Here is a 72,089-nt window from a genome sequence, read left to right on the forward strand (position 1 = left end):
ATATCAAAAAAACAAGTAAAATGGAAATTATTTTAGCAAATATTTAAACTAGAAACAACAATAATGAATTGATACAATAATCATCATAAGGGAGTCCGCATAGATTCAACTTAATAACAAGTATTTTTATAATAAAAAATGGTCATAATATGAGGAAAAACCCAATTATCACAAAAAAAAAACATTTGGGAACTAATCAAATTGTTATTTTAGGGATTAATTTTTTTAGCAAATAATCAAGCTAGCAAAAAAAAAATAGTCAAAACATGAGAAAAATGCCTTGATTGGGGATTAATCAAATTATTATTGTAGGAAGACCAAAACAATTCCTCTTTCTATTTGGATAACTAAATCACTTTACACATATATTCAATCCAAAATATCCACAAGTAATAAGTTTATTGTTTTGTCAAAGTTTTGATTTTATAATGTAAATAGTAGGAAAAATAGGGGCAAATCTACAAAAATCAAAAAGAAAAGGGGGAAAAGGAAAAAAGACAAAAAAGAAGTATAAAAATAAAACAAAATCTGGTATTAGGAATAGCCCATAGAAAAACTAAGCAATGGCCCCTGGTTTTCACTTTGTTAAGAGAAAACCAACTGTATTTTTATTTTCCTTATAACCTTTTTTACATTATATAACTCTTCAATTTTTCACATACTTCCAATTTTTCATTTCTTCATTTATATATACCCCTCTCCGTTTCTCATTCTTCTACAGAGAAGAACAAAAAAAATTCACTACTCTTACTCTGTTTTTGCTCTGTTTCCCCTGTTTTTACACAATTGAAATTCTCATTTTGAATTAGTTTCAGCAATACCCATCTCTTGAATTTTGAGAATTTTGATCAATTTTTGAATACCCATCTGTTGAATTTTGAGAATTTTTGAATACCCATTTGGAATTTTTTGTTAAATGGGGATTGAAACGAGTGTGAGTAAAAAGAAAGGGAAGGAAATTAGTGAAGAATTGGGAAATGAAAAGAATTCAGCACCTCCAGCTCCGCCTCCGGCTCCGATTATGAATACAAAAACGAATGGTATGATGATGATCAGAGGAGGCAGCAATAAAAAGGCTCGCCGGAAACCGAGTGGGAAGAAGACGGTGTTTGTTTCGCCGGTTCAGAATCTTTATGATACTTGTAAAGAAGTGTTTGGGTTTACTAGTGGCGCTGGAATTGTTCCTCCTCCTGATCAGATTGAGAAGCTTAGAGCTGTTTTGGGTATGTTTGTTTATAATTTGCTCTGTTTTTTGGAATTTGATTTTGAAAATGTAGGTTATTTAAGCTTTATTCGTATATAAAAATGACGATTTTTAATGTTTATAGCGATTTAAGTACATTATTTATAACGTGGCATCCGCATTCTATTTTTTCGGGCCATTGGCCCATGTGGCAAAACGGGGTAGAAACTGCATGTCAATTCAGCGACATTTTGTCACCAGTTATTTGCATATAAAATTTCGACTTTTCATTTTCTGCGAGTTAAATAATGTGTTTAAATCGCTGCAAGCATTAAAACTCGAGATTTTAATAAAAATAACCATTTTTTGAAATATTGAATTTCTTGGTAATGGGATTTTTGTTTGAAGGTCAATTCTGATTTAGGCAAGTTGTTAAAGCTATTATAAAAGTGAAACTGGATTTTATGGAGTTAGTTGGTTAGTTAATTATAAGGTACGGGTTGATGTACATGTTAGTTTGTTTGAATTGACATTGTTGCTCTTTTAAGAGATTTCAATTTTTTTTTTTTAACATGTAAATGAACCTTAAAGAAAACAAAGTAGACTGTATTATTAGCACATTTTCTTGCAGTTTTTTTCAGTGAGTTGTTTTTTCTTTGTTTATTTAGACTTAAGACATTGGAATTTGTGTTTTCGGGTACATTTTTTTAATGGTTTTCCTTAACATGTGTTTTTGTTGGTGTTTTTTTGTTTTTGAATGGCTGCTGTTTGTTTTCTCTAAGTAATGAATCAAAAACCAAACTCTGTTAATCTCAGTTTTCAGACACAAAAGTAGTACTCTTAGTGGCGGAACTAGAAATTTTATTCAGGTGAAGCAAATATGTTTTAGTCGAAATGACATATTATTTTGACTTTATTTTTTAGACCAAGCTATGCGTTGCTTAGCTCATTTTTTTTTAAAAAAAAATATTCAATAATCTTTGAAATAATTGTTCGATATCCATAGGTTTCAGATGTTTCAAAACCGGATGGAGCGGTTGTCCCATCTCGCCCCATCATAGTTCCGCCACTGAGAAATGTCCTTTCTTTTATAGTGCTGCATTTTCATTTTTTACAGCAATGACCATGTCTATCTGTTTTTTTGTATCAGTTATACTATTTGATTTTATTTTATTATTTTATTTGCTTACACATGAGAGCAGGAAGAAAGAAAAATGAGAAGAAAATAAATGAGTCATGACATCACAGGGTGCAGATTTTGCAGTATTAAAAGGATATTGTTTTTTCCTGTTTTCTCAATTAATTAATCATTGACTGGTTTTTCTTATCTAGATGAAATCAAACCAGAGGATGTGGGTCTGTTTCCATTATTGCCATATCTTGGTTCACCACCTGCAGCTGGTAGAACCCCACCTATAAGATACATTCGGCTGCACGAATGTGACAAGTTCTCGGTATGCAACGCCTTCTAGGTTCTTTTATATTAAATTTAACAGCTATACTGTCATGGAAACGGAAATATTGAAACGAGAAATGCTGAAATTAGAAACAATGAAACGTCGTTTTATATAAGAACAGATCACAATATAAAAGTTTTGGATTTCCTAAGACTTGCTTAATGTGGAAATGAAACGCTGAAATATAGAATATGAAAAGTTTCCGTGCAACATTGTGCGACAGTAATGGAATTATTTCACTTGGGGACTTATGTGAATTTGTATTGTTGCAGATAGGTATCTTCTGGTTCCCTCCATCAGGTGTCATTCCTCTGCATAATCATCCCGGGATGACTGTATTTAGCAAGCTGCTTTTCGGAAAGATGCATATCAAATCATACGACTGGGCAGATGATGTCCCATGTGACGGGACTCCAGCAGCGAACCCTTCTGAAGGTAATTGTTGCTTTACTGTTGCAAATACACTATTTGGCGGGGAAGCTAAAATTGTAAGTTGGCATAGTTCTAAACAATACTTTAACAGGCATAGACGATTTTTTAATAAACAGAAGCTAGTGAAACAGATACATATTCTAGAATAGAGAAGTTTGGGCAAATTATTAAAATTTTTAGGATATATAAAGCAGGACAGGTTAGTAACTAAAAGTATAAACTTGCATGTACGGAAACGGAAAACCCTGAAACTGAAAACGACAAAATGATATTTTTATAAGAATAGGTTATAAATATAAAGTTTTTGAGTTTTAGAAGCGTTTTGGGAAACAAAAACGAAACACCGAAAAATGTAGTACTCAACAAGTTCTCCGTGCAACATTGTTTGCATGTGATGTGGCATTTATTTGATTCTTTGGGGTATCTCTTGCCAGTGTAGGATAGAAACAATACGGAAAAGCTATAATGGTATTCAAGATGATAGAAAATTTACCCTTTTTCTATTTATTGAAAAATGAAGTTGCCCCAATTTCTATTGCAGCAAAGAAACCTGAAGTCGAGCAACTTGAAATGAATCAGGCCGATGCCCAGGAGCCCGTAGTGAAGAAGGCTGATGCCCAGGTACCTGAAGTGAAGCAGACCGACGCTCAGCAATTTGAAGAGAAGCAACCTGATGTGCAGCCTCCTCAAGTTCGTCTGGCTAAGGTCAAGATTGATTCTGACTACACCGCACCTTGCAACTCCTGCATTCTTTACCCTGCAGATGGAGGCAACATGCATCGCTTCACAGCAGAGACACCATGTGCGGTGCTAGATGTGCTTGGCCCCCCATATTCAGATCCTGAAGGACGTCATTGCACATACTATTACGACTTCCCATTCACCAAGTTCTCAGGTATCATTTGACATAAAACACCACGATCTCACATTTTCTATATCACCTTAAACTCTATTTCAAAACCTCGGCTCATAAATATTGTTTTGTTATGTCTGAAAATTCAGTCGATGGGGTTTCCGTGCCTGAAGATGAGACCGAAGGTTATGCGTGGCTTCAGGAAAGGGAGAACACACCTGAGGAACTCTACATTGTTGGAGAATTATACAGAGGACCAAGAATCATTAAAAATTGAGCCAATTATCAATCATAGGCTGCTGTTAGGAAACCACAGGAGATCTCAGTTTCGATCTTTACCATTTTAAGTTTCTTTCTCGCCTTTTTCTCTTGTGGATCATGAAGCACTCGGTGCCTTTTTTTGGTTAGTTTGAGTCGATAGGTTCTGTACATAAAAAGGTTTAAAGGAAAAAAGAGTTTGCTTGTAGGTGCACCGGCAAAGAGGTTTGATAGATAGTTCTATGAGTAAATGTTAAAAGTGCACTTTTTTGGGTAACTATCATCTCATTACATGGGAGATTCTTGTCTAGTCCGGGTTCATGACGGGACCATTCTCGTACGAGTGAACTTCAACATTTAAAAATTCTTGTAAGAGTGGTCTAAGAAAATCCGGTCTAAATAAGAAATTTCTTTCATTATTATTATTTATTCTCTCTGAGTTTTTCTTGATTTCATTATGATATCAATTTTTTTTTTAATCCAAACTTCAAAAGAATATAATATGAAAGTGATGCATCATAAAACCAATTTAGACAAGACTTTTTTGCTAAACATTAAAAAAGAAAGATTTTTGTGCTGCATGTACAATTGATAGGAATATTCTCCTTGGACCCAAATTATTTTGCTTAAGATATTTTAAGCAATATATATATAGTACAACAAGTACTTCTAGGGAGGAATTTGAACGATGTTTTTGCTTGATACTGACAGACAAAACATTCACAAGTGAATATTTCCTTAAATGGAGATTTTCAATGTGCATTTGAGATGGGAAAATCTTCCTAAAATAAGATAGGTCCTAAAAGAAATCATTGACCTTAGTAGGACCTCTTAAATTGTGTTGTATGTATAATGATGAAAGTTTTTTATTTAGAGCATAACCATTTTGAAGCTTTTTTTATAGGCTATAAACCTATTTTGAGGTCCCTAAACTATATATTTTTTGTTCATTAGATCTCTTAATTTCTATTTGACTTTTTCGGGTCTTTAAACTTTCATTTTTTGGGTCATCAGGTCCTTCCACTTTTATTTGCCTTTCTCAAATCCCTAATTATTTATTTTTTGATTCATTGGGTCTTTAAATGGATCTTCGTTTAAGGACCTAATAAATCAAAAAACAAAAGTTGAAGGATCTGAGAAAGTCAAATAGAAGTTGAGGGACCTGATGAACCAAAAAATGAAATTTTAAGGATTTGAGAAAGCCAAATAAAAGTTGAAAGATTTGATAAATTAAAAAATAAAAGTTTAAGGACCTTAAAATGGGTTTAGCTTTTTTTATATAAGTGAATTTTTATAAGTTATAAGTAGATAAATTTATGTAAAATTGATGCATGCTGAACTTGATTCAAGTTAACAGATTTGTGATAAATATATAAGGGTGATGCTATACGGATAGAATCTATCCGGATAGAAAGTTTTTTTAAATTTTTAAATTATTTAATTAATGAGTAAATTACTGTGTTAACCTTTTGTAACTTTTTTTACTACCATCAATTATTAAGTAATTTTTTTTACTGCCATCAACAACTTATCATCTCTATAACAGTTTTTTTATCTTTTCTTTAACTACCTTTTAAATTAAATTTCAATTACCTTCAATATTAAATATACATTATCACTAAATAAAGTTTGAATCATAAGTCAAATAAAAATCATCAAGTTATAATGTATTGAAGATGCCGAAATTCATTATTATGACTGAATATTTACTAACTATATACTATAGATAATTGAACTTGTATTACTTTATTGGCTGTATAATGAGACTTTGTATGCAGTATTTTGTATTTTTAAAGGATTAACGTTGTTATTTTATATAAGAGTTAAATGTATATAAAATTATTAATTATTTACATATTTTCAAATTTAATGAGTTTTTATTTTTTTAAATACTTGAAAAAACAATTTATATAATCTTCACCACCGTTTGAAAAATTTAATCAATCAGTACTGATATGAATGTCGGAACATATAATACAGTTGTGCATGATCCAGAAGAATTTATAGATTAATAAATCTCAAGAATCGTACCTATTATTACTAATTTCTAAAAGGCCTAATTACTTAAAAAAACTCCACCTTGTAACATTTTTTCGTTTTATACCCTCACATAGGAAAAAATACCCTTTTTTTAATTTTTTGTTTTCATCTCTACCCTAAAATTTAAATTTTTTACAATTAAATTAATTAAAGGATGAAAACATTATAAATGAATAATAATAATAATATTTAATTAGAATATAAGCTAAATATAAAGGATCATTTTGAATATTTTTACGAATGAAAAGAGGTCAAAATAGCTCTTTATAGTGGAGACGAAAATGAAAAATCAAAAAAAGGGTACACATGAACTTTTTCCTAGGTCAGAGTATAAACGAATAAATGTTACAAGGTGGAGGTTTTTTAAGTAATTAGGCCTTTCTAAAATGATATCTCTAAAACAGTACCCGAAATCAGTACGTTTTGGATATTTTATTTCCGGTATGGTTCAGTTGGAGATTCAATTATAACAGTTTGATATAAATTCAATGGAAATTTATCAAAGATTTATAACCGCACCAATTAAATTATCGTTCGGTTTGGTTCGATTCTAAATAAGAAATGCTCAAAATATATTTTTCGAGTTTGGTCCGAATTCATAGATCTCAAAAACTCATGCACAACTCTAATCGTTAACTTCAAACGACTCTTAATATGCTTGCAACTTATTTTAATATTAAAATTATCAAAAAATATTAGTTATTGTTGTTAATCAATAAAATGTCACTGAATACTATTAACTCAATTAACGATATTTATCCAATTTAAAAATATATTTTAAAAAGTGAATATGTAATTTTAAAAATTAAGTAGATTTAATTAGGGTTTTTTGTATGATATAACACATAGTTTAGCGTTTTTTTCGTTTTAAGCACATACTTTAATTTGTATCAACCGGTAGCACGAACTTTCAAATGTTTTTATTTATTAGCCCAGACCTCATTTCCGAGCTGATTAATCCTACGTGGCACGCCGGAGGTCCATGTCATCTTCCAGCGTGCCTCCACCATACGACGTCGTTCCGTGCTCCCTCCAATACGCTCCATATTTACTCAATACGGCGCCGTTTTTGTTAATTAAAACGGCGCCGTTTCAATCAAAACCAATTTTCCCCCTTTCCCCTCATTTTCCCTCACCAGCCCGACCTAATTCCTATTTTCCCTCTCAAATCCCTAAAATCCCCAATTCTCTTCTGAAATCCCTAAAATTGCTATCATCCCTAAAACGATTTTCCATTGAAACGATTCCATCTGACTGTGCTTGTTGTCTCCTAAAATCCCTAAATCCCTAATTTGCGATCGCTATGAAAAAGAACAAGAAGAATCCAGTGCATGTGTTTGTTCCTCCTGGTGGAAGTCCTCTCACTCCATCTCTAGTTGAGGTAAGTTTTTTGATTTTGTTATTTGCTTTAGTTAAATTCTATAGGGTAAGAAACATTTTAATTGATAAACAAAATATGTATGCAGCAACGAATATTGCAATCTGGGTTTTCTATGTGGTATCATTATGATGGGGATTTTCATACTTTCAGTGGTGATATGATTTACATGGGGGGAAGAATAGAGGCAGATTATGGTTACTGTCCAGATAGGGTTCAATTTTTATGTATTCAAAAGTTTGCTGAAAAACTAGGGTTTAAAGGCAGTAAAATTAGATATCGAGTCCCTGGTATGCCGTTAAAAAGTGGATTAAGAGCATTAGATTGTGATAAAGCTGTGTTGGAGATGGTGAAATTTGTTATGCTTGGGAATGGTAAAATAGATGTGTATGTGGAAGGGCAGAAACTGGATTCTTGTGACAATGCAGGTGGGAGTGAAGCAGTGGCTGACTATCTTCCTACTCAAAACTCCATAGTGTTAGACAATGTAGATGACAATTTAGGTGCTAGTGGATCAGGGGTTGACAATGCTAGTGGAGCAGGGGTAGAATTTGAAAATGAACCAGCCACTTCATTATCAGGTGTATTTGAGGCAACCACAAGCAATGAGAAGCAGAAACAAAATGATCAAGAACATGAAGATGTTGGTGGTTTGGAGGCGCCCATTGCTGGAACTGGAGAAGATACAAGGGCAGGCTTGGCACAACTTGAAGAGGATGAGGTTGAAGATGCAGACTACTATCCTGATGGGTCTGAAACTGATGATGGATTAGACGACGATGAGATGTCAGACGACGAAGAATACATATGCTCTAGAAGGTTACTCCACCAGAAAAACAAAAATGTAGTATCCAATGACCATGTTGCAGTGTCTGGTCTGGATAATTTCAGTAGACAAACTGTTGATCATAGTGATGAGGTACCAATTCAAAATGCAGATGAGGCGGCTGGGTATGCTTCTGATTATGGAGACAGTGAGTGTGATGTGAATTCTCTTGGCACATCTGAGGAAGAGAACTTGGATGAGGTAGATAAACTGCAAAGGAAGATGAGGAAGGTCTATGACCCTAGATGTGATCATAAGTCCTTGCAGTTTGTAGTAGGCATGAGGTTTGAAAGCTGCCAACAATTAAAGGAGGCTGTGCAGAAGTGGGGAATTGTAAATGGACGTAATGTGAAAATTGTTAGGAGAAATTTCAATAAGTTTGAGGCTGTGTGTCATGAGGGATGTAGATGGAGATTGTATGCTAGCTTGATAAGGGAGGAAAACACTTTTGCTATTAGGAAGCTACAACCCAATCACACATGCAGTAGAGTAACAAGGAATAGAGCTGCTACATCTAATTGGATTGCAAAGGAATTTATCTCAAAATTTAGGAGAAATCCTAATTGGGATGTAAAGGAATTGGCAGGTGATTTGATGGAGAAGTATGCAGTTGATGCAGGAAAATCCAAATGTTATAGAACTAGGTATGAGGCTACAAAAATGTTGAAGGGTTCAGTTACTGAACATTATGCCCTATTGAGGTCATACAAGGCAGAGTTAATGAGGGTTGATAGAGCTGGCAGGTTTGATTTTTTTATTAATGAAGCTGATGGTACATTTGAGGGGTTTTTTATTGGGTTCAGTGCTTTAAGAGAAGGGTTCAAAAGAGGTTGCAGGTTGGTGCTTGGTTTTGATGGGTGTTTTTTGAAAACAGAATTGGGTGGGGCCCTATTAGCTGCAGTTGCAAAAGATGGGAATGATCATATGTATCCTGTGTTTTGGGCAGTAGTTCAAAGTGAGAATGAACATTTTTGGACTTGGTTTATGAACATTGTTTTTGAGGAGCTAAATCTTGGGGATGGGCTAGGCTGGACTTTTATAAGTGATCAACAAAAGGTATGAACCCTATTTTATTGCTGTTAAATACTAAGTGTGTTAGTTATAAACTGTTAGTGTTAAATACTTATAAACTGTTACTGTTAAATACTAAGTGTGTTAGTTATAAACTGTTAATGTTAAATACTTATAAACTGTTAGTTAATGTTTTGGCATGTTTTGGATATTTGTCTAACAGGGCCTTTGCAATGCCATAGCAAAGCTGGCACCCCTGGCCCAACACAGAAACTGTGCAAGACATGTGTACTGCAATTGGAAGAAAGAGTTCAAGGGTTAGGCATTGAAGAAATTATTTTGGATTGCAGCAAGACAAACTTATGAGGCTGGCTTAAAGTTGGCTTTGACAAAACTGATGGATGAAAATGAGGCAGCCTATTTGGACTTCATACAAAGGGATCCCACCAAATTCTGTAAGGCTTATGTTTCTGAGCATAGTAAAAATGATATGATAGACAATAACATATGTGAAACCTTCAATGGGTACATTGTTAGGGCTAGGGTCAAGCACATTATAGACATGCTAGAGGACATTAGGGTTAATCTTATGGAGAGGACTCACACTAAACTGACACATATGTGTGGGGTAACTGATACAATTTGTCCTAGGATTAGAAAAAAGTTAGAGGAAATTAAATATTACAGTAGGATGTATTCTGTCAAGCCAGCAGTGGGTGACACATTTGAGGTTAGCATTGGGGAGGATGGATTTGTGGTGGACCTGCCCAATGGTACATGTGCATGTAGGGCCTGGCAAATTTCTGGAATACCCTGTATCCATGCATGTGCTAGTATACACTGGCAGCACAAAGACTGTGCAGATTTTGTGGACAACTGCTATAGTGTGGGATTATATATTGAAACCTATAGGTATGCTTTACAACCATTGAATGGGAGAAATATGTGGCCTGAAGCAACTGGTAACAATATTTTACCCCCACCTTTCAAGAAGATGCCAGGGAGGCCCAAGAAAAAAAGAAGAAGGGGAATTGAGGAATTGGAAATGGACAAGATGACCAGGCATGGTGTTCAAATGACATGTAAAATTTGCAATCAAGTTGGGCATAACAAAAGAACTTGTCTCGCAAAATATAACAATGCAGTTAGGAGACCAGACAAGCCCCCTGTGAGTTTATTTAATTGTAAATTCTGTGTGTTTTGCTATGTTTTATCATGATATTTTGATGTTAATTTGGTGTGTTCTGTGTTTGTTAGGCTCCAAGAGGGAGACCTAAAAAGCATTTTGCACCTACAAAGGGACCTGCTGCAAAGGCTCCTGGAGGCAGGCTTACTCGAAGTGCAAATACACCAGCTTCATCTCAGGCAAGAACCAGAATGACTGCACACACCCCATACCAACAGCCAAGAATGGCTACCACAACTCAGCCAAATATGGCTGCCACAGCTCCAACACATGGTGGCTTTACCAGGTTATATTCAGAACCTGGTGGCAACATCTACACAAGGGTAAGGTTTTCATAATTTAACTTGCAAAACCATCCAATAAGTAAATAATGTGTTGATAGTGTTGTTTTGTAATTTGTTATAGCCACCTCGTGGAGGATTTGGACGCGGCAGAGGACGTGGAAGGGCTACTGGAAATGGAGGAGTGCCAAACTATGGGACCTCCAGTTCTCAAGCTAGTGTAACTAAGCCTTAGCCTTAGATTAGTTGAAATTGTATAGGCTTTTTGAAACTGCTATGCAGGCTTTTTGTAACTGCTAGAACAGTTATTTTGCAACTGGAATGCCAGTTTTTTGCACCTGCTTGTTGCAGGTTTATAGGTTAGTTTTGTGGAACCTGGTTGTTGCTGGTTCTGCTAAACCCATTTTTTGCACCTGCTTGTAGCAGGTTTTGATAGAATGACAGTTTGTAAATTACATTAGTTACATACATTCTATTACTAATACAGGTTATGCTATTTAGGTTATGCAGTTTTGTATCCATTTTGCACCTGCAATGCTTTATATATGGTATGAATTTGAAGTTGCATAAACTCAAAAGTTGCATAAACTCATAATAAAGTTGCATAAAATACTTGAACTTTCTAACAGCAATAAACCATCCTACAACCATCCTAATAAAGTTGCATAATAAACAGAATAAACCATCCTACAACCAAAATACATTAACATTCTAACAGCAACTTAAGGACCAGCATTCTACAACCAAAATACATTGACATCAACATAACATTACTATAAACTAACAACCATCAAGGTTACTCCAGCAGCTTCTGAACAGTCTGACAATAATTGAAAGAAATCGCTGAAACAATCACAAGCAGCATAATTATGAACCAAATGATCCTCATCAACACTTGATTTCTCTTATGTAGACTCTTTTTGTCCTGCAACAGTTTAGCCTTGATGCCTCCAAGCTTATCAGCTTGCTTCCCAACTCTGGAGTTCATCTCAGCCATTTCATTCACCGTTTGTTGCAGCTCAAGGTTCTTACGATCAGCTTCCTCCACTTTCCGATTCATCACACCTAGAAGTCCTCGACAAGCAGTCATCCTACATGTGTTGCTTTGCAGCTCAATTCTAAGCTTTGACTCCGCCTCAGTTTTCACCTTCAATGCCTCTTCCAGTGCATCCCTCTTATCAATTAACTTGGTCATAACTTTTCTTTCACGACCAGTTACCTCTGGGTCGATCCACTCAAATAAATTGCAGTCATCATGCTTCACACAACCATCAAATGCATAATAGTTAGACAAAACAACAAACTTTATCAACCTAAATGTCACAACCCTAACATACAGCCAGACCCAAACTTTATCAACTACAAGACCAAACCCAAAATTTATCAAATCCAAGAGCAGACACAAACTTTAACAAATGCAGGTCATAAGAAAATTTACCTCTCTAAACTTGCACCGGTAAAACCTCCTTCCAGGGTTCCCTTTCGTGTATGCCGTATACACAGAAGCAGCAACGTCATGGCAGCAATGCTTCTGAGGAATGGCATTGAATTCTGAACTCGTTGCTTCAGAGTAAACGGCACTGCTTCCGGTACTTGTCTCGTAATTATGCTTCGTCATTCAAACTTGGTAACAAGAAACCAAGTGTAGGAGGATATGAATTAGGGATTTTTCAGAGGGGAATTAGGGATTTGGAGAATTAGGGATTTCAGAGTAGAAGTAGGGGTTTTATTAGGGATTTGAGAGGGAAATAGAAATTAGGTCGGGCGGGAGTGAGGGGGAAGGGGGAAAATTGGTTTTGATTGAAACGGCGCCGTTTTAATTAACAAAAACGGCGCCGTATTGAGTAAATATGGAGCGTATTGGAGGGAGCACGGAACGACGTCGTATGGTGAAGCCACGCTGGAAGATGACATGGACCTCCGGCGTGCCACGTAGGATTAATCAGCTCGGAAATGAGGTTTGGGCTAATAAATAAAAACATTTGAAAGTTCGTGCTACCGGTTGATACAAATTAAAGTATGTGCTTAAAACGAAAAAACCGCTAAAGTATGTGCTATATCATACAAAAAACCCATTTAATTATTATCGATATTTTATAAAAAGTGGTTTTATTTTTATATAGTAGTCATGATAAAATTAAGATTTATAAAATAATCAAAATATTTACGTTAAAAGCTAAGTTCATAAAAATATAATAGTAAATAATTAAAATGTATTATTAAATTATTAAAAATGAAATATAAATTATAAAACTATGCCGCCTCGCGTGGATAATATAACTTTATTAATCTTTAATTTGGTTTGGTTTATTAGCTTCAAAAACCGAACACTTTTTATACTTTGACTATCAATTAAACTGATGCATATTCATATCTCTACTAGACTATATATGGAAGAAAAAAAACTTAAACCTTTAATCTGAAGAAAATCAAATTGAAATTAAATTTGGTTTGGTAAAATGGATTAAAATATTGGTTTGGATTTAAATATATATTGGTTTTTACCAATTGGTATATCAAACTAAAATAAGAATTGAACATTAAACTAGTTACTAATAAAATCGGACCAATCAGCTCAACTAACTAAAACGAGAACCGATCAGCTATCCGAGCTAACTAACCTAAAGAATTGGAAATCCAATTCAACCAGGTTGAACCAAATTAAATTGGAAAATTCGATTATTTTTTGATAACTTCCGCCAATTATTTTGATGGATTAGTGACATATTTTAAATTTGTCGATAAAGTTGGCGGAGTTATTATTTTGACGCATTAAAAGTTGTCATTAGCGACAGATTTCAAAATCTATCGCTGAAAACGGATTTCAAAATCTGTCGCTGAAACGGCTTCCGGCGGCAGATTTTGAAATTTGTCGCTAGATTAAAAAACCTATTGTTAAAAAAAGTATTTATATAGAAAAAATTATTATGAGAAATAAATTATTAAAAAAGTTACTATTAATTTTATAATTAAATATAATATTATTTAAATATAACATAATTATTTCTGAAAAAATGATAATAATTTATTACTATTTGCTTATTTAAAAAATAATTATTTTAAATAATTATTTTTTAAAAATAAATATCTTAGAATGCAGGAGTAAATTACGGGAGCAAATATATATTTTAGTTACATTTGAACATATTATACATATATATATATAACAAAAATTTGAGTTGGTGGTGGAGTTACGCATAAAAAAACTTCAAAATTAAAGAGCCTTCAGTGGGAGTAATGGGAAGGATGGATGATATATTAGGAAGTCTGCGGAAATCGCGGATAGGTGTCGGTGGGTGACCTATCGCATGTAGGTGAGTGAAGGAGCGTGACATCTTAAATATTAATGTATTTTATGGTTTAAATAAAAATATTAAATGAATGTTCTTTTTTTATTTTAAAAAATTAGCAACGACTTCATATATGTCACTAATTTTTTAAATCTCCATCGCTATTTTAATCCGTCTCTAAATAACCTACCGCCAGATATTTGCCGATGGACACTTTTTTCGACGTATTTCCTGCTTAGGATTTCTAATAGTGATATAAAATAAATTTAAAACGTTTTCAAAGATTTTTGAAAATACACAAAATTATTTTAATAGTAAAACGTTTCCCAGTTTATATAATGTTTATTTGTAACAGTTTGTACTTATTCAGTTGTATACTTACCTCGTTGTTTTTCCAAATATTTCAAGAAAAGCTAACCTGGTTATAAAAAAGGCTTCTGAATGTTTGTTCCTCGAAAGTCTACCATTTATTAAAGATCTAAGGAAGGTTTGAAATTATAGTTGCCCGCAATAGTCTAGAGTATTATAATATGTGTATAAGTATTTAGACTATGATAATTTATTAAAGTAAAGTCCCATCATTTATGAAAAAATATTTAATTACATTCTAATTTAAAAGCGAATATTTGTTTCTCGAAAATTTATTTAAGTAAAGTCCCTAACGCCGGTCTCGAACCGAAATTTTAGGTCGTACATATATATTATTTCTGAATTAAATAAATTAATATTATAAATTATAATCTGAAAAATAAGTAATAAGTAATAATTTAATAGTATATGTTATTTATTATATTTAATGTTATAATGTTTGTTTTTAATATTTAAAGATGTGTCTCATTATAATTGGTTTATATATTATATAAAGCACGTAATTAATAAAAGTTGATAATACTTTTAGATATTATTTGCTAAAGGATTTGAATTATATTTTAATAATATTGTTAGTTCAATTATTTTTTACACCATCAAATTCTTTTTTAAAGGCCTGAATTTCTTTTAATAAAAGATAAAAGGATTGTTTTGTATTTGTTTACAAAATATCAAGTGCAGCCGCACTCCGCATCATGCCAAGGTACCATTCTCGTTCATTTATATATTTTAGATTATGTTCATTTTGATTTGTTTTGATTGTTTGTCTCTAACAAATTTTTGAATTATCATATGATCAGTTATTTTATTTTGTTATTGATAAAATCTTTACACTAAAATGTTATTTCTATCTTATTTTATCTAATTTGAATTTAAATTTTTACATTTACTAAAGGTTGTAGTTGTCATTTGGTTTTTATTATTGGATAAAAAAACTTAACTATCCCTCATTTATTTTGAAAAAAAGACCAAAACAGGTCTTTCTATCCGGATAGATTCTATCCGGATAGTTTTTTCCAATATATAAATGATGAAAATTGTTTATTTAGACAATGTTGATTTTTTTAATAGAGATACAGTTTATCGAAAGGGATTAAAGTACGAACTAATTGTTTATTTATACAAACTAGTCTAACAATTAAAACAACAAAGATAATTGTTTATTTATACAAACTAATATAACAATAACTAAATTCTTACATCTAAAATAACGGTATGAAAATTATCTTCTATCTTCTACAACCCTTAAAACTAAATATTAAAATAAAACATCATAATAAGTATTAAAAAAAATCTTCAATCTTTCTCTATTTTAAAGATTTGAATAAAATCAAAAAATTTATGGTTTGCAAGCTAAAAGAACTTCAAAAAGTCTTAATAGGATCAAACATCCTTCACTTACAAAACAATGATCTTCAAAAAGCTTTTAAAAAACCAAAGAAGAAGAAGAAACTTTATTTGTGGAGTGTTTATCAAATAAAAAAACAATTAAAACTATTTAATAATATAAGAAAAGGTAGAAGAGGAGTTTTTCCGGCCAAAAACCACGCTTTCTAAACTATGTTGATTGTGAATAATATTTATACGGTGAATTTCACCTGTCAGTCAAATTTATATTTGCAGAAAATTGTCTTTTGAATAATTTTGAAATATATATATATATGGTTTTTTAAGTTTAGCCTCTCAACTCGGAAAAATCATATTAACAATGTCTGAACTTTTTCAATTTTTTTATTTCGGACTCTAAACTATTTCTTTTTTTTATATTAATTGGCAAACTAAATTTCAATATTTCATTTTTTTTGCGATTTAAACTTAACATTTAAAACGTTACGAATCTTTCCAATTTTTGCAGTTTATAGTCCAATCCGTTTTTCGGTAATTATTTGCATATGTGGCAGCCAAATTATTCACATATTAAATCCCAACGTTTTAAAATTGTATAAATAAAATCTCAACCTTTCATATGTTTACACTCTGTTGACCAGAATTTAAAATGAGACTATAAAATGCAAAAATTAAAAAGGTTCGGATTTATTTTGTAAGGTTTTAAATGTTAGACTTAAATCGCTAAAAAAAATAAAAAAGTTAGGATTTATTTTGCCAATATTATTTTATTTGTTATTAGATCACCAAACTATTAATAGAACTATTTTTTAAAAATTTCTCCATATAATTTGTCATTTTTAAGCTACATATATAATATATCATTGTATATATAAGCATTATTTTTATAACATGCCACTTTATTTAAGTAAAAATAGAACTAATTTTGTCGTATAGCTCGCCGTTAACTATATAAACGGCTATAAATACTTATTTAATATTGCTAATTCTGTTCAAATCAACATATTTCACTCTCCATTACATCTATAAATACTAAATTGATCTCTTTTGTATTAAAAAAAGTCAAATAAGTTATTCAGAATTTCTATGAGTGGAAAAAAATTCAAAGAGTCATCCATAAATTTAAATTTTCAAAAAGAGTTAAAATTTATAAAATTAGGTATAATTGAAAATGAAAAGTGTAGATTTGGACAAAATAGACGATTTTACAAGATAATAATTTAATTGAAAAAAAAAACTGAATTTAACTTGCAGAATTCCATTTTTTCAAACTATAAAAAAGGAATAAAACGACGACGTTTCTTAAAAACCAAACTTTTGGTGCACCTTTGTGATCAACAGAGTTGCAGAGAATCACAAACCTGGAAATGGGTTCTTCTTCTTCTCTATTCAGACTTTCAAAAACCCTAAAATCTCCAAAATGCCAATCTCTTCCTCTCCTCTCATTTTATTCAAAATTCAATCCTCTAAACTCTTCCCTTTCCAGATTACAAAACGACACCCGTTTTGGCCTCCTGACGCATGATTACTGCTCAAATTCGCGCCAAAACAGCACTCCTATAGATTTAAGCCAATACCCAACGGAAAGAATTAGAAACTTCTCAATAATTGCTCATGTCGATCATGGCAAGTCAACTCTCGCTGACCGGCTGTTGGAGCTCACTGGTACTATCAAAAAAGGGCTTGGCCAGCCTCAGTATCTTGATAAGTTGCAGGTTTACACTAATTTTGATTCTATTTTACTGATTTTTCCGTTTTTTGTTTGTTTTGAGGTGAATTAAAGAACTGGGTATGCTTTTATTTGCATTTTTATTGAACCCAATTTAGTAAGCATAGTGTCTTTTTGTGTTTTGATGAATGCTAAAGAGAAAAAAATAAAGACCGCATCGGACTACTGGAGTTTGAAATCAGATTATGGGAAGGAACAGTTCGCTACCAGCGTGTTAATCTTGTCTGTGTTGAATTATCAGTATGATAAGTTGATTTAATCCTATGATCTCTTTGGCGTTGCAATCTAGTGAAAAGTAGTTTCGAGGGGGATAGAAGTAGTTTGTTGCAATTGAGGAAGTATGATAAATTGGTTTGTTTTAAGCTCATACTAATGACTATTTCATATGTAAGCACCCTGAGCTGTAATGTTTTGTATGATAATGGCACCTATAGGTCTGTATTAGTTGCATCTTTTGATTTCTTCTGGTTAAACTAGAATTACATTGATTTTGAAACTCTTATGAATGTAATTCTTTGTCGTTCATATGATGAAATTTGGATTGTGTTAGGTAGAGAGAGAAAGAGGAATAACTGTTAAAGCTCAAACAGCCACTATGTTCTATAAGTACAACTTTCGTAGCCTCAATAATGATAATGCTCAAGCACCACCAGCGTTCCTACTAAATTTAATCGATACGCCTGGTCATGTCGATTTCAGCTATGAAGTGTCGAGGTCATTAGCAGCGTGTCAGGGTGCTCTTTTGGTTGTGGATGCTGCACAAGGTGTTCAGGCGCAGACTGTAGCTAACTTCTATCTGGCATTTGAATCTAATCTGGCAATAATACCTGTAATAAACAAAATAGACCAGCCAACTGCTGATCCTGATGGCGTTAAAGCTCAATTAAAATCAATGTTTGATCTTGAACCTGATGATTGCCTCTTAACATCTGCTAAAACAGGGCAGGGTCTTGAGAATATCCTCCCTGCAGTCATAGAACGAATACCTCCTCCTCCTGGGCTAAGTAATTCACCTCTGCGTATGCTTTTGCTGGATTCATATTATGATGAATACAAGGGAGTAATCTGTCATGTAGCAGTTGTGGATGGCGCTCTGCGGAAGGGAGAGAAAATTTCTTCCTCAGCAACTGGCCAATCTTATGATATTCTGGATGTTGGCTTCATGCATCCTGAACTTACTTCTACTGGAATTCTCCTAACCGGACAAGTGGGTTATATGGTGAGTGGCATGAGATCAACCAGAGAAGCACGTGTCGGAGACACTCTGTTTCATACCCGAACCAGTGTAGAACCTCTACCAGGTATATGGCCATCATCTTTCTTCATATTCCTGATGTTTAAAAATATTTTTTCATCAGTGGCGGAAAGTCTATGCATAAATGTATTTGTTTCATGTGCAGTAATTTAATTGATAAAGAGTTAGATCTTAGAAATGCATGCAGAAATATTTTATAGCTGGAGTAAGCATGTTTTACTGTTTTCTGTTGCAAATTGCGCATAATGCATCTTTTCACTTCCTAGTATACGTATATCTGCATAAGCTGCATATTTTATTTATCTCAGAATAAAATTTATAAGCTTAGATGTCAGAATAAAATGGACAAATCAAAGTACAAAATAGGTAGTGTGGCAACTGACAAATATGTAGCATGAAACTATTTGACACATTGCAGAAGAAATATTTAGTTGAAGAAGTATACTTTTGTTAGAGCATCTCCAACAAACTCTTTAAAAGAGTTTAACTCTTAATTTTAGAGAGCTTGGTATTAAAATAGAAGTCCAATGGACTCTCTATAATACAAATTTTAAATAGAGAGTGATTGGCTCTCTACGTGTGCAGAGCCAAACTCACTCTCTATTTCTTATCTCTTTAACATAATTTCAAATTTAAAGCACATGGATTTTCTTTTTGTTTTATAAAAAATATTTTTTTGATTTTTTTCTCAACATAAAATAAATAAAAAATAAAATTATAACAAAAGAAAATAAATAATAAAGTGCTATATTTTAAAGAATTCATTGGACCAAAATTTAAAATTATACTCTTTACATAAAAGATGCTCTTTATTTTCAAAAATATGCTCTTTATAATAAAGAGCACCATTGGAGATGCTCTTAGCCTCGGTTACTTAAAAACAACGTACACAGAACCAGAGCTGGTGACTGGCATGTTCACAGATCAAATTTCTGTTCGACGCTTTTAAATTTAATGACAGAATGATAAAAAAAGAAATAGAGTAGTGGTAATGAGAATGGGGAGAGAAAAAAGGATATTTTATTGCTAAATTTTGATTATTCAGTTGTACTTATAAAATTCTCACTTTTATTTATGCTTTTCCATTGTAGGTTTTAAACCTGCAAAACATATGGTGTTCTCTGGTCTTTATCCAGCTGATGGGTCTGATTTTGAGGCGCTTAACCATGCAATAGAGAGACTGACATGCAACGATGCTAGTGTCTCTGTTACTAGAGAGAGTAGTTCTGCCCTTGGCCTGGGTTTTAGGTGCCTCTCTTGCTACAGAGTGATTTTTTCTTTGCTACTTCCAGTATCAAAGGATTTCGCTTTTCCAACTCTTTTTTAATTCTTATGATTGCATGTTTTAACTCCATTTTTATTGGTTTATTTGCAGATGTGGCTTCTTGGGCTTGCTTCACATGGATGTTTTCCATCAGCGGCTTGAGCAGGTGATATTTCCCTATTCCATGATTGCCTATAGTTTCTATTTCCTATTTCGTACTGGTATAAATTCACTTTGATTGAAGTTAAGTCATTTTGTAAAAAAGAATAAATAGAATATGGGATTTGTAATTGGCAGGAACATGGAGCTCATGTCATTTCTACTGTACCGACTGTTCCATATATATTTGAGTACTCTGATGGAAGGTATGACTACTCATGTCTCTGTAATTTTAAACTTGATGTCTCTTGTGCTTTGCCCAACAATACAAATTGCTCTCTTTGTTAGCAAAGTAGAAGTTCAGAATCCTGCTGCACTTCCCTCAAGTTCCAAGAAACGAGTTACTACTAGTTGGGAACCTACAGTTATCGCTACAATTATCATCCCTAGTGAGTAAGCTCTCATACTGTGATTCTCTATCTTTGCATGACAAATTGTAATTCTCTGGCATACCAAGTAGTAACTCATCTACTTTCCACTTCTCCATATAAGGTATGTGGGACCTGTTATTACTCTTTGCTCCGAGCGTAGAGGGCAGCAATTAGAATATTCATTTATTGACAGGTAATTTATTTACCCGATTTAATTTAGTGCTCAGTTATTTTATCTGAATTATTTACGGGTATAAGGAAGCCCCTTTTTCTGCAGTTTTTTTACCCTTTCGTATTTTCATGAGTAGAATACTGATTCTTTTAATGTTGATCTGTGAAGTCAAAGAGCATTTATGAAGTATCGCCTGCCGCTGAGGGAAATTGTCGTTGACTTTTACAACGAGCTGAAAAGTTTATCATCAGGATATGCATCATTTGATTATGAGGATTCAGAGTATGTGTTGTGTCTCTTTCTCTTACACTAAAGTGCATGTGAAAGCGGACTAAATTTATTCACATCACTAGAGAATGTTTTGCTGCATTTAACTAATATTGCAAATGGTTTTGTTGAAATTTTACTGTCTGAACAAATGGTCATTCTTGTTGCTTTTTTTCTTCTTCATTCTAGTATTGCTTACATATTATTACGTCAATATCTTAGGGTATTAAGAATGGAATTGGAATAGGGAGCTGATAATTTTGGGGCTTTAAGATAATTTTGTTACTTTTCTACTTTGTCTTTATTTTCAAGATTATAATGGACGTCATTAACAGATATCAAGAAGCTGATTTGGTGAAACTTGATGTACTCTTAAATGGTCAACCAGTTGATGCTATGGCAACCATCGTTCACAATTTGAAGGCCCAACGTATTGGTCGTGAGTTGGTGGACAAGCTGAAGAAGTTCATTGACAGGTGTCCTAATTTCAACTTTGTACTTTTTTAAGTTTTATTTTCTTCTTTCCACATGATTCTCAGATTTTTATTATGGACAGGCAAATGTTTGAGATAACGATTCAAGCAGCAATTGGGTCAAAGGTTGTTGCAAGGGAAACGTAAGTAATATAGTTTCTCTTTGTTCTGGGCTGTTTTTTTTGTTTGTTTGTTTCATCAGGTCATCTTGTCAATTACTGGTATTTTCTTCATCAAACATGTAGTATGTCGATATTATTTCTTTGGGCTCTTCTAATGTGCACAGTTAAGGGTGCTGGTTAATAGAAGTTAAATTAGTTACGATTCTTAAATTCTTTAGGATGACAAAGCAACTGACAGTTTGGTGGACTCTCGTTTTTCATCACTTGTAAATTTTATCATTAGAACAACCCCATGTTATATTTTCAACATCTTTTGTTCAAAGTGGTTTGATTTTATCAATCTTATTCCCATTAATAATGATCAGATCAGTAGATATTGGATTTATCATTTCATTTTCGAGCTCAACTTTTATGTACTATCATTTGTTAGAATAATCTCTCTGTACTGTAGGATTTCGGCTATGAGAAAGAATGTTCTTGCTAAGTGCTATGGTGGGGATGTTAGTCGGAAGAGGAAGCTTTTAGAAAAACAGAAAGAAGGCAAGAAGCGGATGAAGCGCATTGGTTCTGTTGACATACCACAGGAGGCTTTTCATGAACTGTTGAAAGTGTCGTAGATTTTATATTTAAATAATCAACCTACATATTTGGTGATGCCGGTAAGGTCACTTCTCTTTTTTTGTGATATAAAGAAATAGAAAAAGAAAGAAACATTGATCATTAGAGAACCCAAAAGATCTGTATAGCGTGATTCTGATTTCCGATTATGTGCGTTCTTTTGCATTTGCTTGATATCACCTGCAATTTGTAGGTTGTTGCACCAATGTTCATATGATCAAGCATTGAACTTTAGGCGAGCAAAAAGTCTCAGGCTGCACAATTGTTTATGTGAGGGGAAATTGAAGTAAAGACTAAGAACAGCAAACACTAGGCATGTGAAGAAAGCATACCGATTCAGGCTCTGCCTTATTTCTTCCAAGATTTCTTTCCAACATCTGGTGCTTGCCTCTTAAGAAGTCCATCAGAATCGACCATTTTGCAGCATAATTATAGTGACAGTTATCTGTTTTTGACACAATAATCTTCTAAGGTCTAGAGTTGGTATTGGCTTTATGACATGATCTAGACATGCATTTTTAATTCCAGGCTGTGTTTATTGCAAGTGGTAGAGAAAGCATAATCTCAAAGTCTTGTATTTATTCTGATGTAACCCTTCCGTTTGGAGCGGAAATACCTTTTGACCAAGAGAAAGAGTTGGCAATCGGAAATGTTGAAATGGAAAATTTTCTCTAAGAATATTTTATAGATATAAAGTTTTGAAGTTTCATTAGAATTTTTGGAAACAGAAATGAAATGCCGAAACATGGCAAGTTTTCATTGAATATAGGAATTGTAGAACTGAATAGTTTCTGATGATGAGAACCCTATAATGCAACAGTATCAAACTGCTTCAAAGTTGTTTCAGAAGGTATCAGACCATGGACGGCTGACATCTTGTTATGAGAATGTGAAACTTCAGATGATTATTTCAATCCCTAATGGTAAATCTTGCTTGGACACTTGTAGCTGTCAAGAATATTATCTTTGCAAAATACCAAAGAAGTTTTATCTATCTACAACTATGACCATAATGATAATAAATGATTTAAAAATAATTTCGACAGACTCGCCTATTTTATGAATATCGTTTATGGCGATGATGTTTCACTCATTGAGCACTTGTTGGAACTGTTTTATGTTAAATTTGTAATAGTTTTGACACTCACCAAGTTTTCATTATTTTTATGGTTTTTTTCCAAATGTGAGGATTTATTTGCAGTTGCACTGTCTAAAAACGTTGAGGGTCTGAATGATAAAAACACAACTAAAAGAATTCATATGCTCTTTCTAAAAATTTGAAAGGTTTTTCTTTACCTTTCTGCCAGCCAAATATATTTCTTCAATAATTCACTAGAGCTATTGCACATAAATAACTGAATGCTATCTCTCTCTATAAATATAGCTTAATTAATGTCTAAAAAACAAGGTTTTATGAAATCAAATGGCATACAGATGAAGGAATGTTAAAAATAAGAAAACAGCATCAACATTTTTTTTTGCCATTTTCTTAAATTCAACACTTGCTGTATCTAACTCTTATGATCCTTCTTATTAGTATCGATAGACGAGGTCGCACTGTTAAATATGGAAAACGGCAATGTTGCAGGTTGCATCAGACTTCCCATTTGAGAAGTCGAAGACGACGACAAGCCACTGAAGTAGCTCGAAGCACACGACGGTCCTTTCGCAGTTTGCGTCAACGAGTTGATAGCATCCACAACTTTCTTACCAGAAGAACTTTCTGCGGCCATTTTGATTCCTTGGCTTGAACTTGAGCTTCCCATCATTGATGAAAGAGCAGAAGCTATCACAGTCCTGAAACTTGGATCGCAAGTTATCGCCTTCGTTAGGGTTTCTGCCAATGCCAGCTGCGAATAACCTGCTGCGGGCTGATGATGCATTTGTTGTAGGTGTTGCTTGTTCATCAAGGATCCGTTATAGGTTTGGTTGCTCCAAAAAGGCGGTAAAACGGGGGATTGAGCCGAAGAAAAGTTGAGATTATTGGTTGATGGGAACAATCTTGAGGATGAATTAGAAGTAAGGTCTAAAGTAATAGTTGGAAATAAAGGTGAGGAACTAGGGTTTGATAAGTAGAATTGTTTGGAAGTTGAATTGTCGTAGAGGCTACTGAAATTGAATCCATTGGTGTGATGATTATGAGTAGCAGTAGCAGAAGAATGGGATGAAGAAGATAGTAACATGGAAGCAGCTGCTGATGTAGTGGAAGCCATGGCTGTAGCTGTAATAGGAAGTTGATGGTTGTGTGTTCCTTCGTACGTTGTTATCAAGATTGACATGTCTTCAGCACATCTTTGTACCTGGAAATCATACAATTTAGTAATAAAATTAGAAATTATTTCATATAATTCTCACACTCACTCATCTCCTAATCCGATTGAGTACATGATCATCCCGGTTCATGGGTTTGTGATTCAGGATCAAATAACTCACTCAACCATTTGATTAATTAAAGACTACAATTTATATTTTTAAGTTAATTAAAAACAATACTTTTTATTTATAGATCAATTAAGGATATAATGGGATCATTCCGGTCCCTGAACTTATTTATATTTACAAGTTTATCCTTATTTGACTTAAAAATAGAGAATATTATTCTTAATTGATCAAAATGGCTGAATATGAGATATTTAACCTAAATCACGAGTTTTTTTTTGTATCCAGAATGACCCTTTATTCTAATTATATAAACTTATATCCGGGAATCAAATAGATCTTATTTGATCAATGAAGGTCAAACATATTCAAATTTTTCTAAGTTCATTCAAATACATCCAAATCAATATGAAATAATAAGAAGGCAATATTCTATATAGTTTTAAAGATAAATTAATCCGTAGAAGAAGAATTTTGTATAAAATTATATATATATATATATATATATATATATATATATATATATATATATATATATATATATATATATATATATATATATAAGTTCTTAAATTTTACATCTGTTTTTCAATTATGAAATAATTTATCATAAAAATAAGTTAAGAAATTAAAAAATATTTAATTTTGAATAATAAGATTATTAGTTTTTTTATTAACTTCTTGAATATAATTAACATGATTCACAAAATTCGTTAATTTATAGTATTGTATACATATAATCATTTTGCTGAAATTATAAAATTATGGCTGTATTAATTAACCTTAATGAATGAATTTAGATCTAATTGTCACATAAATTGGTGCATCAAAGTGATTATTCTCTCAAAAAAATTTATTATTGAATATCATTTATTTTGAGGACGACTGTACCTGTTTTCTAACTGGGCAAGCTGGGGCAACTGTGCATCGATAATAAGCTCTTGGACATGGGTTCCCTTTGGAAATTTTCTGTCCATATTTCCTCCATTGACACCCATCATTCATCTGCATAATTTTCATCAGGAAAATTCATATTAATTTAATCAATTATAAATGATTCCAAGAATTTCATTTTAATTATATTTAAGTCGTCCAATTCAATCAATAAAGCTTAATTTTACGTTCGTAGTAGGCATTGAATGATCGTCTATTATAAATAAATTCACCAAATTAAACAAGAAAATGCTAACTTATGACACAAGAAAAGACCATCATCCAATAGCTACTACGTGAATAAAATAAAATTTAATAGATTCAGTTGAAATTAGTAGTGGAAATAAATTATTATGATTGATTAATTATAAAAATTGATTAAATAAATAAAAATAAATAGTGCATAAATAGTCATTTCGGTCCTTCAACTTGTGACTTTGGGTTAAATAACTCATTCTTAGTCATTTTGATCAATTAAACAATACTTTCTGTTTTTATACAATAATCTATATTTTTAGGTCAATTATTCATAGATTATGTTCATCCGGTTCCTAAACTTGTTCGTATTGTGCAATTTTCTCTTTATTTGACTTAAAAATAAAAAGTATTGTTCCTAATTGATTAAAATGACAATAAGTTATTTGACTCCAAGTTATAAATTCAAAAACCGGACTGACCCTTTATTCAAAATAACTTTTTTTTTTCTTTATTCAAAATAACTTTGAATGTTTAAAAAAAGGCCAAATGTTGTAAAAAGGCCAAACCTTTTATAAAAGTTTCACAAAAGTCCTGACCTTTCAATTTTGTCGATTTTGGCCAAAAACAAATTATTTGGTTTCAATTGTGGCCAACTCTCAATCTGATTTCAATTTGCCTATGTGACGCCTATGTGGCGCCTATATGGCATGCCAAATATTGAAAGGTCGGGACTTTTGTGAAACCAAATAATTCATTTTTGGCCAAAATCGACAAAATTGAAAGGTCAGGACTTTTGTGAAACCAAATAATCAGTTTTTGGCCAAAATCGACAAAATTGAAAGGTCAGGACTTTTGTGAAACTTTTGTGAAAGGTTTGGCCTTTTTACAACATTTGGCCTTAAAAAAATTGATACTAACCGTTGGAGTATCGCATCTAGCTCTAACGCAAACCCTAGCTCTCTTAGCATTACTTTGTTGAGCAACCTCATCGTCAATACTTCTCTTTAGATTATTAACCTTGCTAGCCGGTGGCCATGTCTGTTCCCCGGCAGCACCGCCTTCATCGTCCTTTACTCTTTCCAAACTATTCGACGAGCTACGGTTCAAAACCGCCGTCTCAAATTTCGAGTCCAAACCGAGGCTCAAGCTGCCGGCTTCCAACTCTAGGGAACATTTTTTCGGCTCGGTTGGAGACGGAGTGGATCTTCCGAGGCAAAGTGAAACTAATTCTGCAGATTCCTCGGTTCCGTCGCAATTACGAGGTGGATCAGCTGAAAGATCTTCAGATTTTTTGGGATTTTCTTGATGAAGAATGTTGAAGAAACGAAGTTTTAGCAACTTGTAATCTTTCTCTACTTGTTGTAGCATTGTTTTCAGTCTTTGGTTTTCTTCTCTCACTTCTCCCATTTCTGCTTTAGCTGACTCAAGAATATCTTCCTGTATATATCAACCAATTAAAAAAAGTGGCCTGAGTTGCTTCAAATATTTTCATTATCGCAAAAACTTGAGGTGAATGGAAAGGAAACGAGTAAAGGGTCAATTTGATCCTTGAACTTATAACTCGAGACCTTTTTTTGCCTATTTTATAGGTCAATTAAGGATAAAATTGAATCATTCGGTCCATAAACTTGTTTATATTGTATAATCTTGTCAGTAATTGATGTAAAAATAATGAGTATTATTCTTAGTTGATCAAAATAGTCGAAAGTGTGTTATTTCATCTCGAGTCACAAGTTATGAAACCAAATTGGTCCTTTATTAAAAAAAAATACTAATATGAAAAAAAATAATGTTCATATTTAAAAAGCGATCAATTTCAAGAAAGATTAATTGTGTTTTGGAAGAAAAATAACAAAAAAAAAGAGAATTAATCATATTTATTTGGTTTATGAAGAATTAAAGATTCGTCGAGAGCATAACTAAGAGATAAGATGGACGACCGCTCCTCTTAGAGGCCGAAAAAAAAATGTAAAAAAAATGTCAAGAACTATAAAAAGGTTGCATATATGTTATAATTAGCATACCTCTTTGCTATTACTTGAGCCTTCATTGCTTGATGAAGATGGCTTTATAACACCATTAATTTCCTTCAAATCTCCTCTAATTACAAGCTGATCATGTAATCAATATCAAATATAATTAATTAAACTGTTGAAGTTAATAAAATCCAAAAAGTATAAAATTCTGATAATATATGCAGCATACCTTATTATTTTCACTACAACTGGCCATTTTTGTTGTTGCAGATCCCTATATTTTCCTTTGCTTTTTTTTTTTATGGACTGACAATGTTTATTGGCTACTTCTTATATAATAGAGGCTATGAAGTCTTCCAAAACATTTAAAATTCAAAATAAAATCCCAGTGCTCAGCTGTCTATTACAAAAATGTCAACACCTTTGTGATTATTTAAATATTTAGATAAAATAAAAAGAGTAAACAAATGTGGAACAATTCAACTTCAACTTCAAATTGTTTCACAGATAAGACCCAGATGGGAAAATAGACTACAAAGAGAGAAATTTAGCTGGAGAGAGAGCGCTAAATCATCGGGAAGACATGTTTTAGTGAACAATTACATCAGTGGTGCTTGAACTTTTCTAAACTTTCTTTTTTGATGAGCGAACTTTTATTTAGTGTTTTAAATTTTTTGAAAATGTACTTATGAAACAAGCGTTGTTAGCCGTTTTTCAACTATAAATTGGCTAAAAGATAAAAAAAAAAACTTCTTATTTTTACTTAAATATATGCATCATATTAGTAAAAATAAGGATTATTTGTTATATAAAATTTCTACCTTAAATTTGTAACGATTTAAACATAATGTTTAAAACTTGGCAGAGAGAAAGCCAACATTTCATGTTTTGGCATTTTCCAACACCAAGGCATTTTCTTTTTCCACCAAATGATGGCGTTTTAGCGGTTTTCAATCAATAAAAACAACATTGAATAATAACTTCCGACTATATAATGCCAAAATTTGACAGGTTAGACTTTTTTGTCAAATTATAAAAGTTATTCTTAAATTACTATATAAACACCAAAAGTTGAATTTTATATACAACTATCTTCAAAATAATAATAGTTGTGTGTGTACTGTGTAATGATACACTTATAAATATGAAATTAAAATGAGAAATCATATCAGCAAATTCAAAAATAATCTTTGGCTTTGTTAATAGTTTGGTGATCGGAAAATGGATAAAAAAAAACTCATTTTATACATTTTTTAAAAGTCGAAATACTGATATGAAAAAAATAAAAATTCAGACACCAAAATAGAAAATTGTAAGAACTTCAGGCACATGTCTAATTTATCTTTATTTATTAGTATTATAATTGTGTTTGAAAAATTATTAAGCAGAAGAACTATCTTTGAAGCTTCGTACAGAGGTGGTGACTTAATTAGGGCTAAATGGTCAAAGAATCAGCTGTGACGCCTTAGATCCGGTGGCCGGTGGGTTGTCAGTGTCAACGGTGGAGACATTTAGGGTTTTGTTAATACATTTCGTTGTCAAGTTTCCGGTCAATACGCTTGTTTAACACGATGTACGTAAGATATTGCTGCTCATGCCATTGACCTTTATTCATTTCTTGTTCTTTATATTAATTAGTACTACACAATGTTAATTACATTTATATGTACTTCTAGGGTTACACAAGTCGGGGTGTGCAATGGTTTTTCGGTTAGATTTGAAATAAAAAAATGTTAAAATTGATTAATATTTGAAAAAAATTAAAAACCAAACCGAATTTAGCAAATAAAATTCAATTTAGTTTGGTTCGGTTTTACCGAAATAGAAGAATAATTGTTCCTTTTAAACAAAAATGTATATTTATCTATCTACATCTATGATCGTTTGTCAAATATAATATGATCATGAAATTTTGTCAGTTTAATCCATTATTTTCAACTTTTGTCAAATATACCCACGATTTGTTAGATATAATAATGACACGATATTGCATGTCCACGTGTACAAAACTTATCCTATTTAGCATATCCAATAATATCGAGTCACGCCAGCTAAAAACTAAGCACGTTCAATTATTTGGTTCGGTTAGATATATAACGTCTTAAATTGATTCAGCTAAAAATTTAAAATAATTCCATTAGTATTTAAGTTTGAAAGGAAACCTCTGGAGTTAACCTAATCTAAACGAGTCCATACTAAAGAATTACAAACGATTTTTATTTTATATTTACGTTTTCCGAAAATGAATAATCTACATTTAGCTGACTTGAAAATTTGAGTTTATTGGCATGAGACCACTGGTTATAGAGGCTTTGGCGCTTCGGACATCAATGTAGGAGGTGTTATCAACAGGACTTACTACAGTAATCTTCGAGGGAGATTGTCAAGTATTGATAAATGATACTAATGTCTCCTCTAGTGACGACAGAGATGACAGAGTAGTTTTAGAAGACATATTCAATCTAATTTCCCGATTTTTATAAATTAGATTTCAATATGTTAACCTTAAATGTAATTGGGTAGCCTATTTGGTGGTAAAAAGAGCCCTTATCGATGACTGCTTCTGTAGGTTTCATCATTTTGTTATGAAATGGCTCACTCAAGTCTGTTGAGGAGTTATTCATTTGTGTACTTTTCATTACATTCAATGAAATATAACCTTTGTTAAAAAAAAAAACTGAATGAAGGTGACATTAATTTGCTGTATTTTAATCACAAGACTTTCGACTAAGTATATACATAATTCACAATCAACCGTCAAGAATAGAAAAATAGAATTCAACCGATTATAACTTTTTACCAAATTTTGATTGGTCGTCATTGCTTCATCTCCCTTGACTCTTGGCATACATATGACTTTTGGAGGGTTTTTTTTAATCTTACTAAGTAACCAAATAAATTAAAAAGATGTAATATTAGCATATAATTAATTTAAATTATTTATAACTCATACAAAAATAGTTAGTATAAATTAATTTAGAATTTTATATCTAAATTTTGCAAACCACTGTTAGTCTCATCGCAAATTCAATAATTAAATACACTATTTGACCCTTCAATTATAGGGGTGAGCACGGTTCGGTTCGGTTCGGTTAGGTGTCCAGAGCCTCTGATCCAAATCAAACCACCTTTTAAATCCCTAAACCAAATTTCCCTAGTATGGTTTACGGTTATTTCGGTTCGGTGAACCGAAATTTCGGTTAAAACGGTTTGGTTCGGTCGGTGACCGAATTCACAGTTTATAAAAACTAAAAAAAAAATTAAATAATTAAATAAAAACTTTAACAGTATTACAAGTTTACAACTCATCATAAATTGTAAAAAAAAGAACCTAACTGATAATATTACAATTAATTTACCCAAAAATAGCCTAACTTGCAAATTTACATACCAAATAGTAATTACAAATCAGAATTACTAAACTTTACAATCAAATAGGCTATACAAAAAACTGATTCAGGCATTCAAAAATACTGCTTTGAATCAAAATGCCAAAAGTGAAGGTTTATAATTTAAAAACTGCAAAATTTAAGTTAGGTATCAGTATGCATTTAAAATGCAATGCATATTGATACTGCAGTCAGAGACTCAGAGTATGCCTCCACCAAAAAATCCTTCCACCAAAAATGCCTCCATCAAAATCAGTTTGCAAAATTTCAGATTTCCTGCAAACATAAACAGAACAGCAAAAGAAACTAGTAAAGAGTAACAACAAAATACATTACATGATAAAGAAAAAATACAATATAAGGCTCAGACTTCAAATTTTTAAGTCAAAACATCTCAACTCTTTTGAAAGGCAACATTTTATGTCGCACAATCAATGGTCAAGTGTATTTAAGACTTCAAATGGTGGAAGCTTCATCATAGCCTTAACAAACATAATAATAACTAATGATAGATTAACACAAGAAAAATTCAGAAACATAACATAACCATAAATCAAAAACCAAAAGGAGAAGCTTGATCTCATCAATGCTAAATGTAACAGGGCTCAGACTTATAAATTTATCAAGTAAAAACTAAGGTCATAAAAGGTGGCAACTATTAAAAACCAGTGCCTCAACAGTTACAACCTAAAGTATTTAAAATCATTGACAGTGGAAGCATCATCACAGCCCTCATAAAACAGAGAAATCAAAACTGAACCTCTAATATCATGCCAATCTATCATTATCAATTATCAAAGACATAATCAGCAAAACAATGCAAAGATAGGACCAACAGAACCAACAAAGGCTCCCACCACCAAAGGACTAGATAAGTAAATGGATAATAAAGAAGCAAGCAAACAGTAAATAAAAAAGGACTTCAAGAAGACAAACTATTGTTCATTAAGAGCAGTAGATGGATCTTGAAGACCTGAGAAAAAACACAAACAAATTACAGTTAGTACAAATTTAACTAAAATACATGAAACAAAAAAGAATGAATAACTTAAGAAAAGTACCTTCTTCATGTTGCTCCATCTCTTCTAGTGATTCCTCAATAGAGACTGGCTTAGATGGATCTCTTAGCCAATCTTGAGTACAGACCAATGCCTCCACTATTTTAGGAGTCAAGCAACTCCTAAAGTCATCAAGCACTCTTCCTCCAGTGCTGAAGGCTGATTCTGAAGCAACTGTTGAGACTGGTACTGCAAGAATATCACGGGCCATTCTAGAGAGGACTGAGAACCTCTCAGAATTTAGCTTCCACCATCGCAGAATATCAAAACTAGCATCATTTGCAACTACTGCCTCACTTAGATAAATTTCCAACTCATTTTTTTTGCTTCCACTCACACCACCAGTCTCTAACATTTGCTGTAAGAATCGTTCTTTCAGCACAGAATTAACTTGGGAGGATTGAGCAACAGGTTCTGCTAATTGGCCACTGCCCCCAGTGGCAGTAGTGGCTACTTCCTTCTTATAAATGACTTCATAGTCATTGAATAACTCAGCCAGATCCTCCATCACACAAGTATACAAAAACTTTCCAGCATGACAACCATACAGTTGATTCAAAGTATATCCCAAGTAAACAATTCTGTCCCGGGGGTCTAAAATATTTGCAAAGAAAATCAACTTGTTCATCACATTAGGATCACCCCAGTACTTATCAAATTTCATTTTAGTTGCCATTGATCTTAGACAGTAATCACTAGACTTAGTCCAATCTTGCAAAATAGTTGACAAATCAGAAATCTCATTCAAGTGGTTGTTAGAGGTGACATAAAGAGAACCAGAAATTCTCAAAGTCATCTTGTAAAAACATTGTAACAACACACATAATTGCCTAACCTTATCCCAATCATGTTTATCAGGCACCTCATCTCCCAAATCAATTCTAAAAGAAGCTTCCACATCCTCATATTCCTCAAAAACAGGTTGGTACAAACAAGCAGTGTCTAACATCAAGTATGTTGAATTCCACCTAGTGGGCACATCTAGACACAAAGAACGCTTACATTCAAAATCAAGTGATTTTTTGCATTCTTTAAATTTGCTAAGTCCGAGAGGTGAGTTTTTTATATACCTAACAGCTCCCCTAACCTTTTGAAAAGATGAACCAGACTCTTTCAAACCATCAGACACTACAAGATTCAAAATATGTGCAATGCATCTCATGTGAGCATACTTGCATCTAACATGTGTACTACCCCAAGTCAACATTTTCTTAATAAAAAACCCCATTGCAGTAGTATTGTTCTCAGCATTGTCTAAGGTAACAGAAAATATATTTTTTAGCCCCCACTCTTGCAAACAGGTCTCCATAGACTTAGACAAATATTCACCCTTATGCCTTGAGCATGTAACAAAATAGATAATCCTTTTATGCAACTTCCAATCATTATCAATAAAATGAGCAGTAATACACATGTAGTTCAATCTTTGATTAGAAGTCCAAGAATCACTTGTTAGACTAACTCTTTGACTATGAGTTTTAAAAAATTGTTTCAGTTTCAACTTTTCATCAACAAACATAGCATAGCAATCCCTATTCACAGTCCACCTAGAAGGCATTTTAAACATAGGACAAGCAAGACTCATCACTCTTCTAAACCCCTGTTTCTCAACAAATTTGAATGGCAACTCATCAACTATAATCATATATGCAATTGCTTTCCTAACTACTTCTTGATCAAATTTCCAAGTAGCAACAGAAAACAGATTATCAGCAGGTCTAGCTTCCACATTAATAGGTTGAAAAGAGAGTAAAGCTTGTCTAGTTTCTACACTGTGTGGGTGTTTAGTACATCTAATTAAATGACTTCTCAAAATAGAGGTACCATTTTTTTTAGCATGGCAGTTATATACCCTAGCACAGTAGCAACACTTTGCTTGCATAATAGTACCTTTGCCATCTTTGATTGCATCAAAATGCTCCCAAACAACTGAACTTTGCTGATTCTCCTTCCTTTTTTTAGGATTTGCCTCCATATTAGGGACATGATCAGCAACAGGGTCAGTATTGGCTGCCACATTGCCAGATTGAGACTGCCCAGGTGAAGCAGCAGCATCTGAACCAACATGAGATTGGCCATCAACTGCTACTTCTTCTAGGGCAGCTAAATCAATCATTTCAGGGTCCATCTATACAAGAAAAGAACAAAGGGATCAATACTGTATGCAAATTCCAGACTTAAAACTTAAAGCAATAATATGGATGCAACTTGCAAAAAAACATATTACCTTTATATACAACACAGTCAAAGCTTCCACCAAAGCTTTCTTTTTACAGAAATCAACCAACAATTCATGCAAGATAGAGAGAACCAAACATCAGAAATCAAGTCCATAACCAATAACAAATTACAAGGAAATTACAGAAACATTAAAGGTCCAATGCACACAGGAAAAGATTACCTCTCAATCAAATTAAACAAGCTTCCACCAAAGCTTTTTCCTAAAAGAATCCAGTCATATATTCATGCAACACAGAACATAAACAACAATTTAGCAAACAGGTCATAAGAACTACAAAGGAACAGAATACATCTCTATCAAAGTATGAAACAGAATACCTCTCTATCAAAGAAACAAGCTTCCACCAAAGCTTTAACCTTTTGAGAATCCAGTCATTTATTCATGCAAAACAGAATAGAACCCAAGTTAGAATATCATAACCAGAAATCAAAATATAGAACCCAAGTCAGAATATCAAAGGTCACAGAATATTAAAATACCTCAACCACAATCAAAGTTAACAACTTCCACCGAAGCCTTGTCTTAAAATCAAGGCTTAAGCAGAGAAATACCCAGATCCCCCTGTAAACAAACAAGATAAGGAAGAAAACTGTTTGAATAGGGAAGTTATAAACTATTTTCAAATGAAAAAGAGAAATAAGGAAAAGTTGAAAAATTTACCTTAAACTACTATCGATTAAACCTCTGAGCACCAAAACAGTGACATACAACCATGATTCAAAGGTATTTTAGAACCAAAACCTTTGCGAATGCAAACCAGAAATACCCAGATGAGAACCAGAGGAACAAAGATGAAAACCAGTGAGGCAGGAACACAATATGAGAAGTTTAATCGACAGAGAAGAGTAGAACCAGATTGATGTTCATATTGATTGATGATGAGAGTTTTAATAGATAATAAAGAGGATAAATGAACAGATTGATAGATGATGAGAGGTTATCAATCGATAGAGAGGATTGAGAGCAGAGATGAGAGATTAGTTTTAGGTTTAATCGCCATCGAGAGAGAAGAAAGGAGGAGAGATCAGATGTTAGGTTTTAGAGAGAGGAGAGGGATAAGGTTAGAGAGAGGCGGCTGATGAGAGAAATGAGGGTTAGGGTTAGAAATTTAGGTTTTTATATCAGGGGGTAGATGTTAGGGTTACAAATGCTGGGGGGTTTTTAGGAAGTTTTACCTGTATTCAAAACGACGTCGTTTTGTGAATCGGTTTTCGGTTCGGTTCGGTTAACCGCAGGCTGAAACCAAATCATCTCCACAAACCGGTATTTTTTAAAACTCTAAACCAAATCACTCCAATTTCACCGTTTTAACCACTCCATTCATTTTTTCGTTTCAATTTGGTTCGGTTTTTCGATTTGGTTCGGTTTTTTGCTCACCCCTATTCAATTATATCACGTATTTTATGACATTCTTCTACCATCATCATTTGTTATTAAATAATTTTATTTTTTGTATTTTTGTTAATTTAACTTTTCAAGAATTTCATTTTTTATCATTGTCATATCTCATACTATGTTATATGTCAACATATATTTATACGCCATTGGATACGTAAATTAACATGGACAAAAATGTGTATTTAAACTCCGATGAATGCCTCAATAATATTTTTCATGCTGACATGTTTAATTTTAATCTTTAATTTTACTTCTCAACTATATTCTTTTCGTCTTTTAACACTTTTTAACAATTGTTTTTAACATATTTCACTTTTTGATTTTTATCTTCAAGGGATTTCTTTTCCTAATATCCAATTCTAAAATAGTTTTATTTTAGAATGTATAAATTATAAAATGAAAACCCTTGTAATCACACATCATTAAATGCGTAAATGTTGTTTGTAAATTTGTAAATAAACTAAATGAATAAATAAAATATTAAAATAATTTTTACTATTTATTTTTTGAATTTTACTGATTGATGATGATAAATATTGTAACTATATCAATAACAAAAATAAAATAATTTTTTTTAAAAGATATAGAAGAGAAAGTATATATGTTTAAAATTCTTAAAGTAATAATAGTTTAAATAGTTATATATTTAATTTTTTTGTGCACAACTATAATATTATATGAGCATAGGCAAATCAGAACACCGATGAGATATGTGGATTGTACTAATACAATTGAATTTTGGTGGGAGCATGAGGATTTCACAATTTTGTGGCTGAAAGTTGGATTTCGTTTTTCTCTAACACTCCAAATCTCATTCTCATTCAGAGATTGAGAGAGTTGCGGTAAAAAATCAAAATATGGAATTTGGAGGTGTTTAGAGATCAGAACAAGAGAATTAAGGACTGACTTAGGAAATTTTTATTAAGAAAATAGTTGCTGAGTCGGGTTTGCTTTCAAAGGCTGAAAATAATAATCTTTCCAAATTCAAAGATGATTTATGGGTAGCAGAGAAGAGGGTAGATTCGTTATAGGTTCAGAAGTTAAGGCTGAAATGGAATGTTGAGGGGGATAGAAATACTACGTTTTCCCACAGTGTGGCTTCTACCCATTATAGGAACAAACACATTTTTTCTATTCAATTGGAAGACAATATTTACCTAGAGCCTAAAGATATCAGATTCACATTAGGGAGTTATTTAATATTCTTTATAGCCGACGTGATAGGGTGCAATATGATTTGTCGTGTTCAGACTTTTCTAAGTTCAAAGGTTGTTAGGCTGATTTATTGGTTAGATTGTTTGTTGATAGTGAGATTTTCAGTGCTCTTTTTTCTTGCGGTGAAAAGAAGGCACCGGGTCCTGATGGATTTAATTTCTATTTTTATTGGAGAGCTTGGATTTTTTTTTATGAAAGATGCTATTATTGATTTCTTTTCTGGGTTCTACAGATTCAATATCTTGTCTAATGATATTAATTCGTCGTTTATGGTGCTTATTCCGAAGGTGGCGGTCCAATATTAAGGACTATCGACCAATTAGTAATGTAAACGGTATTTTCAAGCTGGTCTCTAAGGTTCTCTCTAAGATATTAGCACTGCTTCTAACTAATGTGGTTTCATATAGTCAGCATGCTTTTATGAAAGTGCGAAGCATTTTGAAGTGTTCTATGATAGCAAATGAGTTAGTCCATTCAGCTTCTAAAAGGAAGGAAAATATGCTTGTCCTAATGTTTGATTTTCAAAAAGCTTTTGACAGTATTGATTGGAATTACCTGTTTTCTGTGATGTGGTGCATGAATTTTTCAATTAAATGGATTGAGTGACTACGAAACACTTTTGTTTTGGTTAATGGTAGTCCGATTGATCCTATTTCCTTCAGGGGAGGTGTTCGACAAGGTGACCCAATCTCTACCTATTTGTTTGTTATGGATGTAAAGGGGTTAAAGCGGATTCTTGTTAGATCGTGTGCCTTGGGATTCACGTAGGAGTATTGCTATTCGGCGGATCATGAGCCTATATCTCTGTTTTAGTTTGCATATGACACTCATTCATTCCTTTTGATATTGAAAAGTTAAGGAATTTGACCCGTATTTTTTTATTGTTTTGAACTTATTTCTGGGATGATCATTAATTTTCATAAAAGCTCTATTTTGGAAATTAACGTCGACGAGCTTAATTTATTAACAGCTGCGTAAACGGTTGGATGTAAGATTGATTCTTTCTCAATCAAGTATATAGGTAAAATGACGTAAATTTAGCTATTTCTTCGAACAAATATCCATTGGAAATTCTTCCTTCCTCCATAGCTTTATTGGTTACTTTCCGTTCAGTTTTCTTATATATCTGGTCAATCAAACGATTACATCGATAAGAAATTCTAATATTTTTTGATAAAATAAAAAATTGAATAGATTACTTTTCAAACGGATACATCTAGCGATACTTGTTATAGAACGAGAAAAAATCCAAGCCGGTGACATACTGCACGAAGCCTGCCAGCTTCGCTTCGTACGGAAGGTATACAAAAAGATGTTCCATTGAATCAAAAAAGCTGGCGAAAAGATACTTTTCAAGTTGCACACTATCTTTTCAATTTCTTTCACCATAAGAATTTGGTCGTCCTTCTTCAACGATGAAGTTATCTCTTTAAAGAAGATACTCTCCTCTGTAGTAAGTTCCCACACCTCTTTCGAAAGAAGCTCTCGAAAAGCAATCAACAAAAGACGCTGCATGAAAACATGGCAGTCATGGCTTTTCATGCCGATCATTTTTTGCATTTTTTGATCGAGACACCTTCCCAAATTGGACACATGCCCATCCGGGAACTTCAACTGTTTAACTCATTTTAATAGAACTTGTTTTGATTCTTTATCAAAACGACTTCTGAACAGAAATTCTTCATCACACTGCAAACAAACCCTAACCGCTTTTCGTTTGTTCATTCGCTGAGTATTGAATCCGTAATCATCCTCCAAAGATCACTGTTCAGTAAGTGTCATAATTCCTATAATTTCCAGATTTTACCTTTGAACGATATTCCGTATTGTTGATTGTTCTTACTCGTTTTTAGATCGAAAGTGAAACCGATTGATTCCAGACGTTCCCGACTCACGTATCTTAGTTTCGCTGAACGGTACGCTATCGATCTCGTTCTAATCAATCCCGTTTCATCGTTTCTTTTTTTGCTATGTGTTCTGTTCTTGGGTTGTATGGCTTCTGCCGATTTTGTTCTTCACTGTTGGACATGTCTTTGCTTAGTTTTGGTTATAAATCCTTTGGGTCTTTGTTAGTTTAAGCTTTCGATTTGTTTCAGTCCATCGTTCTGAGTTTGTTCTTCGTAAGTTTGGATCGGTTTCCTGCCGTATGTTACATATGGTTTTGTTTTTCTTTTGATTTGGAAAATGCCTTGGTTGTGTAGTAGTTAAATGGTGTGATGTATATGATTTGGTTATAATGTAAGATTCATGTTGAATTTGGAAAACTTAAAGGTTCATAATTGATGTTTTTGGCTTCTGTTTTGGTTTGGGCATGGCGGGTCTGCTGTTTGTTCAAATTGAGGAAGATGATTGGCCAAATAACCATTTTAATCACCAAAGACTTTAACTTTAATCAACTTAATCCTTAAGGTTAAACTTTAAACTAATAACTTGGGTTTTATTTGTTTTGAAATTAAATAGTGATAACGTTAGATTATTATTATTTAATTAATATAATTACTCGGGTAATTGTATTATGTTTCGAATTGGTATAATTTGGCTAAATTACAATTTAGCCCTTAAACTTAGTTTATAACTTGATTAAGTGGATTTTTGATTAATAACTTTGTATTTGGTTTTAATTATAAACAAAAACGATTAAATTGATTTGGATATCTTTTGGCAAAAGTACAGTTTAATCCCTATTGGCTAAAGTACAATTTAGTCCCTAAACTTTTTATGACTTATTTAATTAAGTTTTTGGGTTGTAACTTGGGTTACTTAAAATTAAAGTTATTGACTTCCGCTTCTAAAATGGGTTATTATTTTATGGAATTATTTTATAAATATAAACTCGGGTTTATATTTGATAAACGTTTTGAGTTGGGTTAGACTTGGGTCACCCGACAAGAGTGGTTAGCTTGGTAGATATTGGTAACTCGGCTAACACACCAATTGAAAATTTATTATTATTTAAAGTTATTTAATAATATTTATAAGCTGGATTTTAAAGTGAGGATTCAATTGACTTATCTTGTGTGGGCTTTATTACCTAATGGGTATTTTTGTGTGTTCTGCCTTGTTTATTTCCGACGTGTTAATGGTGCTAGTCCTATGTGGTGTCTAGTACTCTCTAGAGTTAGGGTCTGTTTTTAATAATTATTTTATTTGTCTAGACCCGTCTATTGTTCGTGCTCCAGAGGCGAACCAGGATTAGTTGCTTGCCGGTATTTCACGTGGATTAGCAAGCAGTGAGTTTGTACTTACTATTTACCGCTTTATTAAGTAAATTGTTATTTTAATATTAAATATATATTGTACGTATATTTTCGAACTGTTTTTATATTATGGCTTCTAGTTGGAACATGCTACCTAATGGGCATCATTAGGACTGCGTGCGCACCGGTAATGATCTGGGAAAGGTATTTATGGTAATGTGGTAACTCGGTGTGAGCATAACTCTCGGGACCAAGTAGAGTAACTCGGTGTAGCTCAGCTCTCGGGACTCTGGTATAAGTGTGGTCAGTGGTAACTCGGTGTAGCTCAGCTCTCGGGACCAGACCTATTGGATTATGTTTATTATTTAGAATTGTGGATTAGGGTTCCAACTATTATTCGTAATATCATTATTAAATGTTTTAAACGGTTTTAAAAGGTTTTCCACTTAATAAATGTAGATAGTGGTATAAACTCATCTCAGTATATCTGACCCCGTTGTTTTCCCAATTTTCCCAGGGTTATGATCTGAGAGAGTCTGGTGATCTCCGCATTTACTTTTCTTCGGAGGTTCCATTTATTTTTGATAAACTGTAAAACTGTTTTATTCTTAGACCGCAGTAGTAACTAGACGTCTTTATTATTACTGTATATTTTGTCGGATTGGTTCGACTGGTTATATTGCTTTGGCATGATTATAATATTTACATTGATTTATGATAAATCTATATTAGTCTCGGAATTGGCTAAGCATGTTATATTAATTGTGGAATATTATAACTGCTAGATTTAGGTTGAAGTCTCGGTTGCCCCCGAGCATTGGTTTTCTGCAGGTTTATGTGTTTATATGTTAATTGAAAGGCTAGCTACGGGTTTTGGTACTACATTATCCATACCCTAGCGTCGGTCGCGATTCATGAAAATGGGTCGTGACAAACTTGGTATCAGAGCTTTGGTTTCAAACCAAGGCCAATTGCTTGCTATGTGTTTACTCTGTTAAGTATGGTTGTGTCTTAGGAACTACTGCGGATATAGGATTCTGTCATGTCTTTAAAACCGTCATCTTTTGATTTTAAAACATTCTGCCTACACCAATAGGATTGCGTCGAGTCAGTCATTGTATGTTGATTTGATGCTGTTAAATGTTAATTTTATTTCACTTGGGTGAACATTTTATTGCTGTTGATTGCTTGGGAAATCCTATATGTTGCTTGTCTTGTTCATACTTGGGTATGAAATATCTGTTATTTAAATTGTTGTTGTTCAATCTTAGGATATGGACAACGTTGTTCGTACTCGTGCTCGTGCTGCGGCAGAGCAAGAAGCTGTGGCTGATGATGCGATTTCCATGGAAGTCGATCAGAACGTGCCACCAGTTCAAGCTAATGCTGGACGTGGTCGAGGTGGAGGTGCTGGCAGAGGTAGAGGTGCTGGTAGAGGCAGAGGAGCTGGTGCTAGTAGAGGTGGAGCTAGAGGACGTGGTGCAGCAGGTGTTCAGGCACCGAATGTGCAGCAGGCACCAGAGGTGCAACAAGCACCAAACATGCAAGCGTTCGACTTCACTACCTTCTTAGTTGGGATTGTCGAGATGCAGAACAACCAGGCTCTTCTGCAGAATTAGTGTACTGTACTGGGTCAGCTAGCGCAGCAACAGCAACCTCAGGCTGGTGTTGTAGCTGGTATTGGTGGACTTGCTGGTGTCGGTCACATTCCAACAGACAGAGAGTTGGTGATGACCTACTTGAAGTTGAATCCGACTTCTTTTGATAGTACTGGGGATGCTCTTGACTTTTTGGAGGAATTTGAGTACAACAGTCAGAGGATTCAAGCTTCTGATCGTCAATCAGTGATGCTTGTGGAGATGTCGCTGAAGGGTCCAGCTAAGGACTGGTATCGCGATAACATCAGGCCAGTTATGGATACTTTGTCTTGGGCTGATTTTGTGGTCAGGTTCAGAGGTTACTATCTACCCTTCTCTGTTACTGAGAGTTTCAGAGAAAAGCTGCTAAATTTGAAGAAGGGGGATAGATCAGTGACAGACTACACTACGGAGTTTGTACGTTTGGGGCGGTTTGCTACAGATCTTCAGGGTGATCAAGAGCGAGTGAACGACCGTTATATTAGGGGTTTAGGCTCGGAGTTTCTCCCTTTGCTGATAGGGACAAACATGGAGTTTGCCCGGTTAGTGGATAGTGCGCGACGGATGGAGAATTCGATGGTTCAGTTTGGGACGATCCCTGACCCTCTCCAGAATCAAAAGGGAAAGAGTGATCTTCCTAGTGGGGGGCAGCAGGCCCCAGCGCAGCATGGTAGTGGGAACTACTACAGCGGCTCTTCTCAGGCCAACAGGGGGAGTCGTCGGACGCACAACAAGGGGAGGCATAGTGTCAGGAGTGCTCCGTACAGTTCCAGTAGCAGTGGGAGCAACCGTGGTTCAGGACGCGGGCACAGTGGTGGATCGAACATTCCGTTCTGCCAGAATTGCAGACGCAGGCACTATGGTCAGTGTCAGTTAGCTCCTGGAGGTTGTTTTACTTGTGGCCAGCCGGGTCATTTTTCCAGGGAGTGTCCGACATCTGGGCAGCAGATGTCTAACTCCAGCGTGGCGCAGTCTTCTTATCAGCAGCAGAGACCTGCGTTTTCACAGTCTGTAGGGTACTCTCAACCTGCAGCATCTTTTGGTGGCCAGCGGGGTCGTGGTTCTGGTGGCAGAGGTTTTGGTGGCCGTGGTAACGGCGGTAGAGGTTCCAACGGTTATGGTACTGGACAGAGTTCGCAGCAGCAGCCGCAGGGTCAGGCCAGAGTGTTCGCACTTACTCCTCAGGATGCGCGTGCATCAAATGCTGTGGTGCAAGGTACCATTCCGATTTCTTTTATAGATGCTTTAGTGTTATTTGATGCGGGTGCAACCCATTCGTTTGTATCTACATGTTTTGCTGGGAAATTGGGTATGGCACCATCTGTTTTGAGTGAACCTCTAGCTGTGTCTACACCTATGTCTGAAGGTGTAGTAGTGGACGTCGTTTATCCTTCTTGTCCAGTGGTTATTCAGGGTAGAGAATTATGTGCTAATTTGATTGTACTTGACGTTCTTTCTTTTGATGTTATCTTGGGGATGGACTGGTTGTCACGACACTTTGCTTCTATTGACTGTCGAGGGAAGTCAGTCGAGTTCAGGATTCCAGGTGATCTACCTTTTTCCTTTCAGGGAGAAAAGGCAGAGACACCTAAGAATCTGATTTCCGCCATCAAGGCGAAGCGGATGTTAGGCAAGGGTTGCCAGGGTTTTCTTACGGTGGTTCGTGATTTGGAGGCTGGTAGTAGTGATATGCATAGTGTTCCGATAGTGAATGAGTTCACTAATGTGTTTCCAGAGGAATTGCCTGGATTACCACCTGATCGTGATATTGAGTTTTGCATTGATGTGGTTCCTGGTACAGCTCCGATTTCGATACCGCCGTATCGGATGGTTCCTGCAGAGCTGAAGGAGTTGAAGGACCAGTTACAAGAGTTGTTGGATAGCGGGTTCATCAGACCGAGTACTTCTCCGTGGGGTGCTCCAGTTCTGTTTGTAAAGAAGAAAGACGGTTCCTTTCGACTGTGTATCGACTACAGACAGTTGAACAAGGTTACTGTCAAGAACAGATATCCTCTTCCTCGCATCGATGATTTGTTTGACCAGTTGCAGGGTGCGAAGTGTTTTTCCAAGATTGATTTGAGGTCTGGGTATCATCAACTCAGGATCCGTGATGTGGATGTGCCTAAGACTTCTTTTCGGACGCGGTATGGACATTTTGAGTTTCTGGTTATGTCCTTTGGTCCGACGAACGCACCAGCAGCGTTTATGGATATGATGAACAGAGTGTTCAAGCCGTTTTTGGACCAATTTGTTATCGTCTTCATTGATGACATCTTGATCTATTCTCGGAGTGAGGAGGAGCATGCTTATCATTTGAGGACTATACTACAGACGTTGCGTGAGCATCGGTTGTATGCTAAGTTCTCAAAATGTGAGTTCTGGTTGGATCAGGTTACCTTTCTAGGACACGTGGTGTCGAAAGATGGGATCAAGGTTGATCCGAAGAAGATTGAGGCGGTCATGGATTGGCAAAGGCCAAGGTCAGTTACCGAGATCAGAAGTTTTCTGGGTTTAGCTGGCTACTATCGTCGGTTCGTGCAAGATTTCTCCAGAATATCTGCACCTTTGACTAAACTGACACAGAATGGTGTCAAGTTTGAGTGGACTGACAAGTGCGAGGCGAGCTTTGAGAAGCTTAAGGAGATTTTGACTACAGCTTCGGTTTTGGCATTGCCTTCTGGCATTGATGGTTTCACAGTGTATTGTGATGCGTCTCGGATTGGTCTGGATTGCGTTCTAATGCAACATGGACAGGTGATTGCCTATGCTTCCAGACAGTTGAAGAAGCATGAGGTGAATTACCCTACTCATGATTTAGAGTTGGCAGCTGTGGTTTTTGCGCTGAAAATCTGGAGGCATTATTTGTATGGTGCTACTTGTGAGATTTTCACTGATCATAAGAGTCTGAAATATATCTTTGATCAGAGAGAATTAAACTTGAGACATAGGAGGTGGTTAGAGTTGCTGAAAGATTACGACTGTACTATTCAGTACCATCCTGGTAAGGCTAATGTGGTAGCCGATGCGCTGAATCGCAAGTCTTCGGGCAGCTTGGCTCATATTTCTGAAATTGGGCGTAGGCCCATGGTTAGAGAGTGGCACAGTTTGATGACTTCGGGCTATGGTTTTCAGTTGTCTCAGGCTGGTTGTTTGTTAGCACAGTTACAAGTGCAACCCGTTTTGATTGATCGGATCAAAGCTGTACAAGCTGAGGATCCACAGTTGAAGCGGATTATTGAGGAGGTTCAGCAGGACAGTAATTCTGAGTTTACTTTTGTGGATGGAGTTCTGAGACATGGTTCGAGATTGTGTGTTCCGGATTCAGATGGTTTGAGAGACCAGATTCTGGAAGAAGCGCACAAGTCTGCTTATAGTGTTCATCCGGGTTCTACTAAGATGTACCATGATCTTAAGGGTACCTACTGGTGGAGCGGGATGAAGAAGGATGTCGCTGAGTATGTTTCTAAGTGCCTGACTTGCCAGCAGGTGAAGCTGGAGCATTAGAGACCTTTTGGCTATCTGCAGCCACTACCTATTCCAGAGTGGAAGTGGGAGCGGATTGCTATGGATTTTGTGGTTGGTTTACCACGTACTCGACAGGGGTGCGATTCCATCTGGGTGATAGTTGACCGTATGACCAAGTCAGCTCATTTCCTTCTGATTAAGGTTTCGTATACTGCTTCGAGGTTGGCTCAGTTGTACATCGACAGGATTGTCAGTTTGCATGGTGTACCAGTTTCTATTGTTTCAGACAGAGGTTCTGTGTTTACTTCGAGGTTCTGGAAAGCATTACAGGAATCCTTGGGTTCTCGGTTGGATTTCAGTACAGCTTTCCATCCTCAGACTGACGGTCAGTCTGAGAGGACTATTCAGACGTTGGAGGATATGCTTAGGATGTGTGTTCTCGATTTTCAGGGTAGCTGGGATACTCATCTGCCGTTGATTGAGTTTTCTTATAACAACAGTTACCATGCGAGTATCGAGATGGCGCCGTATGAGGCTTTGTACGGGCGCAAGTGTAGATCTCCTATCTGTTGGGAGGAGGTTGGAGAGCGTAAACTCTCAGGTGCCGAGATCATTCAGATTACCTCAGAGAAGGTACCGTTGATCAAGCGGAGGTTAGAGACTGCTTTTAGTCGGCATAAGAGTTATGCAGACCCGAAAAGGAAGGACATTGAGTTTCATGTGGGTGATTTCGTGTTTCTCCGGGTTTCGCCTATGAAAGGTGTGGTTCGTTTTGGTGTCAAAGGAAAGTTGGCACCAAGGTGTATTGGTCCTTATGAGATTTCAGAGAGGATTGGGGCTGTGGCTTATCGTCTGGTTCTACCGCCAGACATATCGTTAGTACATCCTGTGTTTCACGTTTCTATGTTGAGAAAGTGCATTTCTGATCCTTCGCACGTGATTGTGCCTCAGAGTGTTGAGATTGACCAAGAGCTGTCCTATGAGGAACAGCCAGTTGAGATTGTTGATACGCAGGTGCGTAAATTGCGGAACAAGGAGATTCCGATGGTCAAAGTTCTCTGGCGCAATCATTCTATAGAGGAGTGTACTTGGGAGACCGAGTTGGATATGCGAAATCGCTATCCTTTTCTTTTTCCGTGAGGTGCGATATCTTGATTTCTGTGACTTTTATAATTATTACTTGTGTTACGTGTTGTTCTGATGTGATTTACTTATCGTGTTAAATTCGAGGACGAATTTTTAATTAGTTGGGGAGAATGTAATACCCCGTAAATTTTCAGCGTTTTTCCGACAACTTTTCCGATCGTTTTGAATTAAGAATCGAGGTTTGGGGTCGGGTTCGTGTTGGTTCGTGAGTAGGTTAATTCGTGGTTTAACCATTATTTTTTTTAATCAAAATATAAAAAAAAATAGAAATAACTGAATTCTCGTTCGAGAAATTGGATTCTCGAACGAGAATCCAGTTCAGGGCCTGGTCTCGTTCGAGACCAGGTGGTTCTCGAACGAGAACCAAGCCCAAAAGGGCTGTTCTCGTTCGAGAACCAATCAGCAGATTGGACCCCTTCGCCCAACCATTTTCGATCTCGTTTACGGCCCACTTCCCTACGTTATTTTAAGCCGACTTCTGAACATAAATTCTTCATCACACTGCAAACAAACCCTAGCCGCTTTTCGTTTGTTCATTCGCTGAGTATTGAATCTGTAATCATCCTCCAAAGATCGCTGTTCAGTAAGTGTCATAATTCCTATAATTTCCAGATTTTACCTTTGAACGATATTCCGTATTGTTGATTGTTCTTACTCGTTTTTAGATCGAAAGTGAAACCGATTGATTCCAGACGTTCCCGACTCACGTATCTACGTTTCCCTATCTCAGTTTCGCTGAACGGTACGCTATCGATCTCGTTCTAATCAATCCCGTTTCATCGTTTCTTTTTTTGCTATGTGTTCTGTTCTTGGGTTGTATGGCTTCTGCCGATTTTGTTCTTCACTGTTGGACATGTCTTTGCTTAGTTTTGGTTATAAATCCTTTGGGTCTTTGTTAGTTTAAGCTTTCGATTTGTTTCAGTCCATCGTTCTGAGTTTGTTCTTCGTAAGTTTGGATCGGTTTCCTGCCGTATGTTACATATGGTTTTGTTTTTCTTTTGATTTGGAAAATGCCTTGGTTGTGTAGTAGTTAAATGGTGTGATGTATATGATTTGGTTATAATGTAAGATTCATGTTGAATTTGGAAAACTTAAAGGTTCATAATTGATGTTTTTGGCTTCTGTTTTGGTTTGGGCATGGCGGGTCTGCTGTTTGTTCAAATTGAGGAAGATGATTGGCCAAATAACCATTTTAATCACCAAAGACTTTAACTTTAATCAACTTAATCCTTAAGGTTAAACTTTAAACTAATAACTTGGGTTTTATTTGTTTTGAAATTAAGTAGTGATAACGTTAGATTATTATTATTTAATTAATATAATTACTCGGGTAATTGTATTATGTTTCGAATTAGTATAATTTGGCTAAATTACAATTTAGCCCCTAAACTTAGTTTATAACTTGATTAAGTGGATTTTTGATTAATAACTTTGTATTTGGTTTTAATTATAAACAAAAACGATTAAATTGATTTGGATATCTTTTGGCAAAAGTACAGTTTAATCCCTATTGGCTAAAGTACAATTTAGTCCCTAAACTTTTTATGACTTATTTAATTAAGTTTTTGGGTTGTAACTTGGGTTATTTAACATTAAAGTTATTGACTTCTGCTTCTAAAATGGGTTATTATTTTATGGAATTATTTTATAAATATAAACTCGGGTTTATATTTGATAAACGTTTTGAGTTGGGTTACACTTGGGTCACCCGACAAGAGTGGTTAGCTTGGTAGATATTGGTAATTCGGCTAACACACTAATTGAAAATTTATTATTATTTAAAGTTATTTAATAATATTTATAAGCTGGATTTTAAAGCGAGGATTCAATTGACTTATCTTGTGTAGGCTTTATTACCTAATGGGTATTTTTGTGTGTTCTGCCTTGTTTATTTCCGACGTGTTAATGGTGCTAGTCCTATGTGGTGTCTAGTACTCTCTAGAGTTAGGGTCTGTTTTTAATAATTATTTTATTTGTCTAGACCCGTCTATTGTTCGTGCTCCAGAGGCAAACCAGGATTAGTTGCTTGCCGGTATTTCACGTGGATTAGCAAGCAGTGAGTTTGTACTTACTATATACCGCTTTATTAAGTAAATTGTTATTTTAATATTAAATATATATTGTACGTATATTTTCGAACTGTTTTTATATTATGGCTTCTAGTTGGAACATGCTACCTAATGGGCATCATTAGGACTGCGTGCGCACCGGTAATGATCTGGAAAAGGTATTTATGGTAATGTGGTAACTCGGTGTGAGCATAGCTCTCGGGACCAAGTAGAGTAACTCGGTGTAGCTCAACTCTCGGGACTCTGGTATAAGTGTGGTCAGTGGTAACTCGGTGTAGCTCAGCTCTCGGGACCAGACCTATTGGATTATGTTTATTATTTAGAATTGTGGATTAGGGTTCCAACTATTATTCGTAATATCGTTATTAAATGTTTTAAACGGTTTTAAAAGGTTTTCCACTTAATAAATGTAGATAGTGGTATAAACTCATCTCAGTATATCTGACCCCGTTGTTTTCCCAATTTTCCCAGGGTTATGATCTGAGAGAGTCTGGTGATCTCCGCATTTACTTTTCTTCGGAGGTTCCATTTATTTTTGATAAACTGTAAAACTGTTTTATTCTTAGACCGCAGTAGTAACTAGACGTCTTTATTATTACTGTATATTTTGTCGGATTGGTTCGACTGGTTATATTGCTTTGGCATGATTATAATATTTACATTGATTTATGATAAATCTATATTAGTCTCGGAATTGGCTAAGCATGTTATATTAATTGTGGAATATTATAACTGCTAGATTTAGGCTGAAGTCTCGGTTGCCCCCGAGCATTGGTTTTCTGCAGGTTTATGTGTTTATATGTTAATTGAAAGGCTAGCTACGGGTTTTGGTACTACATTACCCATACCCTAGCGCCGGTCGCGATTCATGAAAATGGGTCGTGACAATTTGACAGTAAAATCAATTTAGCGACTCCGTCGCTAATTCACCGATGGTTTGCCGACGTATTTGACAAATTTTGTCAAACTTAACGACAAAGTGTTAGTCTGTTGCTAATTTTTCTATATATTGAAACACATTTTTTCCCATATTTAGCGAGTGATTGACAAATTCGTTGCTAATTTGAGGAATAATGAAACGCAATGTATAACCTATTTTTTACCAACAAATTAATTCGTCGGTAAAAGAATATGATTAGTTGCACCGCTATTAATTGTAAATGCCGGTGGAGACAAACCTAGAGAAATTTTTCCAATGTTTGTCGCAAGAGTATCTAATTGAGATGACCCATGTCCCTGCATAATAAACAACATTTGTTGCAATCTTAATCAGTCAGTCCATTCATAGCAGACTGAACATGCTGCATAATTGGTGCCTCAATGGCATTATTAATTGAAGATTGATTATTCTAATTGCGTTTGAATGTTATAGGCTTGAGATGTCTAGGGTGATAACCATTTAACTTCCAATATGTTTGTTTTACATGATGATCTCTATCATAGTAAGAACAATGTAACGAGTTGTGATTGAATGAGTTAGGATGAGAAAAAAAAACACAATTTGTCTCGAGCAACAAAGGCCATTGGTTCATCTTTTCAAACAACTATCGCTGAAGCTTCAGTTGTCTTACGAGCTATGCCCAAGTTACGATGTTTTCTTCTTGAATAATAGAAGAATAAGAATGTACAAGATCATGTAAGGGGTTCATTAAAAGGATATGACTGCATAACACAGTAAGACTCGTTCAATTCCATAAGAAATTGCATCAATTTATGCCTTTTACTGTCTACTTCACAAGTGCAAACGACATCATTGTAGGAGCATATTCCATCCCATAATTTTTTAAGCTTGGTGTAATAAGTCACAACAATCAATTGATCTTGAAACATACATGCAATGTCTCTTTCAATACGAAAAATTCACAGTGCATTGCTTTGAGGAAGATGACTTCGATCTTCCCAAACTTTATGGATAGTGCTACAAAAATAACGCTATTTCCAATATCAGGCGTAAGAAGCCAGGACAATACCATGTCGTTGCATTTCCTTCATGCTACATAATCTTTTGGTTTGGTTAATTATGGCAGATGGGTGCCTTAAGAGTCCTATCAACAAAACCTAATTAGGAGATTGTATTCAAAGAGATGACCATGGCTCTACACCATGCCGCATAGTTATTCTCATTAAGAGATTTCGAAACAAGTATAACCCCGAGATGATATGAATGGTGAAGATAATAAATATTATTCAAGTATGATGAGTTTCCATCACTAATCATCATGGTAAAAATTGAAAAATTTCAAGGCAAAAAAAAGATGGAGAAAATTATAAGCCTTGTGTTATTTCGATATATAACAGAGACCACATATATACAAGAATGACTTTTAAGTCAGTTATTCTAATAAAGATAATTACAATATTTATATCATAAATCTTGCATTATAATTGACTTTCCTAACCAATTCGAGTAACTCGAAATCAAACTTCAATTTCTGAAGTCAATCTCGAGTTTGTTTGAGTCGATCTCGAAAAACAAGTCCGATCTGTTTCGAAGGAAGAACATTGTTCTTCCTTCGAAGACAGAAAAAGATGACCGGAAAAGAAAATTCGGAATTTTTTTTTCGTCGGACGGTGGGGCGAACGAGGAGCCGAAAAAAATGTTGGAAAAAATAATATATTAAAAATTTCATTTAAATTTTACAAAACTAATTTTATTAAAAATATTTATTTGTATCAAATAATTTTTTTAATTAAGTTTTATAATTTTTAAAAATAAGAGTTTTTTGTTTTTAAATATAATATTAAGCAGTATTTAGAATATATGTTAAAATATAAAGTATCCGTTTCAACATTTTTCAAGTGAAAAAGAGGTCAATTTAATATTTGAGGGTGCAATTGAAACCAAAAGGACATAATTTGAGTAAAATTGGTGATTTTTCAATATGAAAATGCAAATGAATTGAGACTAAAAGAAGGAGAGTTTAATCAGAGGATTAGTCAAAAATTTATTGTTAAAGTATTAGAGAATAATGGAGTCAAAATTATACATTAAGCTCAAATTCAAACAATATCTTCAAATGTATGTATGTACAAGACAAATTGTAATTCAAACAATTTTTATTCAAATACACCTATGAACACTTTTCTTCAATATTGTTCAATTATTGACATATAGCGGAACATATTGAAAAATACGGCGAACAAGTAATTTTGTGAGTTATTCCAATCTGAGAGTAGTAGCAGTGGTGTGAACCGAGCAGAAAATGGAGCAGCTGCTAATACTATACTCACCAGATTCAACATGACAGATTTAAGATCGCGTTTGATTAGTTAAATAATCAAGTCTTGACTACCACATAAGCATATATTTGACTGTAAAATACTTAAAAACCTTTCAGAATTACAAAAATTTAGTAACTATTTTTCAAATTCGATCACCATTTTACAATTTTTATAAAAAGTACAGTGTCTTCTAAAATCAATTATCCAACTTTTAGCCTTCTGAACTTTTCTTTTTTCATTTAAGAAATAGAGAAAATTAAAATTTTCAACTCGAGACTACACATATAAATAGATATGAGAAAGAATAACTTACACTCAACTAAGTTGAATTATTTTGGGAGGAGTGACTTTCATAATTTAAAAGTAGTAAAAGTCCACGAAAGATCCCTATAGGCAAAAAAGATTTCAGAATAAATAAATATAAATTCTGAACATAAAATCAAACAAATAAAAAATAATAATTCGATATGTTCATTAAATGATGCCCTAATAACTCATCCCAATAAGTTTTAGGGGTATTCGTAAAATAGCCGCACTTTTTTTTTAGCAATCCAACCATATTTCTAAAATTTTGAACTTCACCTCTCAAATTTTATTTTTCTGTAATTTTGACCCAAAAATATTTGTCCTTCACCATATAATGTTGTTTTTTCCGTTATAAAAAAATTAACATTTAGAATTGAAAAATGTACAATTAATACAAATAATGAATGCTAAAAGTTATGATATTAGGCCTCATTTGATTCAAAAATATATAATTTTCGGGAAGTATACTTCCCAAAAAGTTAATTACTGAGAAAGTTAGTGTGGAGAAAATTAATATTTTTACTACTTGGTTCACTTAATAACTTTCCGGAATTGCATTTTATTTTTAGTTAATTAAACTTTAAAGACAATATTACGTTCAATAATTAAATTGGTTAATTAAATATAGAAAAATATAATAGTATTTTAATTAATTTAATTAGGGAAGTAGAACTTACCTAAGTTTTACTAGGGAAGTGATTTTCCAAATTAAAGAGAAGTCAACCCTTTAACTTTCCGGGGAGATAAATTGGTAAAAATGAATCAAATGAGAAAAAAATGCTATTTCTCGAAAAGTTAGACTTCATTATAGTGAATTTACCCCCACAAGTGAGACTTTAAACTATAAAATGTTAAAAAAAAAAAATACAAAATACTAGTTTTAAAGAAATATATTTAAATCACTAAAAGAATTAAAAGTGGAGCTCTTTTTTTCTTATGGTCTATGAGAATTTTTGAACAAATTTCAAGTATGAAAACACCATTAAGTCTTCCGTATTCAGACTAGTTCTCGCTTTAGTATAGGTCTCTTGTAAAAAGCAGATTTTGATTCCAAATTTCAAACAGCTGCATGCATGAGTACGTTTCAAACCCGCGACCTTATCTAAATTAGAAGAATGCCTTATTAACTCACTTGCAATTTGGGTTTTTTTTTTCCACGAATATTCCAAAATTCTAATGTGAAAGAAAGATAGTTTGCCATTCTTTTGACTCATTGCTTGAGAAGCTGAGATATATTAAATGCAAATTTTATATCAATTTAGGCGTACCTGTGGTTCTTGTACATAAAATTTTGAAAACTCCATATCATTAAGACTTGGCCCAGTTGGCTAAGTTCTAATGATATGTGTATGAGGTTGAGGGTTCGATCCTCAACATTCACTGGCAGTGCGCCTATTTAAAAAATATTTAACATTAACTCCCTCTAACCCCGTTAACAATTAGAGTAGGCTATCTTTAACCAAAAAAAAAACACCATACCATTAAATATCCAATTTACAATTTTTTATAATAATGTATTTTATAAACATTTTCCAATAAATATGAAATTCATTTACACAGAAAATGTGAGCATTATTACATGAGATAAAAGGAATGAGTAACCAAAAATTAAAAACAATGATAGTACCCGGACCGAACAAGCCGGCCGATAAAAAGTGCACCTGCGGTAATCAGTAAGTATTTAATTTCTATCCCATACATAAAACTAGGTATCCCTTAACCCAAAGAGTGAAATTCACCCCTTATAAACCCATTAAAGAGTATACTCTTTTCCAATGTGAAAATTTCACTCTAATAGAGCCTACAAATAGTGTTTCTAGTTACACACACAAAACACTTTTTTAATTCAACCAAAATCTCAACATAAACTACATGTCGATTGGTATAAAAAATATATCGCAGTCTAAATTTTTTTTTCAAAAAATAGCCGAACTACGTTCCGATAAAAGAACTCTTCAACAAAATATTTTAGTTCCACAATTTTATTTATCCCAAGATTGAGAATTATTAAAATTTTGAGATTAATTATAACTTCTCCCTACCAACCGCTTCTTCTCCTTGATTACCAATAAAAGGTATTAACAAAGAAATCCTAACATTTCACTTTTTTTTATTTGAGCCTAACGTTTAAAACTTTACAAAATAAAACCTGATGTTTTCAATTTTTGCGTTTTGTAGCTCAAGCCGTTTTCCGGCCATTTTGCATATGTGACAGCTTAAATTCCAACATTTTAAAATTTTACAAATAAAATTCCAATGTTTTATATTTTTACACTATGTATATTAAAAAAGATGACATAATGGCCGGAATTCGGGAAGACTACAAAATACAAAAATTAAAAAGGTTAGGATTTGTTCGTAACGTTATAAACGTTAGGCTTGGATTATATACTTTCATCATTTTTTTAGTTGTCCATTTAGCAAAATATATTTGTCTCTGATTAGTTGTCAATTTAAAATTTTAATGTGACTTTAACTATTATCTTCCAAATTTATCTTTTCTTAATAAATGACTCAATGAGTTAATTTACAAGGTATTTATTAACTAATAGTGTTATATTTGTATTTGCTTTTTTAATTTAAGATAAAACACTCACTATTTTTTTTCTTTCTCAAAGGCTAAAATTTCCATTAATAATAATGAAAATTACAAGAACGGTTTCTCAACATATTGAGTCAACTATTCTAGAAAAGATGATGAGAGCTGTAAAAATACAGTCATCGACTAGGACTAAACTAACCAACAAGGGTCACCCAAATTTATAGTTAAAACTAGATCTATTAGTTAATCTAGATTTTTGAACGTTCTAAAGGAGCCCAGATCTTGAACGTTCTAGCAAAAGGTACTCATTGATCTCGGCATTCCTGCCTAGCAGAGACCGCCGCTGGCACATAGTTAGAATTTTCTCCCCCATCTCCATCAATCCACTGAAAAGCCGGCGTCTTCTTCTCGCCGGAACCGCCATCCTCAGAACCCCCCTTTGAATATCGTTAGGGAAAGGGGATTTTCTAACGACACCGTTTTCTTTTTTGAGCCCGTACTGATTTTTTTTTGTTGGCTCAGTATTTTACTTATTTTCCTAGGCCCCTTCTTGCCAATTTTGGGCCTAGACCCCAGATAGCCCATCATCTCCTCAGCAGAATTTTGAAAAAATAAGTTTGATTTTGCCAAAATCTCCTTCCCTTTTGATTCTGTTGCCTTATCCACCTCCACTTCTATCATATCTCCACTTGCCAAATTTCCTTCTGCATTATCTCTACTACTTCCCTTATCAAAGATCTTCACAACTTCCAAATCTCTATTCAAATTTGTAATACCATGATTTTCTCCATAATCCACTGTACCTACCAAATTTTTAATTTCCTTTCCATTTAAATGAGAAATTTGAATTCCAAAATTATCTTTACTACTACTTGCCATATTTCCCGGCAAATCAGTGATTTTCAAATCCCCTGATTTTCCTCTAATTACCATATCCACTTCATCTCTTCCAGCAAGCTTCGTTAATGGCTGGTTTTCATTAAAACTTCTACGACCATCACTGGCCGCCATTGTTCTAATACGTTGAGTCGGGAGCAGATGCAAAAGAGAGTGATGCCTAGAAGACGACAAGAGTATAGCTGAAACTGAAAGATCTGCAGGTCAAAAATTATCTATTTGCAGTCATAGATAAGAGCATTTTGAAGACAAACTTGTAGAAAAACACATCTTCACAGCTCTGGGAATCAATGAGAAGGAAATATCAAGGAAGTAAGAGGGTACAAAGAGCTCAATTGCAAGCTCTTAGAAGAGAATTTGAAATTTTGAAAATGAAAGAAGGAGAAACCATTGTTGAATATTTCTCTATAGTCATGATGGTGGCAAACAACATGCGCAATAATGGAGAAGCAATGCAAGACACTCAAATTGTGGAGTAGATTCTGCGAACTCTTACTGAAAGGTTTAATCACATAGTTGTCTCAATAGAGGAATCAAAAGACATAAACTGCCTCTCAGTTGATGACCTTCAAAGTTCACTCATTGTTTATGAACAAAAGTTCCGAAGAAAGAGCAATGAAGAAGAACATGTGCTTAAGGTGACATTAGAGGAGAGAAACGGAAGAGGAAGAGGCAGGAACACGTTTGCAGGATACCGATGACGAGGATGGGGGAGACAGTTGCAAAAGAAGGGGCTTACCATATTGATTTAAAATGGCACATGCAAAGTGTTTCATCCTAGAAGACAATAACCCCCCGATGGGGAGTCCTGTCATAATAGCCACGTCCTGTAATGTGACTGTGCACTCCCTCTCTGGGAACATGAAGGTATGGTCTCTAGCCTCCACCTATCCCCTAAGGCATTCTGATGTGAGTGGAAATAGAATGTTCTATTTTTTGGCAGAGATGGTATCAGCACTACCTAAATGTCTGCAAGTTGAAGTTGATGATGAATCACGACTATGGAATTAACGGTTTGGACATCTCAACTACAAAGGACTTAGAACTCTTGCGTATCGAGGAATGGTTAAAGGACTGCTTGTTGTGAAAACTCCATAGAAGTTGTGCACACATTGTCTCATAGGGAAGCATCACCGACATCCCATTCTTAAAAGAGACCATTGGAGAGCAACACACAAATTGCAGCCGGTTCACTCAGACATTTGTGGCCCTATTAGTCCAATTTCCAGCAGCAATAAAAGGTTTATTCTAAGTTTTATTGATGATTTTACATGTAAAACTAGGATTCTTTTTTGAATCAAAAATCAGAAGCATTGGAGGCTTTTAAAAGCTTCAAAACATGGGCTGAAAAGGAGGTCGAAACAAGCATCAAGTTGAGAACGGGTAGAGGAGGCGAGTACAACTCGAAGGAGTTTACAGACTTTTGCAGCATTCATGGACTCAATAAGTAACGGCAGCATTTACTCCTCAACAAAATGGTGTTGCTGAGCGGAAGAACATGACATTTGCGAGCGGAGCGGGGTTTTGGGGGCCGCTCGTCCAAGGCTTTTGGCTGAATTCTTGGATCCGGACAGGGGTTTTTGAAAATGGAGTTGCCACCTAGTTATTCTAGGAATTGCCTTTTAGGCCGACTAGGTAACCTTACTTGCTTATGGGTAAGATTACCGTGCATCGGACCAATGATCGGGTTCGTGGACCTCCCTGAGACTCCTGTGCTTGGCTTATCGGTTATCGGATTTATTTGCTAGACGTATTTGCATTATCTCATCTCAACATTATATATAGTTCACAGGATATGAAAGCTGGTAAATAAACATGTATAAAAGCAGTAAACACGTTTGACCCGCATATGACTCGATCTGGACTAGCATTTAAGAAAAGTAGCAAGTACTCCTAAGCATACATCTAACCTTATAGGTTTCTAGCAAGTAGCATAAGTCTAGCAAGTTTGGGTATTTAACATTCACAAAGCCTAAAAACCGGATGTCTAAGTGTTTGATTGAATTTATTAGTGATCTTAAACGTCATATACAACCATTTACTACTCATTTCATAGTAGTCCTATGATTTTTAGGTGGTGGGATGGAATTGCATTTATCTAATTTATGATTAACCCTTTAACAGGTTAATTTATCATGCTTTTGGAAAGCGGTAAATAGTGCTGGCATGCTCAAGGGAAGTTTGATATACATACAAGATTATGGATACTTTCGAACCTCGTTGACTTTGAGTGCCTGTCACTCGCGCAGATTTTGACCATCGGTCTGGTAGGAATAGGCTCTCGGTCAGATCGCGAGAGTTGTGCGTCTCGTCGATCTGGTTCTATTGGTCTGATTCGGAGTCGGTTTCAAATTTGGGTTAGGCCGGAATCGGCTCTAGAAGTTGCTAGTTTGATAGGTCTCGGGCCCGTGGACCCGGCATATACACTATGTTACATTTTGGCACTTTTGAGTCTGTTTTACATCAGCGGCCATACTTGACGGTCGTCGGACCAGAGGCTATGAGTGACAACGATAGTTGAGATTAAAGGAAGTAAAATAATTGATGGTATTAGATAAAAGGTTGGGTCTTTGGATTTGAAGTGCGGGACGAACCTTAATGAACAGTGAGGATAATTAGGGACTATAATTATATTTAGATAGACATGCAAACATTTTAAAAAAAAAAGAAAGATCAAGAACATCAACTGCGGATATTTTATCTATCTATGCTGCCAAGAAGGATAGCCTGAAGGTTTTAAGTTATATTTTGAAAGGAGGGGATAAGACATATAATATTATAGTAGATTTTAAGAAATTTTTAACTATAGGAAAACAATAAATAATCAACTAATAATTTAATTATTCAACAATAAACTTGAACAACAGCAACAAGTAACACATTGTCCATGACAAAAAAAAAACAAGCCTGCAGGAAGATGTGGAACTCCCAAACTTACATAATTATTAATTAGTAAATTAAAAACTTCAAAGAAAACCGGTCCCATGAACCCTTCTTGAATATGGTTTGATCTTTCCGTCCAATTTTAAAAACATAGCTTTTTTACGCCACAATTAAAGTAACCAAGCTGCTTTCAGGGCATCTTGAAAACAATTCTCACTGTTCCAGGACGGAATCTGCATCACCAAGTAACACGAGAAATAAATGTTGATCAGTTTATCTAGAAATGTGAGTGGCAGCGATAGTTGAGATTAAAGGAAGTAAAATTAACCGATGACATTAGATAAAAGGTTGGGTCTTTGAATTTGAAATGTGGGACTAACCTTAATGAACAGTGAGGATAATTAGGGACTATAATTATATTTAGATACACATGCAAACAATTTTTAAAAAAAAAAAGAAAGATCAAGAACATCAACTGCGGATATTTTATCTATCTATGCTGCCAAGAAGGATAGCCTGAAGGTTTTAAGTTATATTTTGAAAGGAGGGGATAAGACATATATAATACTAGTCGCATTCCCGCGCATTTGCGCGGAATCAAATATAATATTTGATTTTAAAAAAATTATTAAATAATTATATTACATAAAATGCTAATAATAAAAAAAATCATAATATATAAACTTATGTAAACTAATAAAACTAAGTAAAATCTATTCTAATAACTATAGAATTGATTGTTTTAAGTATTGAAAATAGAAGTCAAAAACTACTTTTTGCATTTTTAAACTTTTCAAACAGACACTAAATTTGAAATATGTCTAGGCATATCATTTAATTAATAGACATGAATTAACTGATAAAAACTAATAAATAACAAAAACACTAAAAAACAGAAAAGGAAAATCAAACATAACAAAATCAAATAAATAACATAAATAATTATAATAAAAAAGACTCGGTGATGTGATTAGTCATATAAGAATATGGTCACCATCAAATGAAGCAAATTATAATTTGCATAAATTTAAATAAAATAATAGATTAATTTTCTCAAAAAAGAACAAATAGAATGAAATGAAAAGGTAATTATGTATATGATAGTATATATGATTACTTTAACTGCAAGGAGTGAAGGGTATATGTTAAACAATGAAGCCTAATATTAATGTATAATTAACTTCATTGGCGATGTTTGGCTGATATATTCAAATTTAATATATATAATGAGAAATAGCTACTCGGTATAAGTTATACACCACCGTAAATTATAAAAAAATTAACACAATTCAAATATTTTCCGTTTAAAAATTATTAAAAGCAAACTTAACATTTGCACCCAACTTTTTCATTTTTGTTTATCAAGTAAACTATAGCATAACATGCTATATTTCTATCACATTCAAAACCTATGCAGAAGTTACTTCCATGCAATTGGAAACAGATTTGGAAAGATATGTTTCATGTATTGCACAATTTATTTATCCAATTGACGAATGTGTTATGAAAATTTCAAGCCGTCGCACTTTCTTTCTTGCATATAAGTCCATTCAATTCTATCATAAAGTTCACAAATTCAAATTCCAAAGATATTCATAAAAAAAAAAACAAACTTCAAAAATAGAGCCATAACAAAATTATATTTGCATTTATAGGAAGACTATATTGTCAAAATCGACTAATTGAATGAAACTCAGAAATTTACTTTAATAAAATTTGAAATTATAAAAAGTACGTGTATTAGCTTTTAGTTATAAATATAGAATCATATTTTCTTATTTGTCTCAATTGCAGATGACATATAATGTTGAGTTTAGTTTCATATTTGCAGTGTCTTTCTTATATATTTCAATACAGAAACTACATTGTAGTTAACCCATATTTTAAGACTACAAAAAGATGTCAAAATCATCTCACCATCTTCATCAAACCAGTGTTGTCAATTTAATTTTTCATATCTCTTGAATATTTCAGCATCAAAACATTACATCTTAGATCCTTATATTGCGGGTCATTTATCCGACTCTCAAACTATCGAAGCAGATTGCATATTCCTTATGCCACCAAATAGAAGATTAGCTAGTACCTGACATAATTAATATGAATACTATACTAATGGTAAATTTTTAAAAACATTTTTTCAAATAATATCTCCTGGAGATTAAAGAAGTAGCCTTACAAGTTATAAGACTGAAGCTGCATACACTCGACCAAGCTGGAGTCGTTGGAACTCAGTTGGCACCCTGTTGTATGTAATACTGCAATTCATTCTTAATCCGATTAAGGTACGACCATACTCCCTTACAATCTTTAAGATGTCAAAACTATTTCGAGACTCCGTCCCGCAATCCTCTGAAGGTCTTCATAATCTGAAGCAAACCAAATAGTAATTTATCTGATTTGTTTGTAAATCAACTTTTCCATACATATAGAATTTTACTTTTTCATCCATTAACATATATGACTTTAAACGTTACATAATCTATACTATATATAAAAGCACGGATGGGGGGGACAAGCACTTTTACGTAATAACCCTTTTTAATTTATAGCTAATTGATCACTTAAATAAAGGTTTTATAGTAATTTACCTTTTTCTATTTATTTAATAATTAATAATTAAATATATATAATTATTAGAGTCCTAACAGAACACAATTATTTCCGAACATGACTTGATTAAGGATTGTATTTGATATATACAACTCACACACGAATATTTTGTATTTGATATATACAGTTCAAGTATACATAAACACTATAAATTTTTAGATTGAATATAAATATAAATAGGGATTGCCTGTATAATTAGGGATATTTCACAAACTCTTCTCCATTAATAGTTTCGCTGATAATATGTGTTTCACGTACTGCTGTCGAAGAGAAGCCTAAAATTGATGAGCCCTCTGTGGCAGCTCCAGCCACCATTGCGTCCATACCTTTTTGGAGAGTAATAGCGTTGCGAAGGGTTAAAATTTGAAATTGAAAACTAAATTTGCAGCCCATATATGAATTTATGGGATTTAGGATATGAAACAGTATTAAAAAGATGGAGCCAATTATCAATGCTGGTGAGTTCAACTTTATTTATTCTTTTAGTTTGTTGTTTATGAGTGTATAAGGAATTGATTAAAAACTAAAGCTGAGATTATAAATGTGAGATTGTATTTTTAATAAATTAAAGTATGTATTAATATCTTTTTGGTTAATTGATCGGAGTAGACATATAATTTAATTTAATTTAATTTAGTATATAATCGGTTTATGATTCATACTATTGGTGAGTTCAAATTTAATTTAATTTAATTTAATTTAATTTAGTGTATGAATATAATTTAATTTAATAAACTTTCGATATCAATTTTTATAAATTAAGTATATAATCGGTTTATGATTCAATGATTGGTCTGAAGATGAGATATTTACAGTATTTAACAAACACTCACATTTTATGATGTATGGGAGAAGACAATTATTAAAATTACGGATAATTTTGTGAACAAATAGGATTTGATTCTATGGGTTTTTATTATTATTTCGCTGTAATTTTGCTTTTTAAATTGGAGAAGAAAATAATATCCAAGGTGTAGAGTTATTATGGTTCTGATGAACAAAAGATTGATATTGCTATTATTTGGTAATGACATTATCAGATTTTTCTTAAACTTTTTATGTTTGTATTCATCGAAAAAAAATTGTATTCTCCTATATTTTTTATATTTGTATCCACTGCATGCACTAAATTTAACACATAATTCAGTTTTCACTCCAATATAAAATGTTATATTACATGACAAACCCTTAATTGTTTAACTAATTTTTAATCTACATGCAACAAACATTTAGTATAAAGTCTTCATAATTTAAAGACTTTTATAATTATCAAAAAGAAAAATTAAATTTTTTTATAAAAAAGATAACAAAAATAAATGCATATATATGTGGTTAACAAGCACACGTTTAATAATAGAAAAAGGATATCAATATACTAATAATTATAAAAACAATTCATATATCACAAATGTATGTGATGAATATATAACGTATCAAAAATTATGATGAGTAATCTACATCTATACTATATATAAAAGCACGGATGGAGGGAGTGGACAGACAAATTTACAATAATATCCTTTTCATTATATAAAATTTAATTATTTATTAAAAACTATTAAAATAATTATTAGAGTTAGAGTATTAACTAAAATAGACTACTATGTTAAGATAAATTAGAGTACTAACTAAAATAAACTATTATGTTAAGATAATTATCTAAAATACTAATTGAAATATACTACTTTAACTATCTAATAAAACTATTCTAATTATTATTTAATCATATAGAATTCAAAATAAGATAAACTATTCTGATAAATTACTATTTTAATTACTATTTTATATTTTCTATTAAAATATAATATAATTAAAAAATTTGGGTATTAATTCAACATAACAAGATATACTATTACAAATTAACTACTGTTTCAAATTATGTTTGATAATTTGACGAGTTACACTACGAGCCACGTGTGAAACACGTAAAGCAAAACTAGTCTATATAAAAACATAAATTAAACCTAAAAACACAAAAACAAACTTTAATTGAAGTGAAATAAAAAAACAAACTATAAAAAATTATATAATACCTCTAAATTAAAGCTAGCAATTGCCACATTCCTTGCAATCTACGTGGCCATCATATATCTAATGATAGAAAAAATCAAACTTCAGATCTACTTTTTTTTTAGAATTAGTATTTTTAATTGTCTGTCAAGAAATTAACCCGAAAATATTCGATTTCTTGTAGAGTTATTTAGCGGAGGACAACAAATATGATCTTTGCCAATTCCTATACAATATTTCATGGCCATACGGCAGTACCAATTCTGGAATATTGATGAACTTGTTACTAATATAGAAGGCAGCAAAGAATATTCAAATAAGCAACACCTGTTGAATTCTACTGCCAATATGGCGATTAGCTAAAAAACTTCAGAAATCATGTGATCCAAGATGTAGTGCAAAATAGGTTTGTAGCCGTGATTTAATTTTATTTTGCAATCTGAATTTATGTCATAGATTTTGGATCTTTAAATAAATTAAACCTAATAACACAATAACGAACTTAAATTAAAGTAAAATAAAAAAAACTTTAAAAAACTTATATAATACCTCTAAATTAAAGCTAGTTGTTGCCACTTTCCTCGCATCGTACGTCGCCATCTGATGATAGAAAAAAAAAACAAACTTCAGATTGTAATAATCAAATCACAATAACTGAAAACTGGATGGAGACGAAGATAAATCACTTGAGCATATATTAACACAAACGAAAACACTTTTCCTAATAACAAATTGAGAAACATTCAAACAATCTTAATGAGCAAAAACAAAATCCTATCGGCTAGAAATCATGACGGAAAATGAGTATTAAGATTAAACCCTAGCCGCTGGAATCCACAACTAAAAAAATGAACATTGAATCGATATTTATACTAAAGAAAGTTATGATACTAATCTAATTGAAATAATTAAATTAAAATTAGTATTTTAAAAAAAATTGGGAAGTGATTAGGTAGTTTATATGGATTAGGATTTTAAAGGCTATGATACAAATCTAATTAATATAATTAAATTAAAATTAGTATTTTAAAAAATGTGGGAACTGCTAAGAATGCTTTATTTGGTGAGAATCAATGAGAGGGCTCCGTTTTGTCCTCTCAATTATATAAGTACTAGTCGTAAGCTCGCGCATTTGCGCAAACTCAAATTAATATTTAAATTAAAAATTTAATTTATATTACATTTCTTATTAAATTTGTTTTTATAATCAATGAAACTAATAAAAAGTTTAATCTCACAAAATTTATTTTATTATATTTGATTTTAGTCTAAATTAGTTTTAATAATTGATAATTTTATAATATTCAAGTAATTCTACTAAAAAATAATAATGTATATCCAATTTTATAAAATTAAATCGAAAAATAAAAATACCGATGATGGAAAGATATACACGAATATAACATATCGTGATTGCATGTAAGAGCATTAGTTGTTGATGTATATAGAGTGATCCAATCCAATTGCTAATTATTGTACCAGATGTAAGTGTTATAAATAAACGGTTTAGCTATGCTATTGAGTAATAAAATATGAAATTATGGTAATACATAAAAATCATCAATCTACATTAAATTTGGTGCAAGTTACATCTAATTCTAGTTGTAAATGCATTAAAGAAACACATTTGAAATAGAATATTGAAGAATGTTACCATGTTTAGCCATCTATGTCTGCACTTTTTCTTCTAACACAACAATTCGTTGTTTATAAAATATGTCGGTGAATAGCTAATTTTATGATTTAACTAAAACTCAAACTAATCAATACACAAGTAAAAATTTGAAAAAAAATAGGGTTTAAGTTTTGTGGATGAATATATCTCTACTTTATTTGATATATATCTACTAAATTGAAAATTAATGACAATTATTTAATGTAATAATTTTATTAATAAAATAAATAAGTAGTTTTTTAAATTGGGAACTAATAAAAGAGGAATTAAATTTATATGTAATTTATATTATGATAATAATAAAAATATATAAATAATTCTTAAAATTCGTAAATTATAATGTGCCACTTGTTGTGCTAAAATTTGAATTGGGGTTTTTCTCACTTCTTGTGGTTCAATATATATATTAATATTAATTCATTAAAAAATCCTAAAAACTAAAAAAATTATTTGTGAAATAACAAAATAAAAATCTATTCTAACAAAATTTAATAGTGAAATATATTTTTAAATATTTTTGTACCAGATTTTTTGTTATAAATGACTTTCTTTTGTTTATTTAGAAAGGAATAATTAAACAATTGAAAAAAATTGTCATCTATTATATGATTCCTTATGATACAAATAATAAATATAAAAAGTTGTTTCGTGATTTTCAAAAACAAAATGAATCTGATTGAAGAAGTCGGTAAACAGGCAAAAATATAAAGAAAAATCAATAAAAATTAATACTCTTTCCGTCCCAAAACAATAGTCCATTTTCTCATTTTCACACAGTTTAAGAAACACAATTGATGCTCTAACTTTTAACAACTTTATTCTCATTTTTTCTATCATACCCTCATTAAATATTATGTCTAATTTATATTTTAGGCTAATGGAAATAAATGATAGATATTAAATAAGGGTAAAATGAAAAAATCAACACTTTAAATTGTGATTACAAAGAATGTGGACAACTATTTGGGACAAAAAAAAGAGAAAAGTGGACTATTGTTTTGGGACGGAGGGAGTAATATTTTGGATAACTTAGTTAATTGAATTTATAAAAAGGGTTAATTACATATAAAAACACCAACTTTATATGAAATTGCAAAAATAACACGAATTTTAAAACATGGCAATTCAGGACACCACCTTTCATTTCTTTTCAAAAACAACCTGGACACATTTTTAGTGGCATTTTTTCTGACGTGGCATGACACGTGGCACTCCCATTAGGGGTCCAAATCAGCAAAATTTTATCTAAAAACGTGCCCATGTTATTTTTGAAAAGAAATGAAAGGTGATGCTCTGAATTGACACGTTTTAAAGGTCGTGTTATTTTTTGAAAATTCGTGTAAAGATGGTGATTTTATATGTAATTAATCTTGTCATCTATTATATGATTCCTTATGATACAAATAATAAATATAAAAAGTTGTTTCGTGATTTTCAAAAACAAAATGAATCTGATTGAAGAAGTCGGTAAACAGGCAAAAATATAAAGAAAAATCAATAAAAATTAATACTCTTTCCGTCCCAAAACAATAGTCCACTTTCTCCTTTTCACACAGTTTAAGAAACAGAATTGATGCTCTAACTTTTAACAACTTTATTCTCATTTTTTCTATCATACCCTCATTAAATATTATGTCTAATTTATATTTTAGGCTAATGGAAATAAATGATAGATATTAAATAAGGGTAAAATGAAAAAAATCAACACTTTAAATTGTGATTACAAAGAATGTGGACAACTATTTGGGACAAAAAAAAAAGAGAAAAGTGGACTATTGTTTTGGGACGGAGGGAGTAATATTTTGGATAACTTAGTTAATTGAATTTATAAAAAACTTAAATATAACCAACCTAAACTTTTTAATAAACTGAACTAACCAAATTATTGAACTGGATTGATCAATCTGAGTAATTCGGTTGCTTACTATTTTGAGAAAATTACACCAAATCACCCAAAAATTCAAAAGTTTGTATAAATCACCCAACTTTTTTTTTTTTGCAAAAATCTCTCAATTTTAAAAGAATCTTTTCATCTCTACCTTTTAATAGTTGTGATTACTATTTTATCCCTATGGTGTATTTTACCTATTGTGTTTCCATTACACCTAATAATTTCTCCTCATTTTACATAAACCGGGCCTATTCAAACCGAACCACCACCGGTCAGACCATTATTGGCCGGTCAACGGCCGGACCACCGCGGTCAACGCCGGTCAACGGTCGGACCACCGCGGTCAACGGACGGACCACCGCGGTCAACGGCCGGACCACCGCGGTCAACGCCGGACCACCGCGGTCAACGCCGGACCACCGCGGTCAACGCCCAGACCACCACCATTAATGGTTTGTGGTCTAACCATTTTTAATGGTTGGACCAATTTTAGTTAGATAATTAAAAATTAAATAAAACACCATTTTGGGATTGAGGGGATTTGAAACCTTGACCTCTTATAAGAGAGAGGTTGTGCTTTGCCATTAAGGCAAAAGCTAATTGTATTCAACATTTACTCTATAATATATATGTATAACTGATTATAAATTTAAATTAACTTATTAGAATGAAATTAATTTATAATGTAAATTAAATATCAACTAAATATCAACTTAAATTAAATTTATTATAAGTTTAATATTAAATTAGTCTAATTAAATTTATTTATTTATTAAATATTTATACAATAAAAAAATAAAATATACATATATTTATATTTTATACAATTTATTAATATATAAGTAAAACTAGTAAAAATATTTCACTTTTTAAAATTGAAAAATATAATGGTTTAGTGGTCGTAGTCGGATATGTGGTAGTGGGACCCCCGTGGCGTGCGTAAACTCAATAAGAACTCAATATAAACTCAATGACGACTTAATGTCAATTCAATGATAACTTAATGTCAACTTCATTATGTATACTATTAAAAGTAATTTATAATATAACAAATAAACTAATAGTAATTTGAAAGTAAATTATTTAAGTTTTTATTAAAATAAAATAAACCGAAAGTAATTTTAATATAAGTGAACTGAATATAAACTTAATATTAACTAAATGTGAACTCAATATAAACTCAAAGTAAACTTAATGTGAACTCAATACAAATTCAATATAAATTTAATGTTCACTGAATGTTAATTCAAAGTAAATGTTTTGATAAATAATTATAAATTTAAAATGAAATTATTTTATATTATTATATAAAATTATTTTTCTATAATTTATACTTTCAAAAATAAACTATAGTAGATTGAAAGTAAATTATTTCAGTTTTTATTACAGTAATTTGTGTAAATTTAATGTCAACTCAATATGAACTTAATGTCAACTCAATGACGACCCAATATCAACTCAATGTAAACCTAATGTCAACTCAATGTAAATTTAATGTATTTTAGTAAGTATACTTTTAAAATTAACTTAATATCAGCTCAATGTAAATTTAATATCAACTCAATGTCGACTCAATGTCAACTCAATGTAATCCTAATATCAACTCAATGTAAACCTAATGTAAATCCGAAGTAATTTTTTAGTAAATTATTTTAATTTTAAAATGTAAATTAATATCAACTCAATGTAAACTTAATAACTTAATGTCAACTCAATGTAAACCTAATATCGACTCAATGTCAACTCAATATCAACTCAATGTAAACCTAATGTCAATCCGAAGTAATGTTTTAGTAAATTATTTTAATTTTCAAATGTAAATTAATATCAACTCAATGTAAACTTAATAACTCAACGTCAACTCAATGTAAGTCTAATGGCGACTCTATGTAAACTCAATGTAAACCTAATGCCGACTCAATGTCAACTCAATGTAAACCTAATTTCAATCCAAAGTAATTTTTTAGTAAATTATTTTAATTTTGAAATGTAAATTAATATCAACTGAATGCAAACTTAAGAACTGAACGTCGACTAAATGTCAAACTAATGTCGACTCAATGTCAACTCAATGTGAAGCTAATGTCGACTCAATGATGATTCAATGTCAACTCAATATAAACCTAATATCAACTCAATTTAAACTTAATATAAATTAAATTTAATATCAACTCAACGTCGACTCAATGACAAGTGAATGTAAATCTAATATAAACTCAATGTAAAATTGATGTAAACTACATGTCAATTCAAAGTAAAAGTTTTAGTAAATTATTATAATTTTAAATATTAACTTAATATCAACTCAACGTCGACTTAATATCAATTTAATGACAGCTCAATGTCAACTCAATGTAAACCTAATGCCAATTCAATGTAATCCTAATGTCAACTCAGTGTAAATCTCATGTCAATGCATGCAAACCTAATGTCAACTCAGTATAAATTTAATGTCAATCCGAAATAGTAAATTATTTTAATTTTGAAATATAACTTAATATCAACTCAACGTAAACCTAATGTCAACTCGATATAAACCTAATGTCAACTCAATGTAAACTTGATGAAGGTTACATGTCAATTTAAAGCAGTTTTTTTAGTAATTTATTATAATTTTAAAAACTAACTTTATATCAACTAAATTAACTTATATAATTTATTTTGAGTTTATATCGAGTTGACATTAAGTTAATTGTGTTTCTAATACATTAATTTATAAATTTATTTTAACTTAATTTATTTTAAGTTAATATTTAATTTACACTAGTATTAATTTAATTAGAATAAATTAATTTAAATTTTAACAAGCATAATATTTTATTAGTATTTTATAATAATATATAATTTATAATCAACCATTTTAATATGTTTATATTTAGTTTAAATGCTTCCTTATACATTATTAAAGAGTATATGTATATATATTAAAGAGTAATTAAAGACAACAAAAATGTCTTGCCTTGATGGTTAGACACATGGACAAAGTGTGAGAGGTCATGGGTTCTATTCCTACTAATAGCAAATTTATATTTTATTTAATTCTTTTAAAATCTCACCACTATAGTTGACTGCCGTTGACCGCGGGTTGACCGCTGTTGACCGCGGTGGTCCGGACGTTGACCGGCGTTGACCGCGGTGGTCCGGACGTTGACCGGCGTTGGCCGCGGTGGTCCGGACGTTGACCGGCGTTGACCGCGGTGGTCCGGCCGTTGACCGCGGTGGTCCGGCCGGTCGGACCGGAATTTGGCCGGTGGTCGGTGGCGGTTGGTTAGATTGTCTAACCAAATCTAGATTTGCCACGTGTCATCATTTGATTGACTCAAACATAGACCAATGAAATGTTGACAAATACCAAGGACAATATTGTCTCATTTTCTTTTATTTTGGGTTATGAGGGATTTTTGTAAACTTTTTATTTTTTTTGAGAGATTTTTGCCAAAATCAAAATGGTGAGGGAAAAATGAAACACCATAGCATTTTTAGGGGATTTGTGTAAAAAATCCTACTATTTTCTCACCTCTTCTACCATAAGCCCATTAAAATAGTAATTAAGAAAACTACCATAAGCCCATTAAAATAGTAATTAAGAAAACGAAATCCTAATGACCATGTTTCACCGCAAGTGATGACACTTATGTATGGATTATTTGTAAACGTTTTAGGATGTTTTATATGTGCTACCATTATGAAGAAATAAACCTGAAAAAAAATATTTAGCAGATGGGGAAAAAAGAAAATCTGTCAAAAAAAAAAATAGCAAAGTGATAAAAATAAAAGCATGTTTTATTGTATCTTCAACAGATTTATGGCAGTCTAGAACTATATGAAATTTTTTTCCACTTGATAAAATATGAATCAGTTTTCGTGTTTTGTATATTTTGGATTTAGAAATTTGATATACATTAGGAATCTTAACCTGTTAAAATAATAACTAAGAAAATAAATCTTAACTGATAAAATTGTAACTGAAAATCTTGATAAAAACTTAATAATATTAATAAATTAAAATAAGTAGTTTAGTAAAAGTGGGAATTAATAAGAAAACTCTATTTGGTGAGAATCAATGAGAGAGCTCCATTGGTCCTCTCAATTATATAAGTACTAGTCGAAATCCCGCGCATTTGCGCGGAATCAAATTTATATATAATTTATAAAATAATTAAATTTTGAAAAAATAATATAAAAAATTCATAGAAAATAAAAATTCATAATTTATGAATTAATAAGAAAAAAATCTAATATCCTAGTTATGAATTATTTTAAAATACTAAATATCTACGATACATTTGTTGCATTTTATATTTGAAAACATTTTTCGTACTGGTATTTGGTCTTTATTACTCCAATGAGCTTCTTTTGTTTCTTAGCAAATTTATCTGCATCTACTTCTCGTAATGAAATGTGAACTGGTTACCATGCTTCTCAATACTTTACGATATTTATCAAATTATCTTGTATGATTTTTTTTTTGCTATTGATAATAAAATTGATGTTCCTTTTTCCATTATAAAATGCGTGTCGGATTACTATATAGGCAAAACTTGCATGGTTGTTTTTCTTTTTATAAGACCGCTCTAAATTATGAAGTCCTTGGACTAATTTTCCTGCAAAACAAATATTAATAGATTCCAATAATAAAAAGAGCATATTTTTTATTTACTCTTTTACATTTTACGAACATATCATATTAATTTGACTTAATGCCTTAAAAAAATTCAGACCTTTCATCATTTTTTCAATCTTATCTTGACGTTTAAAATTTGTCAATTTTACCATATTTTGTATTTTTTTCATTTCAATTGTACCCTGAAGCATAAAATTGACCTTTATTTATTTGACAAAAGTTCAAAAAATTTCTTCAAAAATAGTCAATTTAATATAAAAAGTTAATCTAATGCAAAAAGAGCCAATTTAGAGAATCTTTTTGAGCTTTTGTCAAATAAAAAAATGTCAATTTTATGCTTCAGGGTACAATCGAAATGAAAAAAAATACAAAATAGAATAAAATTGACTGATTTGCAACGTCAGGGTAGGATTGAAAAGAGGATAAGCGAACGGTTTTTTTTTAAGACATTAGGCCTATTAATTTTGTTTAACATGACATATAAATTTATAGAGAAACTCAAGGTTCAGATTTCTTAAATAATTTGATTTTTGAGCTGCAGTATAAATTTGAATGACCTGTGGAAAAAATATAAATGATTAGATAATTTGTTATGATTATACTTATACTAATTGAAAATTTTGTAAATCGGTCATGTTTGATTTTGTCATTTTTGTAGCTATTTTCCAAAGGACTTTCAAAGATAATATTGGATTTTTTTAATTTTTTTTCTATAAGGAGCATCACATTTAAAAAAATATATAAAATATTAAATTAATATCACTATAATAAATATTATAGTGT

At 32.8% G+C, this 72,089-nt stretch overlaps 4 protein-coding genes, 1 long non-coding RNA gene and 1 pseudogene across 6 annotated transcripts; 3 read left to right on the top strand and 3 right to left on the bottom strand.

Annotated features, from left to right (window-relative positions):
* The first annotated feature begins 565 nt into the window (after positions 1 to 565).
* LOC126671078 (plant cysteine oxidase 1) lies at positions 566 to 4,608 on the top strand. The gene is made up of 5 exons (XM_050364775.2): positions 566 to 1,223; positions 2,516 to 2,637; positions 2,913 to 3,075; positions 3,614 to 3,967; positions 4,075 to 4,608. The coding sequence occupies exons 1-5, from the start codon at positions 917 to 919 to the stop codon at positions 4,200 to 4,202; spliced, it is 1,074 nt and encodes a 357-aa protein (XP_050220732.1). The 5' UTR covers positions 566 to 916; the 3' UTR covers positions 4,203 to 4,608.
* A 12,616-nt stretch (positions 4,609 to 17,224) lies between these two features.
* Positions 17,225 to 23,056, top strand: LOC126674440 (translation factor GUF1 homolog, mitochondrial). Of its 2 annotated transcripts, none has more exons than XM_050368882.1 (12): positions 17,225 to 17,626; positions 18,191 to 18,941; positions 19,987 to 20,143; positions 20,271 to 20,325; positions 20,457 to 20,524; positions 20,607 to 20,711; positions 20,811 to 20,882; positions 21,030 to 21,143; positions 21,464 to 21,604; positions 21,685 to 21,744; positions 22,175 to 22,382; positions 22,535 to 23,056. In XM_050368882.1, exons 1-11 carry the CDS (start codon positions 17,279 to 17,281, stop codon positions 22,338 to 22,340), a joined length of 2,037 nt encoding a protein of 678 aa, XP_050224839.1. In that variant the 5' UTR covers positions 17,225 to 17,278; the 3' UTR covers positions 22,341 to 22,382; positions 22,535 to 23,056. The 2 variants fall into 2 exon arrangements, with proteins under 2 accessions (XP_050224839.1, XP_050224840.1); XM_050368883.2 differs by having other exon boundaries at positions 17,536 to 17,626; positions 18,195 to 18,941.
* Positions 23,057 to 23,693: 637 nt separating this feature from the next.
* On the bottom strand, positions 23,694 to 28,167 carry LOC126671390 (probable WRKY transcription factor 72). The gene is made up of 5 exons (XM_050365156.1): positions 28,057 to 28,167; positions 27,876 to 27,962; positions 26,770 to 27,288; positions 25,612 to 25,725; positions 23,694 to 24,641 (listed from the first exon to the last, which is right to left on the bottom strand). The coding sequence occupies exons 1-5, from the start codon at positions 28,081 to 28,083 to the stop codon at positions 23,853 to 23,855; spliced, it is 1,536 nt and encodes a 511-aa protein (XP_050221113.1). The 5' UTR covers positions 28,084 to 28,167; the 3' UTR covers positions 23,694 to 23,852.
* Positions 28,168 to 30,084: 1,917 nt separating this feature from the next.
* Positions 30,085 to 36,061, bottom strand: LOC126672221 (zinc finger BED domain-containing protein RICESLEEPER 2-like). The gene is made up of 13 exons (XM_050366171.1): positions 36,057 to 36,061; positions 35,177 to 35,200; positions 34,996 to 35,077; positions 34,834 to 34,872; positions 34,704 to 34,715; positions 34,502 to 34,540; positions 32,278 to 34,402; positions 32,153 to 32,189; positions 32,049 to 32,083; positions 31,904 to 31,994; positions 31,433 to 31,492; positions 30,628 to 30,709; positions 30,085 to 30,195 (listed from the first exon to the last, which is right to left on the bottom strand). Exons 1-13 carry the CDS (start codon positions 36,059 to 36,061, stop codon positions 30,085 to 30,087), a joined length of 2,742 nt encoding a protein of 913 aa, XP_050222128.1.
* A 19,814-nt stretch (positions 36,062 to 55,875) lies between these two features.
* LOC126672223 (uncharacterized) lies at positions 55,876 to 56,311 on the top strand (annotated as a pseudogene).
* A 4,064-nt stretch (positions 56,312 to 60,375) lies between these two features.
* Positions 60,376 to 63,996, bottom strand: LOC126673885 (uncharacterized). Its single transcript, XR_007639390.2, has 3 exons — positions 63,666 to 63,996; positions 63,140 to 63,197; positions 60,376 to 60,862 (listed from the first exon to the last, which is right to left on the bottom strand). It is a non-coding gene; the product is annotated as an uncharacterized LOC126673885 (long non-coding RNA).
* Positions 63,997 to 72,089: the final 8,093 nt, after the last annotated feature.

The sequence above is a fragment of the Mercurialis annua genome, linkage group LG3, assembly GCF_937616625.2.
Source record: "Mercurialis annua linkage group LG3, ddMerAnnu1.2, whole genome shotgun sequence".
Taxonomy (NCBI): Eukaryota; Viridiplantae; Streptophyta; class Magnoliopsida; order Malpighiales; family Euphorbiaceae; genus Mercurialis; species Mercurialis annua.

What these genes read in the sequence shown, in the direction of transcription:
- LOC126674440 (XM_050368882.1), top strand. Translation starts at nt 17,279, where the DNA reads ATGGGTTCTTCTTCTTCTCTATTCAGACTTTCAAAAACCCTAAAATCT. An exon ending in TCCATCAGCGGCTTGAGCAG is followed by an intron (nt 20,326 to 20,456) that starts GTGATATTTCCC and finishes TGTAATTGGCAG; the next exon opens with GAACATGGAGCTCATGTCAT. An exon ending in TTTGATTATGAGGATTCAGA is followed by an intron (nt 21,144 to 21,463) that starts GTATGTGTTGTG and finishes CGTCATTAACAG; the next exon opens with ATATCAAGAAGCTGATTTGG.
- LOC126672221 (XM_050366171.1), bottom strand. An exon ending in TTAATCGATAGTAGTTTAAG is followed by an intron (nt 35,078 to 35,176) that starts GTAAATTTTTCA and finishes GTTTGTTTACAG; the next exon opens with GGGGATCTGGGTATTTCTCT. An exon ending in TAACTTTGATTGTGGTTGAG is followed by an intron (nt 34,873 to 34,995) that starts GTATTTTAATAT and finishes GATTCTCAAAAG; the next exon opens with GTTAAAGCTTTGGTGGAAGC.
- LOC126671078 (XM_050364775.2), top strand. Translation starts at nt 917, where the DNA reads ATGGGGATTGAAACGAGTGTGAGTAAAAAGAAAGGGAAGGAAATTAGT. An exon ending in ACGAATGTGACAAGTTCTCG is followed by an intron (nt 2,638 to 2,912) that starts GTATGCAACGCC and finishes GTATTGTTGCAG; the next exon opens with ATAGGTATCTTCTGGTTCCC. An exon ending in CCCATTCACCAAGTTCTCAG is followed by an intron (nt 3,968 to 4,074) that starts GTATCATTTGAC and finishes CTGAAAATTCAG; the next exon opens with TCGATGGGGTTTCCGTGCCT.
- LOC126671390 (XM_050365156.1), bottom strand. Translation starts at nt 28,083, where the DNA reads ATGGCCAGTTGTAGTGAAAATAATAAG. An exon ending in CTAGATGCGATACTCCAACG is followed by an intron (nt 25,726 to 26,769) that starts GTTAGTATCAAT and finishes AAAATTATGCAG; the next exon opens with ATGAATGATGGGTGTCAATG. An exon ending in CTTGCCCAGTTAGAAAACAG is followed by an intron (nt 24,642 to 25,611) that starts GTACAGTCGTCC and finishes TATGATTTCCAG; the next exon opens with GTACAAAGATGTGCTGAAGA.